General features: G+C 38.2%; 2 protein-coding genes and 1 pseudogene across 2 annotated transcripts; all 3 read left to right on the forward strand.

Moving 5' to 3' along the window:
• The first annotated feature begins 14,242 nt into the window (after window positions 1-14,242).
• EPYC (epiphycan) lies at window positions 14,243-51,102 on the forward strand. Its single transcript, XM_059404662.1, has 7 exons — window positions 14,243-14,296; window positions 16,754-16,931; window positions 38,273-38,444; window positions 43,308-43,466; window positions 44,302-44,504; window positions 45,774-45,869; window positions 50,579-51,102. Exons 2-7 carry the CDS (start codon window positions 16,767-16,769, stop codon window positions 50,747-50,749), a joined length of 966 nt encoding a protein of 321 aa, XP_059260645.1. The 5' UTR covers window positions 14,243-14,296; window positions 16,754-16,766; the 3' UTR covers window positions 50,750-51,102.
• A 1,189-nt stretch (window positions 51,103-52,291) lies between these two features.
• Window positions 52,292-52,423, forward strand: LOC132021065 (U2 spliceosomal RNA; annotated as a pseudogene).
• A 4,559-nt stretch (window positions 52,424-56,982) lies between these two features.
• Window positions 56,983-58,478, forward strand: CCER1 (coiled-coil glutamate rich protein 1). The gene has a single exon (XM_059404663.1). It carries the CDS (start codon window positions 57,204-57,206, stop codon window positions 58,476-58,478), a length of 1,275 nt encoding a protein of 424 aa, XP_059260646.1. The 5' UTR covers window positions 56,983-57,203.
• The last annotated feature ends 13,611 nt before the right edge of the window (window positions 58,479-72,089 follow it).

Below are 72,089 nucleotides of genomic sequence, written 5' to 3' on the forward strand. Positions count from 1 at the left end.
CCAGAGATGGAGCTTCCCAGTGGACATCCAAAGATGGGAAAATAAAACGTGATTTTTGCCCTTCTGGAATTTAGCTTTGTGGAAATTAAATTTGATAACAAATAAACATGAAGTATTCTTAGAAAAAATGTGGGAAAATAAAGCAAGAAGCTCTTGGGCTGAGGAGTGGGAGTGGCCAATAGTAAGAATTCTAATTTGGAGGAATCAAGAAGGACTCTCTGAGACATAGATTATTCGTGCTGGTGTTTTGAGAGGGGGAGGAATGAATATATGAGACAAAAGGAAACAACAGAGGAAAAGGACTTGAAATGGAAAGAACTTGGTACAGTAAAGGCAGTGAGAGACTAATGTGGCTGAATCTTTGGTGAGCAAGGAGCATGGCAAGATAAGGGGAGGTTGGAAAGGCACTAAGCCACAACAGAAAACAGATTTCAGCTACATTTATGACTTTTTATTGAATTCAAGCATAAGAAAGGATCATTGCTTTGTTGTAGCTATCAATGATGTTCTCAGAAGGACCCCCCCACCATTGGCCATGTTTTATTTGTCCTTCTCTTTGAACAGGATAAGCAAAGATACAGACATTATTCAATAAAATAAAATAGAAGAAACAAATTCTAAGAGACTGCAAAGCCACATGCTACATTTAACCTAATTTTATTCATGCTTGCCTTGGGATGGGGAACAGATCATTCATTCAGTAAAAATATTACAGTAAAAACAAAATATGTCTTATCATGTACAACTTTTATTTTCATGCAATTATGTACAGTCTCACTGTGTAAATTTCAAGGCAAGATTTTTGTTTTCTGTAAAACAGATCATTGTTCTATGAGAAAATTTTTTTACTTGTCTTAGTGCATTTCTTTTGTCGCCACCTGCAAAACATAAAATGATGCATTTAGATAATTTTGAAGAAATTCAGACCCTTTCCTTAACAGAAGGATTAATTCTATAGCCCTTTTTAAAAAAAATTTTATTTATTTTTTTAAATTTCTTTTCAGTGTTCCAGAATTCATTGTTTATGCACCACACCCAGTGCTGATGCAATACATGCCCTCCATAATACCCAGCACAAGGCTCACCCAACCTCCCACCCCTGGCCCCTCCAAAAACCTCAGATTGTTTTTCAGAGTCGAGCCTCTCATGGTTCATCTTCCCCTCCAATTTCCCCCAACTCCTTTCTCCTCTCCATCTCCCCACATCCTCCGTGTTATTTCCACAAATAAGCGAAACCATATAATAATTGACTCTCTCTGCTTGACTTATTTCACTCAGCATAATCTCTTCCAGTCCCATCCATGTTGCTACAAAAGTTGGGTATTCATCCTTTCTGATGGAGTCATAATACTCCATAGTGTATATGGACCACATCTTCCTTATCCATTCGTCCGTTGAAGGGCATCTTGGTTCTTTCCACAGTTTGGCAACTGTGGCCATTGCTGCTATGAACATTGGGGTACAGAAAGACTTTCTTTTCATGACATCTGTATCTTTGGGATCTACAGCCCTTTAAATGGAAAAGTTCCATTGTTGTCATTAAGAGGTTGATTATATTTTTCTAGCAAGAGAAGCATTTCTGATACCTTGAGGCATTTCCTTAGTATTTTAAAGAATAATAAAAAGACTAGGAAGTGCAAATCAAAACTACTATGTCGTATCACACCTGTTGAATGACTAAAATCAACAACACAAGAAACAGCTGATGTTGGGAGGATGTGGAGAAAAAGAAACTGTTGCACTGTTTGTGGGAAGGCAACTGGTGCAGTCACTGTGGAAAAGTGTGGAGCTTCCTCCAAAAGTTAAAAGTAGAACTACCCTATGATCTAGCAATCTCACTACTGGGTATTTATCCCCAATATACAAAACCACTAATTCAAAGGGATACGTGCACCCCCCGTGTTTATAGCAGCATTATCTACAATAGCCAAATTATGGAAACAGCCATAGTGTCCATCAACGATGAACGGATAAAGAAGATGTGTAATACACACACACACACACAATGGAATATCATACAGCCATAAAAGGAATGAAATCTTGCCATTTGCAATGACATGGATGGAGCTAGAGAAGATAATGCTAAGTGAAAAAGTCTGTCAGAGAAAGACAAATACCATATAATCTCACTCTTATGTAGAATTTAAGAAAAAAAAAAAATGAGAGAGGGCAAATCAAGAAACAGGTTCTTAACTCTAGAGAACAAACTGATGGTTACCAGAAGGAAGAGAGGTGGGGGATGGGTGAAATAGGTGCTTGGGATTAAGGAGGGACTTGTGATGAGCACAGGGTGTTGTATGGAAGTGTTGAATCACTATATTATACTCCTGAAACAGATATTACACTGTATGTTAACTACCTGGAATTAAATAAAGACTTTAAAAAATAGTATTAATAAAGTTTAAGTAGAATTAAATTTTTAGGTTTGGGATCCATATTACCCAATATGCCATATAGTTATTTTTTTATAAAAGTTTCACCAATTATTAATAAACTTATTAAAATTCCATTTTAACTCTTTCTTAGGTATATAGTTTTCCTTTTATCATCTATCATTTTATTAATGGCTCTGGCAATGATATATTAAAAATCTGAAGTCTAAAATGTGATTATAACTGGGGGAACTGATGAGGAGAAAAAAACAGTAGCAATTTATAAAAGCTGTATTGAATGTTATCTCAAACTGCAAAGATCAGAGTCAAATGAATGTTTGAGGCATGGAAAGAGTGAAAATTGGATGATGTTCTGGGATGAGGATCAAGTTTGGAGCAAAAGGGCAATTCACCCACACCAGCTGTAAAGGCCAAGATGAAAAATGCATCCTCTTGTAAACAAGCACATGAATTAACTTATTCAACTGGGGACGAGTGATTTAACCAAATTAGACAACATCAAGTAACCTCAGCCAAGAGAAGACTAGATGTGAACTGTAACAGAGCCAACAAACATCAGAGTTGGAAAACGAGGGAGCAAAGTGTTAAGACTGCTGGCATCTATATCCATGTGTAGACACAGTTAGAAGTGAGGCAATATTCTGTAGTAAGAACACCATAAATGTACTGTGTGTTACACTTCTCAGCTCTGATAAAAGCCTCTTTGATTTCAAATGTTTTTCTTTAGAAGAAAATATTTGCTGAAGGAGACAAAATTTCTCAAATATATAGAATATATATATATATATATATATAGTATATACATACATAAAATATATAAACACATACTTCTATGCATACACACACACACACATATAAATAATATAATGTACATAGTGTGTGGGTTATCCCTACAGATTGATGCAAGGACCCATCCATAACTAAAGGTAGTAGCAGTACGAGCAGTTGAGGTCAAAGTTTTAAGATTTACCTCATTTTAAAATATGGTCCATCCTTAATCCAGTATGATACCATATTTTTCATTTAGGTTCTCACTACATTAGGAGAATTCCATTAAAGTGCATGCCTCAAGTACAGTGCCTGAGATACACAGGCACACTTCGTTTTATCGCTCTTTGCTTTGTTGAGCTTCACTGCCTTTTTTTCCCCCCTCAAATTAAACGTCTGTGGCTACCCTGCCCTGAATGACTCTATTGGCATCATTATTTCCAGCCACATATTTTCTCACTTACTGTCTCTGCATCACACTTTTGGTAATTCTCATAATATCTCAAACTTCTTCCTTGTTGTATTTGCTGTGGTGATCTGTGATCAGCAATGACTAGTCACTGAAACCTCAGATAATGGCTAACAGTTTTTAGTAATAAAGTATTTTTTTGATTAAGGCATGCCATTGTTTTTTAAACATAATGCTATTGCACACTTGGTAGACTGTAGTATAGTGGAAAACATAACTTTCACATGCACTGGGGAACATAGTTCTTTTCCTTGCTTTATTGCAGAGGTCTGAAACCAACCTTGCAATATTATGAGGTATGTCTGCATGCAGTAGGTACTCCAAAAATAAGTGAAATTAGTGAGAAAATTAATATATTAATTTTTTTGTGTATGTGAAATGAAAAGGCTGCATTTTCTTTAAAGACTGAATTTTTGAAGAATACTTTTAGACTAGACATAGGAAAATTGAGCAGATAGAGCAGAGATTGTCAGATTATCAACCTTGTACTCCTTTATTATAATACCTTGCATTAATATGGGACCTTTATTATAATTAATGAACCAGTATCTATACACTTGTTATTAACTAAAGTCCATAGCTGACAGTAAGGTTTGCTATTGGTGCTGTACAGTTCTATGGAATTGACAGATGCATAATGTTACTTATCGATCATTACAGCATACAGAATAGTTTCCCTGCCCCCCAAATCTCCTGTGTTTCACTTACTAACCCCTGCACATACCCTCTAAGCATGCGACCCACCACTGATCTTTTTACTGTTTTTGTAGTTTTGCTACAAAGCTACTCTATTTTTGTAGAATGTCATATGGTTGGAGTCATACCATATGTCAATTTTAAAGATTGGCTTTTTTAATTTAGCATGTTCAATTTTAATCTAAGTTTTTTTTTATGACTTGATAATTCATTTTTTTAAAAATACATATTTGAATAATATTCCTTGCATGGGTATACCACAGTTTACCCACTCACCTTCGAAGGATATTTTGAATGCTTTCAGTTTTGGGAAAGTATGAATATATAAATATATGAATATGAATATGCAATAAACATAGTGTTCCCAACTCCTTCCTCCCATCCCTTCCAGCATGCTGTCATTCATTTTCCTTTTCCTTTTTTTTTTTTAAGATTTTTATTTATTTATTTGACAGACAGAGATCACAAGTAGGCAGAGAGGCAGGCAGAGAGAGAGGAAGGGAAGCAGGCTCCCTGCCAAGCAGAGAGCCCAATCTGGGGCTCGATCCCAGGATCCTGAGATCATGACCTGAGCTGAAGGCAGAGGCTTAACCCACTGAACCACCCAGGTGCCTCTCATTTTACTTTTCTATACACTACGTTACCCATTGTCCATGCACATTGTCTGCTTTTTCCAATAGAGTCCTTAACATACTAACTATATTTATTGTAGATTCTCCATCTAATCATTTCAAAATCTGTGTCATATCTGGTTCATGTTCTGATACTTGCTTTGTCTCTTCAGACTATATTTTTCTTGATTTTTAGCATACCTTGTAATTTTTCATTGAAAGCTGGGCATGATGTAAGGGGTAATAGGCACTGAGGTTTAGGCTTGTAATGTGAGGTTTTCTGTTAATCTGGTCAAGAGTTGGGTTGTACTCAATGTTGGCCATAGCAATAGGTGCTGGAAGCTATAATTTTCTCTAGTTTCCTTGTTGAATGTTTCCCCCAGCCCCTATAGCCCTTGGGTTTTCCCTAAGAACTCGCTCTTATGTAGAATCAGTCTCTTGAATCTTTCTCAGTTTTAACCTGTTTTTATGTTGAAGCTCTGTTGATGTGCTGATAAGTTATTGGGGAGGGTAAACATTGTGTGTTTATTTTTGTAGTTAAATCTCAGATTTTTAGTAGACCTTAATCCCTGGGAAATATGCCTTTAGTGCTTTTTGTCTCTCTCTATGTGGGACAAAAAGGCTAGCAGGAGCTGGAGTTGGCTGATTGCCCTTCTGTCAGGTCAGAGAGGCCTCTGGAAAAGTAGCTTCCCATGGAGAACAGGGCTTTGTTAATATTCCTTTGGGCATATTTCAAAATACTTACTAAAAACAATAGAAGAGTGGTCAGTTTAAGGACATACACAGGAAAGGGAAAAATAAGAGCATTGACTAGAGTGAAAAGAGCTGGTGATAGAAAAAAACAAAATGAGGTTCAGTATGATATAATTGTTATTTTAGAAAAATGAGTACAATGAATTAAATAGAAATCAAAATGCAAGGGTAGGCTAGAAGATTTTGGTGCTGAAATTAAGAATAGTAACTAATCTGCTCGTGAAAATGCATTCTTCTCTTGGAAGACTGATACAGAACCATAAATGCCAAGCCATAATTGGTGATGTTACCGAGACTCAAGGTGAGGAAAACATCTTATAAGCCTCCAGAGGAGAAAAGAAAATGACCTAAACAGTGGAAAATAATTAGGCTGGCTTCAGACTTTTCCACTGGAACCTTAGAGCCAGAAGACAATGAAGCAATGTCTCAATGTCCTAAGAAAAATGTGACCTAAGAATATCCTACCAAACAATTTGTCCTCAGAGTAAAAAGTTCACAGACATTTTCAAACATGCAAGGCCTCAGGGAATTTGGCACATATGAAATGTTTTGGGGGAAAAAAAATCTGGAAACAGATTAGCTAAAAGAAATGTTATCTGTAGATACACAGAGATAATAGCATTTTGGGTGGTGAGCATTTGGATAGTTATTTTCCCTTTTTCTCAAAACGTCCTTGAATTTTTATAATGATGAAAATGTATAGTTTATGCCAAAATGATGTTTTTTAAAAAAGATTCAACATAAAAAAGACAAATAAAATGTAATAATTCAGTTCAAATTATAATTAAAAAGCATTAACAGTGTCTATGAATGTTTTTATAATTATTATTGATTAAGCATGAGTAATGTGAAAACGATACAGAAAACATAGTATTCCATAAACTATACATGAAGCAGAGATTTAATGTTTGTCAATAACTTGTTGATACCTTATGTTGATTCTTTGGGAAGACAGATAAAAATAGTAAATTTGGGGAAACCCCTTATCTCATACAAAAATGATTTCAGGAGGTCCCACACTAACGTTCAAAGACTTTCACCACTCATGATTCATTTGCTCTTCTTTCACTGGTTCCTGCAGGAAACCACTACTTTCTCAGTTCACTGCAGGCTCAGGGGTAAAGCATTTGGCCAAAGATCTAAGTTGGTTCATTAATTTATTCCACAAATATTTATTGACCACTTTCTATGTGTTTATGGACTAGAAATGCAGTCACAAACAAAACAGATATATCATGTTGTTGTGACCATCACATTCTGGCAAAGAAAATAAAGAAGATAACACTCTTTATGGGAATGTCAAATAGTTATAAGGGTTATAAGGAAGCTGTTTCTCTTTTACATGGAGTGGCCAGCAGGGACTGAAGAAGTGACATTTGAGCAGAGGCTCAAATGAGGTGAGGACTCAGCGGAACAGACGCTAAATTCTCTCAATTCCGTTTTTTAAAGTGATTGATTAATTGGGGCTCTTGGGTGGCTCAGATGGTTGGGTGTCTCCCTTTGGCTCAGGACATGATCTCTAGATCCTGGGATCTAGCCCTGCATCGGGCTCCTAGCTTGGCGGGGAGTCTGCTTCTCCCTCTCCCTCTCTCTCTCCCTCTGCTTCTGCTTTGTCTCTCTCTTTCTCAAATGAATAAATAATATCTTCTTTAAAAATTGATTAATTAATAATTATTATTAATTTTGGGCATGCAATTTAGGCTACTAAAACAGAGACCTCCCCTCTTTTCCCCTGGATTTTAACCCAGAGGATGTAAGATATGGAACAGACATAATCAATGCCTTTGTTTGGACCTACTTGAGAATGATGTCAACAAATAGAAGAAGAGAGAAATTTGTACTTTTCAGGTAGTTGGATCAGCGAATTCCATGTTTCCTAAATGAGTGTGATTTGGGGTTTTCTATACTTATTTTTGGAGGGAATCCTAACTGGTATGGAAACTCTCAGATTCTCATCAAAAGTCTGTACCTTATATTTTTGTATGTGACACAAGAAAGTCTTAGAAGAAAGCAAATGCAAAACTTGCTCCATGAAGCCCATGGGCAGTGGCTTAGAAAGTGTTAAGAGACAGCTTGATGGTTAGCCAAACAGAAAGATGCAATTCAAAAAAAAAAAAAGAAAGAAAGAAAGAGGAAAGCTAAAAACCATTTATCATAAATGCAAGTAATCCTATATATTTTAGAATAGGCCAAGCAAATTATAGTAGTTTATTTTTTAAAAGATTTTATTTATTTGTTTGTTTGTTTGTTTATTTATTTGAGAGAGAGATTGAGCACAAACATGAGTGGAATTAGGGGCAGAGCGAGATGCAGAGTCCCTGCTGAGCAGGGAGCCTTATGTAGGACTCTATTCCAGGGCCCTGGGATCATGATCTGAGCCGAAGGCAGACCCTTAACAGACCCTTAACATGACCTGAGCCACTCAGGCACCCCCACAGTAGTTTATTAAGTAATTATTTGTTGCTTTGAATTGCTATGCATTTGATTCATGCAGGCAATCATTAATTGATTGATTCATTCAAAGAATACTCAGCATGAATTGTGGGGCCAAGAACTATTTTAGACACTAAGGATATCATTGTGAATATGACTGGTAAATTTTATGCATCAGGGTGCTTTCCCCTGGGGGGAGATGTATCTATCTATCTATCTATCTATCTATCTATTAACCTGGGAGAAGATCTATCTATCTATCTATATTTTATATTTTATATATATATATATATTATATATATAACAGAAAAATATAATAACAAGTTGTGGCAAGTGCTATGAAAAAAACCCACAATTGTAGCATAAGACATTAGAGGTAGCATCTCATTAGAGTGTGATGGAAAGGAAGGTGGTCCACTCTGATGGGGAGGGGCTGAAGCAGGAAAGCTCCTTTCAGGTGTTATTTATGCACATGAAAAGTTTAAAAAACTATCTAGCCATTCTAACATAAGGGGTGACATTAAGTGCAACCCTTTGAGGAAGCCATCATCAGGCCTGATTTAAGAACAGAAAGGCCATTCATAGGGCTGTAGAAAGTGACAGAGGGAGTGGTACTTGATCCAAGCTTGGAGAAGTAGGTAGGCTGTAGTTGATAGGGAGCTCTGGGGGACATGGCATAAGAGTTTTAATTTTATTCAAAGAGAAATAGGAAGCTACTGAATGTTTCAATTAAAAATATATATATATATATATACTGAATGTTTCAATGAAAAAAATATATATATAACAGAAAAATATTATATATAATATATATTATATATTCATTATATATAATATAAATATAATATATATTATATTTATATTATATATAATGAAAAAAAACATGGAGTTTCACATATTTCTATTTTAGATGGCCTCTGACAGGGGTTTGGAGAGCGAAGGATAGAAGAACAAAAAAGGAAGCAGGGAAGCTTGGTAACAGGCTTTTGTGATGATCCAGATGAGAGAGGATGGTGGAACGAAATACACGGGAAGTAGAACCATCTTCTTCTGATAGCTTAGATAGGGGAAAGTAGGGAAATAGAAGAAATCTACAATAACTTCAAGGCTCTGGACTGGAGCCAACTGAGAAGGACTTGATATCATTTAATTAAACACAAAGAGCAAAAGAATGAAGTCAAGGGTGGGTCCAGAGCCGTTATCTCAGGCACACCGCGACCCATCCAAATGCAGATGTCAAGTTCAAAGTAGTCAATGGCATACAAGGATCGGCAGCTCAGAGAGACCAGTGAGGACCGGGGATGGGATGCTGGAGGATTCAAGCAGAAGGTGGTGGTTCCGTGTTGTGGTGAAGAACTTGGACTTCGCTGCCGGATGGCTTCAGCTTTGATTTTGGTTTCGCCTCTCACTGGTTGAAGTCATATAACCTCCCCGGACCTCAGCAAGTGAGCATGATCAACAATGCCAGGTGCAGAATGAACCTTGAACATGTCAGTTAGTATTGACGTTATTCTTGTTCTGTTGTAATTATAGCATGAATATAGTGGAGGGTCCTCAAGGGAAAAGGATAAATTGAGAAAAGATGAATCATTGAACTAAAACCAGAGGCTCTCCAAAATCTAAAGGCCGGGTAGAGAAAGAGGTGGCTGACGAAGAAAGAGACCAGGCATAGCCAGTGGGGTGAGAGGAAAACCACAGTAAAACCAAAGTTGGCAACTAGGACAGCAGTTAAAACAAAGCCAGAAAATTACCCATATAGAGCCCAAACTGCAGGGGAATGGAGAGTGAATGAGAACAGAGCAAGGGGAAACAGCCAATAAACACCATTTGTTTGAGAATTTTTTTTTTTCTGTAAAAGGGGTCATAAAAATAGGACAGTGGTAAGATGAAAATGTATTTTATAAAACTGAAGCATAATTTCAGATATAGAATGAATTAAGTCTGCAGATAAAATTTAAGACTGAGGTGTTTTAAAATAATTTGACTCTGCAAGTCTTTAGACTTAACACATGTTCTCAAAGACATAGCTGTAGCCACCATTTTTTTTTTGCATTTATATATTTTTTATTATGTTCAGTTAGCCGACATAGAGTACATCACCAGTTTTTGATGTAGTACTCAATGATACATTAGTTGCATATAACCCATTTCTTGGTTACCTCATTCCCCCACCCCTTTCCGTTCTGTAGCTGCCATTTTTTTTTTTAACCTTCATTCAGTTCACTAGTGTTAGAGGGAATTCCTGACTGAGTTTTGGCCAGAGCATATGTGATATGTGTCCGTATGTAAAAATGACCTACTGAAAGGGAGATGCTGGGAGGCAGGAAATATTTAGAGAAACACAGATCTCTGTCACAGAAGGAGAAAACACAGAGGATGTGTATAAGTGCAGTGAACTGGAGGGCAAATGTTTAAAAAGAGTATTTTTCTGATGACTTCTACCATCATTCTAATGACTTCCAGTGAATAGAAAAGGACCATGGGAGGTTTGAGAGGAGAAAAAAATGTTATAAAATAGACCTATGAGAATAGTAGATCTGTTGGCCAGGGTTGAAGATCGGTTTAAAGAATTTAAAGTGACACCAATCATTGTTGTGTGTGATTTTAACTGGTAAAATACAGCGGCTCAGAGGCAAGAGAGAAGAAAGTTGGGAGTAGTAGTCAATTAAAGTTGAGGTTTTTCCAGGTAAGCCCAATGGAAGAGAAAGAAAAAAAAAAGAGAAGAAAGCAGAGAGTGCTTAAAAAGGTATAAATATGATAATGGTGCTTTCTATCTAAAGATAAAGAGAGATGTAAAAATAAGAGATGTGATGAATTGTGGAAAAGTGGTGGCGGCTATGGCAAGAGGGTCTCATGAGGCAAAAAGAAAATGATAATAGTGCCCCATTAGGTGATGATGGAGCTAGAAGGCATGAGAGTGATGGTGAGTGGCTGGGTAGGAACGCGGTAGCTTGACTGTACCTGTGAAGCTAAAGGAGCCACCACAATAGATGGGTCATGTACACGGAGGCTGGCATCCCTGGAAACAAGGACAGGGTCTGAATAGAGGGTATGAGTGAGCCACGAGCTAAAGTTAGCAACAAGAGGATTGGCTGGGAGATCAAAGATTTGATGACCGGGAGAGATGACAGGTAGTTCAGCCGAATGCCATGCGTTTCGGAATGGGCAAAAATTCTGAAGGAGTAAAGAGGACGAATCATTTGGAAGAGAAAGTGTAAAACAAGAAAAATTGCTCCGTCTTTGAGTTATGTGAGTGAAGAAGGAAAAAAAAAAAAAAAATCAAACCACCACAGCAGCAGAAAACTTTGTCAGGAGACAGCCATATTCTTTTAAGATCGAAGGAGCAAAGGGACGTTTTCCAAAAAGAGACTGAGGGCAACGGAGAATTTGCAGATTGCAGATCAGCCTTGAAAGATTCTGGAGGGGGTGATAGGATCAGATTAGGGTAAACAGGTAGAAGAGTGTATATGGGTTTATGGTCCAAAACTCCAGGACTCCTCCTGATGAATACAAAGTCCGTAAGGCAACATGGGGATTCTTTATAGGAAGGCAACTAATCATTTCAGGGGACAGTTTTATTCTTTATAATTGGTGGGGTGGGATATCTACACCCTCCTGTCGCTCTTACCAATGTGGCCTTTTGGGGCAGAGGACAAGGACGGACTGCCGTATGTGATCATCAGAGGGCTGCTCTCTGTTCTCTACAGAACAAACATCATCACCGAGAGAAGGCCATCTTGTTGAAAATTCATTCCATTTAAGCAAGCAGGATGATGTTTAATTAATTTTGCTAAGCATTGTAGCCATAAGGATTTGTAAACCATTTGGGGGCTTAAAGAGATAAAGCCAGAAAGCCTCAGCTACTACTAGATAATGCAACTAGTCTTAATAACTGATCCCCTGAGGGTTTCGGATAACCAAGCTCAGGCTCTATTAAGAAAATTATCAAGAAACTAAAAGATATTTACCAAGGATAAGAGAGGCTGGACCCGGTAATTAATCCTTTTCCCTACTATATAGAGATTAGGGCCTCATGAGATTGTTACAAATTTGAGCTCCCACAGTTCAACCTGGATTTTGAAAATATTGGAGAAAGTCCAGATAAGACCAAGAGATATGACTTAAAAATTCTCCATATTTTATAAGGAACAGTGAAAGGTTCATCTATTTGGAAAAAGAAAAGACTCAGGAATGATCATTTCTGCTTTCAATTCTGTATTAGGACAAAGAATTTAGTTATTAAATTGTCATGAAACAACTGCATTAGTAGACAACGTTCTGAAGCCTAAGAACAATGTCATGTAAACCAACAGGTCACTAAAGGAGAGTGTGAAAACGTTATTTCTGCAAATAGAATCTTACAGGTTCAGCCAGAGCCTTCGAGAATAGAAGGGACTACATAGATGCCACCTTTGTCATCTGACAATGTGTGCAGAGTATTAGATTAAATCATGGAGGAAGAAGAAGAAATATTAGGTATTTTCATGGATATCCTATCCATCTCTATTTATCCTAAAGCATTTAAAAGACCCTAACACCTAGTGACAGGCAAACAGCCTCAGAATCTAAAAAACTGAGATGCCACTGCATTTCTACCGTCACCAGCATCCCTAAGATGACCTCACTAACATCTGGGAACTTGACCCAATTTGGTTTTCTCTTTGTGTCACATGGGACACTGGATAACTTAATGTTTTTGTGTTGCCCATCTGTGAATGGGGAACTTCTCTGATGGAGAATGTGTTGAGAGACATATATAAACTCCTCTAACACACTGTGGGGGCCGTTGCTGTGACAGCGCCAGTGTGGGAACTCGGATTCAGTCCTCTTTCCAGAAGTGCTTCTGAAAGTAGCATCCATATCACGTGGCACAGCAAGGAGGCAGGGAGGGCGTCCCTACCCCCCAGGGTGGCTTCTCTGCTGTTGGAGAGGGCTTGATAGAGTCTGTACTTCCCCCAGAATCACTACTTCCATTACAAATAAAACTGGTCCCAAGAAAAATAATGCACGTCGAGCTCAGATCACGTAGAAGTGCAGAAGCAAGTGTGGGTGCCGAGGCTAAGGGCTGAGGGAGCCCTGAGTCCATAAGCAAAGGAGTTTGGGGTGGGGAGGGAGGACAGCAGGGAAGGCAGAAGGAGGCGTCAGCGTCCTCAAGACAGGCTTCCTCCTCGATCAGTGTGCCCGAATGCACTTCAAAATCTAATATGGCTATTCACTTCTGGTCAAGGAAAAAGGAATCCTGATGCACAGGTTAGAACCAGACTCCTGGGTTTATGGAAAGCACACCAGAAGCCAGAATACATGACACAAGTTTCATCTTCCTCTAGAACTTTTGCAGTGTGAATGGAGGCAAAGAATACGAGTTTAATACAAACATATTTTCTCTCCAAACCTGTAACAAAGCTGAGTTTCACAAACGATATCAGATACTAGGAGCCTACAACAAATCTTGTATGCTGGGGGAAAGTGTTTTTATGTAATTTGATTTGTTTGGCTCTGATAGATAAAAGAGAGAAAAAAAAAGAGCCTTTTTTTTCCCCCAAAATGCTCAAATCATATTTATGCATTGTTTCAGGATTTTTTTTTAGTGGGCATGCAGAGGCTTTATTGTTTCATTGCTCTCAGAGCATTCCAAACAATCAAAATAATTTGGATTTTTTTAAACTTACCCAACATTAAACAGGTAAGACTTTTGCAACATTTACTGAATTTCAGTTAACATTAGTGAAAAGGGAAGAAAGCCATTTAAGACATGTAAGGAAAATTATTTCTTATTAGAACAATTCTAAAATATTCACCTATAGTATTACCGTATACATTAACTTTTTTTTTAACTGGTGAACTTGTTAGAGATGAAATATAGTAAAAGCTACTTTTTCCATTTAAAATGTTTAGGGGGACACATTGACAATGATAACTCCCTTAACATAATTTCAAGAACTCTGTATGCTTTGTCATTTGGATTCTACTGATTATTTCGAGGGACTCTAAAGTAATTTGGGGTTTCTAAAGACTGAGAAGCATTTCTCAAGGTTAGCTTTCCCAAACAGAAAATTGAGTGTTATAAATTCCACCTCCCACAGACCAGAATTCACAACCATTGGTCAAGGGCAAATACTACCAGCTCTGCATCTCCAGTCACTCCGTGCCATTTCACCAAGTAGGAGCCAAAGGTAAGTTTTTACACTTGCTTTCTTCTTGGGTCAGAGACTTTTTTTCTACTATAATAACCTTTTAAAAAATAATTCAGTTTGCTTTAATATCTCATGGTGAACATTGATGCAATGGATTGGGTTTAAGTTTACTCTTTTATATTTATGTGATTCTTGGAAAATCCAAAATTTTGAATTAGCTCAGGAATTAATACCTGACAGTAAAATAGTTGATCTTAATAGGAGAGATGCCAATAAAATTACAGTAGTTTCCAATATATTCCTTAAAGCAAGTGCCCTGACTTAGATCATGTTTCTTGCCAGGATAACCAGGCACTATTGATCAGTATTGATTGACATATTAGGCAAAAGAAGAAAAAGGGGAGATTTCAGGTGTTTAAATATATACTGATGAGCATATGGGAATTGGGCATTTGGAGTGTCTTTTTAAGGTCTATATTTTAAGGTTTTATATAAGCATAATTTGCAAAATCTCATGACCTGTTGTGAAGTGCACAACAAATTCAACAGTCTCAACAAAGACTCTACGTTAAATACTAGTATAGTTACTTGACGGAAGAAACATCCTTTTAAAACTGAACATAAAGAGGTGTTCTTCGTAGTTCCAGGCTTTGCACAGACTTTCTTACTGCTGATAGCTCTAGGTGTTCTGCACCATGCAAGTAAACTCGAAGAACGTAGACACTTCTAATCAAATACAGAGTATGAAGTGAGAAAAATAACCAGCCAGTGCCTAATTGCTCTGAACAATTACAGTGGCCAGAAATGGAGAAGGAAAATATTCTTTCAAGGTTAGTACTGGTCCCTCTGAATGCCTCCCACTTGAAAAGGGAAGAATCGTTCCTGAAAGATTTGTAAATCACACCATTTGATTAAACAGGACTTTGTTGGTGACTGCGTCCAGCAGTTCCAAATCCCCAATCCTGCAAAGATCCTTGCAAAGGCAGGTAAAATAGAGGCTTCGTTTATCCAGTGTGAATAAAAAAAAAAAAAAATGGTTCGAAGAAAGCATAGGAGGGAATAAAAAGGAGCTCCTTGTCCTGCTTCTCATTCTCCGAGGGATTTCATATCCCTCTGCCTAAACCTGCTTCATAAAGACTTTCTTTCAAGTAACTGAAGGTCGGTTTGTCTGTCAGTGCTTTCAAGTTTAAAAGTAATATTTATCATGAATTCCCTTTTACGTGTGTGCATAGGTACAAACAGCAGAGGTTCTGTTCTTGAAGTAGACTTAAGAAGTGTATCCAAAATACAAAACCTTTAAAATTAGATATATTTGATAAAAAGTTTTACAAAGACTTTGCTTCCTCAATAAATGACCCCCAAGTAACATTTTTGATAGACCCAACTTAGATGTTTAAAATTAAATAGGAGAGTTTTTTTTTTCTAAAATAAAATGTATTCAAAGGAGTATATACAGAACAAAAATAATTAAAATTATAAATGTTAAACATCTATTATACGTACATATACACATGTATAACATATCCTACATGTTATAAATATTATTAAAATAATAATATTTTGATTGAATCCTCCCCAAAAGCAGGATGTGATCATGGAAAATATGAATCATGCTTAACAAAGAATTACAAAACAAGAAACTTTTTAATCTTATGTGTGTGGAAATCTTCCTCTAAGGAAATCTTGCCAAATGATATCTTTTAGACATGGATTCTTATTGATTCTGAGTTTAAAGCTTAGATGGCTACTAAGAATTGAAAGAAAACACTAAGGACTAAAGGAAAAATAGTTTTCTTTTCTGCTCCATTTAGTTAAGAATAACTTTTGAAAAGTATTGCATGAAATGTTAATGTGTACATATATTAAGTTTTATATATATATATATATATATATATATATATATATATATATATGTTACCCAGAGCAAACAAGGAGGTAAAAGGGGGGGGGAACTCTTTCATTATTTTGTCTGGAAAAATCCATAAGCTTGAATGTGCAAGAAACAGTTACGAGTCCTAGTTAGGTCACTAGCCAACCCTGTTTTGGTTTCCTCTTCTGTAAAATGGAGTAACAGTTATAATCCTCCTCCTCTTCCTTCTCCTCCTCCTCCTCCTTCCTACTCCCAGAGTTGATTAAAGAAACTTAATGCTTAGTAAAAGGTAAAACTCTGATGCAGAAGCTTTTCTGAATAACTACATGGCAATATTTCCACATCCCATTTTCTCTGTGTTTCTCTATGAAGTAAACTCAATTTCACTGTAATTACACTATCTACTGTAATAACGTGGATGGGTTTGTAATTAATTTGAACATCAGTATCAATAGTCTTCAGAATCCATACAATTTCCTGTGTTATGTTTACAAATGATCCGTGTCAGGAGAGCTACCGGCTTGAGTCCCACGGCATTGACTTTGATTTATCATGCCTCTTTAGTGATAAGTATTCATACGTTATCATCAATTAAATATTTATACCTTTTGGCCTTTTTTGATTAGGAAAGCTTGAAAAATGAAAATGTTGGCAAGATTCATTCTGGGACTTGTCATCTTTGATGCCGCTGGGACCGCTCCAACTCTGGAACCCATCAACTATGACTCAGAAACATATGACACTGTCTTGGAGGACCTGGATAATTTATACAACTATGAAAACATACCTATTGGTCAAGCTGAGGTAAGGAATTCCTCTCATTCTTGAGACTTCTAGAAGCACGAGTATGGGGAATTACTGAGATGCGTTCCTTTCAAAGAGATTCTTGGTTATGTATCAGCAGATATGTTCTATCTTAATAATTTCATATGAGGGGCACTTGGGTGGCTCAGTGGGTTAGGCCTCTGCCTTCAGCTCAGGTCATGATCCCAGAGTCCTGGGATCGAGCCCCGCATCAGGCTCTCTGCTCAGCGGGAAGCCTGCTTCCCCCCTCTCTCTCTGCCTGCCTCTCTGCCTACTTGTGATTTCTCTCTCTCTGTCAAATAAAATCTTAAAAAAATAAAATAAAATAATTTCATATGAACCCTTCCTTTGAAATGTGTTCAGTCTGCTGGAGGTTAACATGGGGACACACTTTTTCTTTCTCACAGTTCACTTCATTTCCTTTATATCTTCTCACAAAATTAAAGCAACGACAATGAAAGAGTGTCTATCATGTTAGGACAAGAGAAAATAGAAGGAAAAAGGAGTCAGTAAGGAAGAGTGGAAATAATACACATGCGATGATGAGGAAGTTGGGAAAGTTTGGGGCAAAGGAAAAAGATGTAAGGTTAAAATAAGTGGGAAGAAAATTAAAAGAATGCAAAGAACGGACAATGATTTGGACCACTGTATTCCAAGAGTGACTGTGCTTTCCGAAATGACTGATTATCTCTCAGCAGTAATGTAGGCATTGGCAAGGTTACAGCCCTTTACATAAATCTGATATGACATGTTTCTAATTAAATGTTAGACTTTTTACATAACTAAAGGATACAGACTAATTTTTCTGAATCAGAAAACAAACAGACCTTGAAATGTTGGAGTGTAATTAATGTACAACACTGACAAAAACTAATTAAGAAGAAATCAACCAAAAGGGAAATTACATCAGCTATACAGGATCATAACATATTTTGGCCAGTCACTCAAGAAGTAAATCTTCTTAGAATAATTACTTTTGATAACTAGGAAAAGAAAATATTTAGACAAAAGCATGTATTTAATGGTACTGAGCTATATCTTTCTTAAGAGATAAATGCTTTCATTATTCTTTATGTTGCCTGATGAAATTCCAGAATCCAATTTGTACAATACAATAGTTTTCACATCTTCTCCACAACTCCCTTTCCCTTTCTATCCCCCTCCTTCTCTTTCTCCCTCTTTCTCTTTCCCTCGTTTCAGTCAAGTTTTAGGTTGTCAGAAGACCATTTTTTCTTCTTCAAAATTTTGACTTTATTTTCCAAGTCCGTATTCACTGTTTGATTCAGTTTGCTCTATGTCTTCGGTTACGTTAAAAGCATTTTCTGGGGAGTTTATGGTCATTAACACCAGTCTTGCCGTACGTGGTCTCTGCATCTCCAATCTAATCATCAGTGGAGAGTATAAGGAGAAGCTTTTTCAGTGTTTAACTCATCTGCCATAAATATTCATAAAAAAAAGAAAGACTGCATATGTATGTGCCATTATCTACTGAACTAAATATTGTAATTTAAATTTACTTGTCATGCTTCCAAAAGATATTTTATGGGATCAAGAGCTTTGATGAGTACGGAAAGTAAATCCTCTGTTTTTAGCAGGCCTGGGGAGAAGACTCTAGGGAGAGCTCAAGGCTGCCCTAGACAATATCTTGAAGGAGAGGAGCTTTATATGCAGACTTCTTTAAAGCCATCCCTTGCTGTCAGAACCCCTTTTTACTGCATATTCTCATAAGATTCTGAAGTTCCTTCTGACATCAAAAAATTTAAGCTAAAAATTTTAATCTATATAAAGATGATTTGGTATATAACCCTTCCTCGGTATTTGCTTATTCTGAAAGAGCAGCCCTTTTTGTAAGGTACCAAATATGTGGCATTGCATCCCCTTACCTCATTCAAACATCCTTAATTTTCATATTAGCCTAGGCAAACTCAGCATCCTTAACAACTGAGGGCTCCAGAGAGCTACTAAATAATCTCTTGTTGCTGATGGAAATAGGTAAGCCATCCCTGATTTAATCATCTGTTGTGAGGAGTCATCATCAGAAAACCAGTTTATAGACACATGATATACATGTGTACTTATACATATACCTGTTCTATAATGAAAACATAATACACGTGAAAGCAAACTACGCATATTTTTTAACTTTACCCAGTTGATCCAGTACCAAAAGTCAATCAGCCAACCCACTCATCCACTGCCTATGAAACAAACAAACAAACAAAAAAATACAGAAACAAACAAAAACAAGATAATACATAAAAAGAGATGAAGAACAAAATTCAGAACATCAGCTCAGATCTTAACAAATCATTCATGTAAACTGCTTTACAAAAAAAAGAATATGCAATTCTTTAAAGAAAGATGTGAAATAAAGCCAATAGACCTAGTCAGGTGAGTGGATTCTAGAATACAGTAACTGTACTCATGATAGGAGTTTCTTCAATTTAGTTTTGGATGTTCAGATTCTGGCAACTCCCCACAACCTTATTTGTCTCCTCTTTATAAACTAAGACCAATTGTTCTATATGCTCTTGTTCCTATGTGATATTCTTTGTATGAATGCTGGTAACACAACCATCTAGGGTTCAGCTGATGAAAAAATTCATGGTAAACAAAGCACATGGAGAGTGGTGGGATCAGGTTCTTTAGTTTTTGTCCTTAATGCCAAGTATGGGTCTGCCTATCTTAGCCTAGAATTTATTTATCATCTATAGAAAAGGTAACCTTGTATTTTAAAATTGCAAATTTATAGAATAACTGAATATTGCTTCTGAAATATATGCCAGTTTCTTTCTTCCAAATTGTAAGACTTGGCATCATAAGTCAATATAGTAGACTCTCTAGAATTTAAATGATTAATCCTTAAACTCTCTGTGTGTGTGTGTGTGTGTGTGTGTGTGTGTGTGTGTTTGTGTGTGTGTGTGTGTGTATGACTATGAGGCAAGTAGAATTCTAAGATCTACCCTAAATGACCCATCCGCTGGTCTTTTCATGGCCTCTGTAATTCTTAACATCATCGATATATTGGGATATCACTTCTATAATTAGGTTATTTTATATGGCACAACTGAAATTTTAAAAGGGAAATTATCTTGGTTGTCTTGACCTACACTACTACTCCCTTTAAAACAGTATCTTGAGGTCGGGGCCAAATTATGAAGCATGAGAGAAATTCAAGGCAAGGGAAACGATATGTTGTTGGCTTTGAGGGTTTTGGAGGAGAGGGCAGTGGGAGGTTGGGTGAGCCTGGTGGTGGGTATTATGGAGGGCACGTATTGCATGGAGCACTGGGTGTGGTGCATAAACAATGAATTCTGGGACACTGAAAAGAAATTTACAAAATAAATAAAAATAAAAATAAATTAAAACATTAAAATAAAAATAAAAATGGATGGGTCCACATAACAAAGAATGCAGAAAGTCTCTAAATTTTGAGAGAAGCTGATAGCCAGTGAGTATATGGAAACCACAGCACTGTAGATACCAAGAACTCAAAGCTCCATATGAGATCACAGCCCTGGCCATTAACCTTAATTTTGGCCTTGTGAGACTCTGAGCAGAGAACTCAGTCAGGCCATCCCTGGACCCACAGACACTGTTAATTAAAAATGAAGTCTAGTTTTAAGCTGCTAAATGTATGACAATTTGTCATGCTGCTATAGATAAGTAGGGCGCCTGGGTGGCTCAGTGGGTTAAGCCTCTGCCTTCGGTTCAGGTCCTGCATGATCCTAGGGTCCTGGGATAGAGCCCTGCATCAGGCTCTCTGCTCAGCAGGGAACCTGATTCCCTTCCTCTCTCTCTGACTGCATCTCGGCCTACTTGTGATCTTTGTCTGTCAAATAAATAAATAAAATCTTTAAAAAAAAAGAAAAGAAAACTAATACAATATGCAATAATATAATTTTTTTCCTGAAAACCAAATTTGACTTATGCTGCTGCAAGGTTTGCATTTATGAATCCAGTGATTTAGCTAGCAGCGAGCCCAGTCACCCTCCCCCGGAGTCAGTATCTCAATAGAGCTTTGTTGATTTCTACTGGTGATAGAATATTCATATCCTCCCTGGTGATAGGAAAGCATCGTGGAAGAATTTCTGGTTTTGAAGATCTTAGGCAGTAACAGTACTCCAGACTGCTGACTTAGGTGATTTCTGATCATTTAGAATACCCAAGATTGGCTGGATTCTAGGTTAGGAGCAGATTGTAGGCCTGGCAAATCCGTCATGTTGCTTTATGCTACCCAGCAGATAATGAATGCATTTGCTAGTACAACATAACATTTTTGCAGTTTTTTTTACTTAGCTTTTATTTTACTTTAATGGTATTAGTAAGAACTGGATATAAGCCTTAAGACCAAAATACGAACTTTTTGCTTTCTGATGAATATTAGTTATGCTTGGTTGAGCACTTATTACATGCTGAGTACTATTTTAGGTCTATCATGTGCAGTATCTCATTTTTGTCAACAAAACTTGGAAGTGCTATTGTTATTTTCATTGAACAGATGAGAATATTGAGAAAAAGAGCAGGTAACTTGCCTAAGATTATAGTTATTAATGACATATAATTGCATTATCTTCTCATATCAAAAAATAATTCCTAGCAGGTTAATAAAAAACTACATTATCCTCCCTCTTTTTTCTACTATTTTCTAAATTGTCCTTTTAACCTGATATTTGTTTTAGTTGAACTGAATGCTTGTGCTCCCACATTGCTAAAAGAGAGAGAAAGCATTGTTCTATGGGTGAATAATGTAAACTAGAAGTCCCCTGAATAGACAGTTTCCTTATGTAATTATTATGAGAGAATGGCTTATGCCTAACTATTTCAAAGAATAACTGTAGATACTCATCCTCCAACATATTATATCTATGTTGTGGGCGCCAGCTCTCTATCTACCCTATCTAATCTCTATGTAGATGTGGATATAAAAATATTTGGTGGCTTGGAATTCAGGGAAACATTTAACTATTTGCCTTATAGATTTCATCTGAACACAGTTCAAAATTTGGTATTCTCTGATTGACTTAAATTGAGACTGTAAATTTTGAGGAAGTTGTTTATTCTGGGGGCTCTACATCTTATAAATAATTATGCTTGCCATTTTGCTCAGAAATCTGGGCAAACTTTTTGCCTTTCTCTTCCCTCATTTTATTTATTTATTTATTTATTCATTCATTTATTTATTTATTTAGACTAAATATTTATTTATTTATTTTTGACTAAAGCAGGCATTTGGTGCTTCCATTTCCATCATAGAGTCTTGCAGTTACTGATTTTTTCATTTCTCTTAGGTCTAAGATAAACACTGGCCCTGCCCACGAGTTGTTTCTTTTGCCCAGAAAGGTACTCAGTAGCTATATTAATATTTATGGAGGATAGGAACTACCATTCCTGCAGTAAGTTCTCTTTGGCTCCATCTAATCAGATGATCCTTTTTTTTAAAAAGATATTTATTTATTTATTTATTTGAAAGAGGTCACAAGCAGGCAGTGGGGGAGAGAGAGAGAAGCAGGCTCCCTACTGAGCAGAGAGCCCGATGTGGGACTCAAACTCAGGACCCTGAGATCATGACCTGAGCTGAAGACAGAGGCTTAACTCACTGAGCCACCCAGGTGCCCCCAGACTGATCCTGTCTTATACTACCTTACTTTAGCTTTATATAATTACTTTCACTTAATCTTCAATAGATGCCAGGAATGTTATATATAAACAGAGCCCTGTGGAGACTTCATTTTGTTTAATGTGGGACAGTACAAAGGGTATTTACAATGATGGCATACAATGCTCTTCAGGAGGAGGTACAGTAGAAATTTCTCTCAGGCCTCAGTGTCCAAGTGGATTGTAAATTTTGAGGAAGTTGTTTATTCTGGGGGCTCTACATCTTATAAATAATTATGCTTGCCATTTTGCTCAGAAATCTGGGCAAACTTTTTGCCTTTCTCTTCCCTCATTTTATTTATTTATTTATTCATTCATTCATTTATTTATTTATTTAGATTTATTTATTTGAGAGAGAGAGAAAGAATGAGTGGGGGAAGGGGTGGAGGGAGAGAATCTTCAAGCAGACTCCCCACTGAGCCAGGAGCCGGAGGCAGGCTTCTATCTCAGGACCCATGAGATCATGACCTGAGCTGAAACCAAGAGTTGGTTGCTTACCCGACTGAGCCACCCAGGCACCACTCCTCTTTTTTATATTACTTTCTTCACTTTTACTTTCTAATCATCCTAATGCCCTCGTAGAGATTGAAGCATTACCACAATGCTTTTAGAACTGCTGTATACTTTCATAAATAAATAACAATAACAAGTAACAAATGGATATCAGTAGTAATTGACCAATAGAAAGTTTTTTTTAATAAGAGATGGTTTCCTTGCTCTTACTCTCCATTGATCTTAAAATTAGCTCTTTTTTTTTTTTTTTTTGCTCTTTCATTAAGAGAACAAGTAGCTAAGTTGTTTTAAATCATCTTTATGAGGAATAACTCTATTGAAACAAATTCATTAAGCTTCAAAAATAGCTTTCAGAGATGAAGAACAGGTAAGATTCATCAAAGGAATGAAAATTAAATTTAGTGAGGTTGTAGAAATGGACAAAAACTCAAGGGAGTTCATCCAGTAACAGTTGAACAATGGTTTCTTTTCAGTTTCCGTCGTGGTAATATGGTGCCATGTAAATAGTTTTAGAATAAATGTTGATGTCCTGTAACACTAGAAAGTGCTTAAGGAGAATCAAGTTAATTTGGGGCCACTTATAGAATGAATATCCACTGTACATAATGATATATAAGAAGTATTTTTAATTAGGTTATCTAAGTATGATAAATTGTCATAGCACTTTGGTCATGCTGACATGTAGCTAATTTAAAAAACCATCTCTGTATTTTCTGAACAAAAAGTCAGATTAGTAATAGTTCTACTATTTATTTCTTCTGGTGATGAAGGCATGGGATACTTTTATCCTTATTCGAAGTGATGTCTCGCTTTCACCAGTTTATACATTTTAAAGTTTCAAACTTATGGTTTGCATATAAAACACTTTTTATTGGAAGAAGTAACTTAAACTCGACCTGAGTTGAATGTTCTTTTCAGAACTTGGCAACAAATAAAAACTTATCTTCCTCTTCACTCTCCCTCTTCACCAAAGACACTCTGGAGGAAGGGAGGGAAGAATTTTACTATGAGCTTTTAATATAGTTGTCTGATTGATTTACCATATGCTTCTTTTAAAAACAGTGTTAAGCTGTTTGAATCTTATTTTAAAACTATTGGAAATTTCTGAAAAATGTAGCAACAAACATAGACACTCATATAGGCGCCTCAGGAAACAAAAGAACATTGGTGGTCTTTATCAGTGACTTGTTTGTATTTGTATTATACTTTATTTATGAGAACACAAACATAAGTTAATTCTCATAACTTCCCCTTGAAATGATAAATTAACCTATTATTATTATTATTATTAAGATAAACTAAGGATCAGAATTTTGCCCAAGGTTATTCAGCTGGTAAGTTTCAGAGTAAAATTTAAACCAGATTGTTTTAATGCCAAACCAGAGAGACTTTGGCATTAAAATATTCCATTATTTTCCTTCTCTTTAATCTTCACTTCTTTTAGCTGTGCCCAATATTGAGCTTTCTTTCCTCTGAAATTAAGAAATTTGATTGTTAGGAATCAGAAATGCAAGAATTTTCAAGTGATGATAATTAACACAGTATCTAAGCATCTGTCTTGGCTGTCAAAGTATTTAAGGGAGCGAGAGGTAAGACAATCCTTCCGAACTGAAAGCTACCTTGTGAGAAGTATGGGGATTGGACAATCTTTGCCGAACACATTTCTTCCTTACCCATTTTCAAGATAAAATAGAAAATAAGAAACAGCTTTCATTGCCAGTCTTCGTGGTCACATTCTTTGAGATAATTATATGGATCGCTTAAATCAATTCGAGCACTAGGCTCATGTTTAGAGCGAAATTCCATTGCACTTAAGATATTCACATCCCAGGCTATGAAACCCTTAAGAATATATCTTTAGTAACCAGGCTGAATATTTCTCAGAGCCTTTTAACACCTTCAGAAGCCAAATGTTGACATGATGGTAACGACAAGGAATAGCTTCAAGATTTATTATCAACGGTGTGGGACAATTTTGGAAAAAGAGAAATTTAAAATTCCATTCTGTTTAACAAACACCTTAGTCTGGGTTACAGTGAAAATCCAAATAACATTCTGGATTTCCATTTTTTTTTTTAAGAAGACACACCTATAATTTAAATATTATCTGCTGAAGGTGTGGGGTTCCTGGTTAGGAAGTGACTGACACAGTGAGCATCCAATCCAAGTGAATATATCGGTGAGGACCTGTTTCCCACCCTGACTTTGCCAGGGCATTTAAACTATGAAACCACCCACTACAAAGCATAATGAAGGAAACCACCGACTTCGGGTGTTTCTCATGTATACACCTGTTTCACCCTTAAGAGGCAGTTTGAGTGACTGGGTTCTGGAGTCAGACTCCCTGTGTGTGAGTCCCAGGCCTGAACGCCAACTGTGCAGCCTTGGAAAATCATACAACCCTTCTGAGCTTCAGACTCCTGTTTATACGCTACTTTATGAGTATGAGGTAAGATACACTTGTTAACTGCTTAACTTAGAGCTTGGTCCATGGTAAGTGTTTCATAAATGTGAGTAGCTCTATCATCAAATGACTCCTTCAGTCAATATCGACAAAAGCTGATCCACCATATAGTGGTCAGGGAACCCTTCATGGAAGGGACAGGATTTCAGCTGGAACTAAGGCTCACTGCACCAGGCATGAGTTCACTTCAGATCTGCCTCCCAGTCTTTTGCTGAGAGCCAAGAATTGGGCCAAGTAGATCACACCAGCTCTTCTCTCTCCTTAGTACCTCCCAGTCTACTCATCTTATAAATATGTGTCTTCAACACAATAGAGGAAGTGAAAATAGATATCATACACACACACACACACATATATACACACACACATATACATACATACAGATCTGTAGTTATCTAGCAAGACATAAGGCTTCTATGAATTGTCACAAAATAGACATGCTGAGAAATTATTTCTCCAAATCTGTTCTCAGTTTCAGCCCTGACAGCAAATCTGAGACATGATACTTTACTTATGTGTTTTTCTACCACACCAGCAGTATTTAAGGCTGTTTACATGAACAAAAGTTACAATGTGTACAGCAATAGATATATACATATATATATATATATATGCACACACACACACAGTAAATATAAATGTAGATATAGATAAAATGTAATCTGTAAAATAATAATTTTACATAAAATAATTTCCATAACTCTATAATACAGTGTATATTGTGTTATGTTCTCCACAATACCACATCCTGTATTATATATTGTCAATTATGTATTATTTTACATTATGGCATAAAAATATAAATAAAGAAGGTGAAGCAAATACAGAAAACAAGAGTTGTGAACATAATATGAAATCAGGAGACAGGTATGTATATAAAAATGTATATTATTTTGTCTTATAACACATATAGATACATATAATACTGAATTTTTTCTGGGCAGTAGGTGTTAGATTTCAAGGGACCCCATAAAAACTCCTCCTAATGCACTGCCTAACTTCAGATCCAGTTGAGTAACAGAAACGAGACTCAGACAAATAGAGTTCAAAATATCTCCTTTACTACTGATAAAGGCTAGGTTGAAATTTACAATTCAGGTATGAAGCGATTATGAGCATCCTAATGTAAAATTCCAGAAGTAAATATGCCATCAGTCTGAGGCAATGGAGGTTAACCACAGTTCTCAGATGAGTGTCTGATCCAGTAAATCTTAGTGCATGGAGGGATAAAATCAGATTTCTTGACAGGCAGGAAATCCCCCCCCCCAAAAAAGGAGGTTGAACCATTCATCCAAAAAAGGAGGTAGTATCTTCTCCTACCCACCACTTAGCCCAGTCGTTCTTCCTCAGGAAGAGTGAGTAAAGGGATCAACAGAGAACGCACCCCCCTCTAAGATGGCGACTTTTAATCTGTTAAGCTTAACTATGAAGTTCAATATAGCTCTTCCCTTTAACAGAAAACATCCCAGTTTTAGGACAATCATGCTCCCACCTTTATGAGACATACCCCCATGCCAACCAGCACTCTTAGGCGTCCTCTGACAGAATGTAGATTTTGCTCTTAGAAGCTCTAAATGGATCTGAGGTCATCAATAAATTTATCTCAAAGGCCTTCCTATACCTGAGATTGACATTTTACCCTCAGTTCTGCATTCTACCTCAAATTATATCAAGCCACATTAATAATAGAGTTTAGGAAAGACTCTGAAAGGAAAATAAATGCTAAGTAAATATACTAAAAAAAAACACATAAAGATAACCTAAACATAAAGATAAAAACATAGAGATACATACATAAAAACATAGAGAAACATAAAGATAACACAAAGATAACATAAAGATAACACATAAATTCCCCTACTTCTATGAGGTTTTTGAGGAGAAATAAAAGACTACAGATTAACCTCTCCTGCATGTTAAAATCTGAACTTGTTTAAATCCAAAGAGATTATAGCACAAAATCAGAATTGCTTGACTTTGATTTAAAAACACAAAGAATAGACAGTCCAAAACCTCCTTTTCCTAATTCCTCTTGCTTTCTCTTCGTCTTGCCTGGGAAAGACTGGACTCTCTCAGTTACGATGACATGAGTGGATTCTTTGAGATACACGTGTAGTTCCCTTCAGTGGTTTGAGCAGCACTGAACTAGGAAACATCCCCTAGTATAAGGACTCTTAGAGTAGCATATGGGATAGTCCTGTTTTCAGAATGTTTTTAAAACATATGATGGCGGCCAGCCTGGTCACCAGGTCAATCAGAAGTTTCCTCCTTTTTTTGCATACTCAACACAAAGCCTTTGAATGCCTGGTTTCCTGGAAACCCTGGGTTTTTGGCACCTGATGCTCCCTGTGTATTCTCTGAGGTGACAGATGATCTTGTAAGCAAGAATTTTCAGCCCATGGGGTTCTTCAGCCTGAAAGCTATGCCAGTGGCTTCTCCTTGGTTTCCTGCTCTGGAATCCAAGAAATCTACCTCCCAGGGACCTTTCCCTTCCTCCCCATTTTTTTTCCCCCAGCAAGAGCATCAACTTCAGCAGATTCTTAAACCGAGGCTGTCATGAATGTTTGTGAAGCTTTGGCCCCTGGGAGCCTAATGTAAAACAATCCTACCACATTGTCATCAAGACTTTACTAACCTTTCAAAGTTCCAGGGCTTAATTAGCATTTCTGTCTTCTACATCCTACTCAAGGGAGTACATTTCCTCTCTAGTGTGGTGGTTCTCAGCTTTGCCCGCATATCTGAATCATCTCTAGAGTTTTTAGAAATCCTAATGCCTTGGCCACACCTCAAACTATTGAGATCAGAATTTCTCGGGATGGGCCCAGATCAGGGTTTGACATCCCTCAGCTCTTCTTTTAGTTGTTATTTTTTTTCTCAATTATTTTAATCTGCATTTAATTTGGTCAACATACTTAGTGCCCAAGACTGTGTGCTAGATGTATGCCTTCTCATTTCTTTCTGGTGTAGACTTTTTTTTCTAACATAGTCCTATAGATTTTGTCTTGTGGCATCTAACACAGGAATAGATTAAAAAAAAAAATTAAGGCCATCAGGGTGGTTCAGTTGGTTAAGTGGCTGACTGCTGATTTCTGCTCAGTTACAACCTCATCAATGATGAGATCAAGCCTGAGCTGTCTCCTTGCTCAGCAAGGAGTCTGCTTGAGATTCTCCCTCTCTGAGGCTTTCCCCACTCACACTCATTCTCTCTCAGATAAATAAATCAATCTTTTAAAAAATTAGTAAACTAAGTACACCTGAGTGGCTCAGTCTGTTAAGCATCCAACTCTTAATTTCAGCTCGGTTCATGATCTCAGGGTCCTGGGACTGAATCTCTGCACTTGGCACAAATCCGCTTGGGATTCTTATTCTCCCTCTCTCCCTGCCCCTCCCCACTCTCTAAAATAAATAAATAAACAAAATCTTTAAAAAATATAATTAAAGGCTAGTAAATTATAAATCTTCCAGAAGTAACATTGTTCAAAAATCTTTTAGAACTCTTTGTAGTTTTGAGTTGGGTAATCCTATCCTGGACATGTTCTCCCATCACACTAATAATATCTAACTCAAGATTGAAATTGACCTGTTATTTTGCTGCCTAACTCTCCTTTAATAAGCCTTTCACTGGAATCTTCCAGTGACAAGTTCTGGTTAATCTTGTCTTGAGTCTGTCAGGAATAGACAGACTTAACCTGCGTTTGTTAATGTCCACACACACAGGCATGGAAATAGTGCAAGGGTTATTGCTTGGTAATGTCACCCATCAAGTTTTCCAATCACTGGCTTTTGATGTCAATGCAGCCAATATGAGATGCGTCTAGATGAGCGCTAAAGGATAATCACCGTGACATCATGCCAATCTCTCTGCTCACATTCAATGTGGGCTTTAATGAAGTATAGGTATGGTTGAAAATATGTATTATGACTCCATTTCTTAACATATATGAGAAGGACAAAGAAAATATATATGAAAAATATTGAGGCTGGATCAAATTTTCTCATGCGTGTGTTCTCTTTGGAGTTACAATATCAAAACTCTGATTAAATCAAAGACATAAATATGAAAGAAATCAAATCCAGCACAATTAAGATAAAAATCCTTCCACTGAAACTATATTGACTCTCTAACATATATAAAGACATAAAGGAAGTTGAAGGGAATTGGTACATTTTGGTATTGAGAGAAAAAAAGTAGATAAAAAAATCAAATGTTTCAAGGCCAGTTAACTACCATTCAGCAGCCTTCTACTGGCAAGATGATTCAGCCTTAGTAATAGCAAAAACTTATGGTCGTCAACAAATTTAAAGATGCTGATCCCTTTAGAAACAGCTCTTCCTTTGCCTCATGCTATTAAAGAAGTGACTTACCTCAGTCCTTTGCTCTGGGTCTTCGGTTATCAATACTCTTTTGGTCATAACTAGCTTCCCAAGTGAGACTACAGAGGCTGCAGATAAAATATTGGTGACCGTAGAAGGATTCAGGTTAGATTTTGGGTTTACTGCAGTTTTGGGGTAATTCTGCCCCTAAAAGATCAAGTCAGGTTTCTAAATTTGTAAAGTTTTGTAAGGCTTTACCACTGAAATTGGACAGTAGAAACAAATTAACATGCTAATTATCTCTTTCACAGGCATTTGACTTTAGCTGGTCCTCCCTGGGACATCCTCTAAAAAATGCATGTTTCCCTATTTTAAATGTCGTTATTACCATCTGATATATATACATCCTCCTCATCATCATCATCACCATGAGTGATAGCAATTTTATGCATAAAAGTTTTAGATACTAAAAGACATGGCTTGTTATGCTTCATGGACCAATAAAGTATGTATTAGGAGGAACAGTTTATTTTGTGTTGGAATAGGAAAGATTGAAACAAAAAATATACCAAATTACTCCATCATTAAAAAAAAAAAAATTAGAGGCTATAAGGTTCCAAATCTCTTGGTTTTCAGTCCAACTTCTTGTTTCAATTACTGCGATTGACTCTCCCCCTACCCCTATCCTCATGAGATTACTGATTTCAGCCTACACTAAATTATCTTTCTGGCATCCTTACTTGGGGAACAAGGGCAGTAAGGGGAAAAGGAATGTGAACTGGCTTTGCTATTAGATAAGGTTTCTAAAGCCTTTGCCAAAGTTCTCTACCAATATTATTTGGAGACATTCAATTAGAACTAGATGATACATTTTGCGAGAACTAAGATATTGAAAATCTATTAAGTTTCTGGAGCCTAACAGGATGATGGTGAATGGAGACCTCAATAAACTGGGATAAAACAGACTGAAGTCGAATTTTTCCTGGCAACTGAAACTGGAATATTGCCGCTTTCTGACAAAAAGGAAAGGAAATGAGAAAATAAACATGTGAACAACAAAATACTGTGGTCCCAGAAGGGACACGGACTAGAGAAGGTAGGATTAAGTGAAATCTTCAAATCATCAGCTTTTTTCTTTTGCATTAAAATTTTTCATTTTATTGCTTTATTTCATTTCATTGCATTAAATATAAAGAAGCATTACCAATTAGATTTATAAATTTATGATGAATCACCATCTATTAGGATAAATTTTTTAAAACATAAAAGAATTCACGTTTTTATAAATACCTCCTAGCAATATCAAATATTATGATTTTATGATTTTTGAAGTAAATAGAAATCCATTAACTAATTCTGATATTTGACATTTGCTTTTTATACATATTTATTAACTGATTTAATCTAGTTAATAAAATACTGAGCTTTAAAAATAAGTAAATTGGGGGTGCCTGGGTGGTTTAGTGGGTTGGGTCTCTGCCTTTGGCTCAGGTCATGATCTCAGGGTCCTGGGATTGAGCCCTGCATGGGACTCTCTGCTCAGTAGGGAGCCTGATATCCCCCTCTCTCTCCGCCTGCCTCTCTGCCTACTTGTGATCCCTCTCTTTCTGTCAAATAAATAAATAAAATCTTTAAAAAAAAAAAAGCAAATCGAAATAATGGTAAGTTCACTCAAATGTGGGGTTATACTCTTTCAGTAAGTACTCCACCAAATAAGCAAGATCAAAGAAGAGTTGTTTGTAAAAAAAAAAAAAAAAAAAAGGAAATCAGAGAACAGAGTGACAAAAACAAGGCATTTATTTATTTTTTTCTAGTGTCAATAATACATACTAGGTAAATCAACCTAGTATTAAAGTATTAAAAGTTGTTCCATCAGTGTGACTAAGGAATGGATAAGAAAACAAAAATTGAAAAGATGTATATTAGAGCAAGTTACATTAGCAGCTGTAACAAACAATTTCAAAATCCCCATGGCTTTACACAATAAAAATTCGTATCTTGCTGACGTGACTGTCCAATAGAGTTCAGGTAGTTATTCAGGGATTTAAACTTCTTTCATGCTAGAACTTCACCATCTTCACCTTGGGACTTCAAGGTCACACTGGTATCTTCTGTTGACAGACTGAGAAAGTATCCTTTCTCCTCACTTATTTGGACCAGATGTGCTGTGTTACTTCCTTTCCCATTCCGTTGGCTAAAACTGGCCACATGACCTAAGCCGGCGTCAAAGAAAGTGGAAAATGTACTTGAGCTGAATGCCCAGGAGGAAAATGAAACTGTGGTGAATACTTGGGAGTTGTCTTAGCCATCATGTTTAACCAGACTAAAGTTTCATTCTGACATAATATTTATTTCCCAAAAGTGAGAATTATAATAAATGCTACTCGAATGTTATAATCCACCTACATTGATGTTATATGTTATTTTTCATACCTGTCGAAGACTGAATGACTGTCAAGTGCTCCCACAGGACAACATGGCCTTGGTATGGTCTTCAGCCTTCAGGATCAGCGACTGGCTAACATAATCAGTGATGATCAAATCGGACTGCAGGCTGATGAATGATGCCAAGCAAAAATTATATGAGGCTTAAAATCTGTACAAAAAAGTCCATTTACGAATTTATAATGTGAAGGCATTTCCCCGTGATGATAAGGCTCAATTCCATGATCGGAACCCCTCTATTTCAGAGTGCAAGTACCTAAGAAGCTAGATAATTCAGCAGAAATTGATTTGACTGGATACAGAATCACAATTCAGTAAACTAAGCAGTCTTGTGGCAGCCCTAATTAGATTCAAATCCTGGACTTAGTATTTAGAAATCATGTAACCTCTGACAATTTACTTGATCTTCCCATCCCTGGTCTCAGTTTACAAATCTATTAAATGTGCACAATTATTGCACTTTCTACAAAGAGTGATTCTGATAATTACATGCAAATCACTGGAAAGAACATAACAGATGCTCACATAGTGAATAGTCAATCCATGCTAGTTATTTTCATCTACGCCCTGAGGAGATCCAGTAAAACTTCTTTTGATACCAGAGATGATTTCTTTAGTGACTTTTGTGTATATTCAACAAATTTCATATTTCTATCTCCAAACAATGCTGATCATAAAAATAAACCATTCTATCCTGAACTTTTTTTTTTAGGCTGCCACCCTCTTCATTTTACTTTTTTATTTCTTTAGCCGTACTATTATCACAAGTAAGTCAAGAGTCAGGAAGCTGCTCCCAAAAGCTTGGGAGGAATGGGTGTGTGTGTGTGTGTGTGCATTTTTAAGGTCAGTTTTATATCACGAGAACAAGCTAAATTCACTTCAGTTTCTTGGGACGGAGACCTCGCTGTGACTCTATCCCAGACCCTATTAGTATTTATACTAAAATCTGCTTTATTTTTTATATGCTAATAGGAACAATTATATCTTCATCCCTAAGTGAATATCAAGGAGTCAACAAGGATCTCAATGTATACATGTTTCACTTTCTTTTTCTTCATGGATTTACTGTATTGTCAATAAAGCTGTTAAAAAGTAAAACAAGATTGGGGAAAAAAGATGAGGTATGGGATGAATTCTAAGCAGAACAACTTGTACATGGAAATGTCTTATAGAACAAGGAGCATAACAAATTCAAGATGGCCAGTACAGCAGAAGAGCAAACTGACATGGAATGGAAAAAAGGGGACACTAGTCAGGTCAAGCCATGCAAGACCTTGTAAGTCAAAGAGTTTTGAATGTATTTTAGTAATCATAGCAAACATAAAATTAAAAAATAGCAAAAATAAAAAGAGCAAATAATAGTAAATTTCCATGGTACTTACTATATAAACATTTTCGTTCTAACACAGCTATACTATCTACTATGCGTACCAGAATTCTATAGATAGAGTAACTGAGGCTCATAAGATAAAGTAACTCACCCAAAGTCTCAGAGGTAAGCTAGAGTCAAGCTCACCTCCTCAGCATCCTTCCACTTAACCAGTAAGTTTCTGTGCTCCTGCATGGCACTATTCTTGTGACTATTAAGAGTAAACATTCATTTAAGGATTTTTTTTTTTAAGATTTTATTTCTTTTGACAGACAGAGATCACAGGTAGGCAGAGAGGCAGGCAGAGAGAGAGGAAAGGAAGCAGACTCCCTGCTGAGCAGAGAGCCCGATGCGGGGCTCGATCCCAGGACCCCGGGATCATGACGTGAGCCAAAGGCAGAGGCTTTAACCCACTGAGCCACCCAGGTGCCCCTCATTTAAGGATTTTAAGCAGAGTTTGGCATGGTCAGCTTTGTCTTTTTAAGAGCTTATTCTCATTACAGAGTGAATATATAGCGGAGGAGGCGACAACTTCCTGTAAGTCAACTATTGTTGTATTCCCAGGATAGTGACTTACATTATGGTAATGGTGGTGGACACAGAGAGAGAGAGAAAAAAAAAAGTATTGATAGGTGTTTGAAAATAATACTGACAGGTAAAGTGGACATAATGATCCTAATTGAAGTGTAATGCTTGGCACATTCTTTCTGGTCGATTAGATCATTATAAAGACTGGCAAACCTTCCATTTACATCATTTAACAATTTCATTTACAACATTTACAATTTCACTCTTTCATTCAGTGATCTTTGCATTCATTCACGAAGGTAGTTATCAAATCGGAGTATCCTGAACTCTTTTGTAACTTTCTTTCTATCATGCCTATGTGACATTTTCATAAAGTTCCTCATTGGAAATTCAGCTGCCGATTAAGTGCCGAGATCAAAAGGTATCAAAATATTAGGAAAAAACACACACAGTATGTTTTATTAGTCGGAACACATTTTCGCCACAGCGAATGGCTTGTGACCATCCTCAACAGGTATAAGGAACATGTTCAATAAGAACTCAGGACTGACAGGGTTCCCTGGCAAGGAAAGGCAGTCAGGAAGAAGTATGACTGTTGTTTCCAAATGCAGTGTTTTTTTTCATAGTTTTACTCTGAAATTAAGACAAACATATTAAGAAGACCCCATGGGAGCAATATAGTCCTACAGGTCATTTAGATGTGCTTTTTGCTAAGAGACAAATGGATTTGATTAAAATTATTTATAACCAAATGTTACCACTTAAAATGGTGCTGAGTAGAAAGGCTTTTGTAGAAAGGCTTTTCTGTGGATGACTCCTCTGATGATTGGAGAACGAAAGTCTCAAATCCTTTGCGGTATTCTTAAGGATATAAATATTGCTGGTAAATCTCGGGACACATCATCTGCTACGAGGAAGGAAACTGAGTCATTTTTCTACTTAGAGTCCTGACGTCTCCAGGGAGCAGAGACTTAATCTAACACACCTGAGGGCCATGTCAACTCCCTTTTCCCTGAGATTGTGTCGGGGTGCTGGATTACTTACATGGAGTCAAGGCTGTGTGGGTGCAGAGGCCGACGCAGCCCTGGGGACCCTTCCTGGCACTGTTACGCTCTAACCTGACATCTGCTGAAACTTCCCTCTACCCAGGTCACTGTCGGTTGGCTAAGCAACTGTCATCTCTGGTACAGACATCCTCTTTCATAAGCATGGAAAGTATGCCTACATACAGTCCACCATGACATAAACTATCTCTAGCTCTAAAGCCCAGTGAAAAGGGGGTAGAAATTGACAACTTACTACAAACCAGTCCACGCAGAGATGGTGCACTGCTGGTCCCACACCGGGAAGACTATGCAAGCACAGGGATGGCTAAGTCCAGGGCCGTAGGCAGGAGTGATCCTCTGTATTTACTGTGTTCGTAAAATTCAGGTAAATATAATTAAGAGGTTAAAACAGTTTAGTAGGGAACAGTTCAGAGTAAAACGAGGAAAAATAATGGAGGAAAGTACAGAAAGGAAGAATATTTATGTCGGAGCCTCGATTATATTTGCATTTGAGGGTTGCCTGTGGTAGCTTGAGGAAAAGGGGCAGGGATGTTGTCTGGCCATTTGTGTTTATTCCCAAATTTAGGTTTCAGTAGCATAAGCATAAAAGTCAGCCACATGGACAGCCAGGTGCTCATGCTTCCCTGGCTTCCTTTCTCTGCATGCATTGCCTCACAACTTTGTATCACAGTATGGAAATTGTTAAAAGAAGAAGAAAAAAAAATGACAGAAGCCTAAACCATGTCTATTCAGTAGTGAGAATAAACGTGTCTGCAACGCAAAAGCTTCCCAGGAACAGCATTTTGAGTGTATAGTTCTGGGATTTTGCTGAGCTGCAAAAGCGCTCCTTTCCCTAGGTCTTCAAAATTGTTCAACATTCACATTTTATTAGCAAGGAAGCATGAACAAAACAGGTTCCGATAGACACAAAAGCTGTTTTTGCCTCATTATACTGGATGACAAGTGAGAGCTTACAGCTTCACGTCAGATGAGTGGAAAAACAATTATCTGTAGAAAGTATGTGCAAACATTTTTCCTGCAAAGCTAAAGATTCAAGGCAACGTGTCTGGAATGTGTTTCTCCCGTTAGGCTCCCTCCCTTCCATGAAACATCTGTCTCAATTTCCGCTCTTCCTGGAGCCTCCTTTTGGTCTCTGCAGGTCTATTCCTTCTAAATCTGCTTCATTCTGATCCTGCAGATGGAAACCGTATGTCTCCTTGTTTAAGGAAGTATGCCCAATCTTCTCAAATGGAGATTCCTGGCCAAGTTTTACAAAATCTTTGTGTATGGCTTCCTAATGCACCAAAGACAGTATGAGTTGTTTTTGTTTGATTCATGCTTTAAGTACATTTAAAGTGAACATGAACACATTCGTGATTCTTATCAATAAAATCTCTAAAATTAAATGTAGAGCTGTGAAATAGATATATTCTGCACAAGCAATTTTAAAATTATATTTAAGAAGTACTTGTTGATCACCTATCATGCTATAGGTTTGAGTTACAAAGATAAAACATGTAACTTAGAGTGTACCAACTAGTGGGCTTGAATAGGCAGAAAACTGATGGCGTCATTTCAATACAGTGTAGGAAAGGCAGAAGTGGGGAGACCCTACAAAAACACAGAAAGAGACACAATTCAAAAGTGTGAACTGACAAAATAGTTTAGTGTTCCTTTAAAGGGATGATTTTCATTTGTGAAGCAATGTATTCAAATTTATGAAAAAAAACACTAAATAATAAACGTTTCCTTAAAATATTGTGATTATCTAAAATATCTATCTAGAATACTCAGAAAATATCTGCCCTAGTTCTGTATTTATTTTACACATAAAAGAAATACCATGCCTGTCATTTTGACATTAAAGTTAGAAGGTAATTTGTGTGTGTGTGTGTGTGTTTGTTTTTGCTTGTTTAATACATGCAAATAAAGAAGGGTGGAAAGAATCAAGCAACCCTATCAGGGCTGAAAAAGGAGAATCTGGGATTTCTGGGGCTTCTATGAAGTAAGTATGTGCCCAACAGTGGGCGCTGCCTATTGCCAACTATCTTGAACATATTTCCTGCTTAAAGTGACAAAGTTGTCAGGGAGGTAGACATTTACTAAGTAATACAGAGGAACAGACATTGAGGCATGAGAAGAGATTTGAGAGTAAGGAGTTATTCTAAATGCAAACGGTGCTGCTAAGAGCAGTTACTCATCACCCAAAATATGCAAGAAGAGAAAACCAAGTATTATCTAAGAAAAATATTTGAGCATCTTTTTTTTTTCCATTTTAGTAAGTTCCCTCTATTGTCAAAGCTCTCGAAAAGGTCAATGTAACAAGCTCAGGTATTGTCGGTAATACCTGTTACTCACATCATAATCAAATCTATAGTTTTCATAACTCCATATATATTTTTATTTTGGTAGAAATGATACTTTACAGTAAAACAATTGGAAAAGTGTAAACTGTAAAACAAACAGACAAACAAACAAGCCCAGAATATTTGAATCTAGGAAAACAAGGATTAAAACGACTGGAGCATACACCTTAATTTCTTAATGGTTATTATCTTCAAAGGGAATGGAATCTGGACTTCAGGGTGAAGGGGAGTTTGGGATTTTATTCTGCACACTTCTGGATTAATTTGAATCTTCCCCAGCAATAATGCATTCTTGCAATGCTATGTATTTAGAAAACAATAAATGAGGCTTTTAAAAAATGAATAAACATGTGAAAACGTTTGAAAGAGCAGGATGACCAAAAAAACCCCACCAAAAACCAAAAACCAAAAAACCATGGGCATTGGAAATTATTACTAAGATTTGAAAAGCAAAATTAATTAAAACCAACAGTAACTAGAGCCACATGTGCTCAGCCAGGCGAGACAGCCCTGCAGAGTCGAATTTCAGAACACCAGCGACCTCTTGTGGCAAAAATGGATATGTGTAAAATTTGTGTCGTGCCCCATAGTGTGGGTGATTAAGAAGGTTGCCTGATGAAATTCTGTTTCTTTTTCAGTTTGAAACAGCCACAGTGATGCCTTCTGGGAACAGAGAGCTCCTCACCCCACCCCCACTGCCGGATGAGGCTGAAGAGGAGGAAGAAGAGGAGTCCACCCCCAGACTGATCGATGGCTCCTCTCCACAGGAGCCTGAATTCACCGGGGTCCTGGGCCCACACACCAATGAAGGTCAGGTCCATCATGGGTGATCTGAATTAAGTCCACTTGGTCACACCTCAAAGCTGCCAACTCCAATGCCACAGGCAACCGACATGACCCACAGGGAAAGTTTTGCCATAGGCTGGGTTTGAAGCAGGAGATACACATATATTTTATATTCAAATATTAAACATTTAAGAATTCAGCTTTGGCATGATGGAAATTATCAAATAACCAAAGATTTGGGACAAAACTATTGATTTAGCATCATTACTCTAAATCGTTGTGGTAGAATGCCTTTCTAGAACAAAGAATCCACTACATGTTAGAGCAAGATGAGAATCCAGGTCTGACAGAACAGGCCACAGCAGTTTAGGGGGATAAGGTGGTGGTGGCTGATGGTGATGACGGCAATAGTAATAATATTTTACACTGACTGGGCGCAGGGGATCTGTGGGTCAGATGCTTGCCTCACATTCTCTCATTTGACTACTACAACCTCCGTGTAAAGGTCATAGGTCTTCCTTATTGAGGAAACGAGCTCCAAAAAATGGTAGGAACTTGTCAAGAGATCTCATAGCTGTTATTGCACACCCTGGATTTTTTTTTTTAAGATTTTATTTATTTATTTGACAGACAGAGATCACAAGTAGGCAGAGAGGCAGGCAGAGAAAGAGGAGGAAGCAGACTCCTTGCTGAGGAGAAAACCCGATGTGGGGCTTGATCCCAGGACCCTAAAGGCTGAAGGCAGAGGCTTTAACCCACTGAGCCACCCAGACGCCCCTCATGCGAGCCTGTTCTGATTCTTGTCTGTGTACTTATTGGAACATGGGCTTCTTCTCATTCAGTCCTTGGGAGAAGCCGAGAGGAAAGCATTCCATAACACTGGACTGTATCTTGTACCGCCTGAAGGTGATCTAAACCAGAGCCTTCTAGTTAATGAGGAAGCGTTCCTGTTGCTAAATACAATTCTATGATCTGTCTATATTTCTTGTTAGAATGTGTCCATGTCATCCAAGGGGGCACTCAGACGGACTCACACCAGAAGGCTTTCCCACATGGAGAACGGCAGAACGAGGGGGTGTAGAAAAATGAGTAGAATTCCCATTGCAAAAGTATATGAGTATAGAGTTGGAGCGTCTCTGTACCTCTAAGTTCTGGAGACATAACACTTCTCTTAAAACGACTACTGTTATCATGGATATTTTTGTGTAGTACAGGGACACAGACTTGCAAACAAATGTAGAAGCAATAATGTGTTCCAAGTCATACAATAAAACTCTGTACAGAGCATACTGAGAGAACAAGAGAGGGAAGTCATTCAAATGCCAGCTTTGGGACTTCTTGGATATGCAGTCTGGATCAAGCCATTCAATACTGTTTGTCTTGGTTTACTTATTTAAAATATGGGATGATAAATAATAGATCTTACTTCATAGAATTGTTGTAAGAATTAAATGAATGAATCTTGTGCCTGACCCATCGTGAACATAATAAATGTTAGTTATTCTCCTAACTCTGTTATTGAGAGAAGAGTTTATTTTTCTACTCTCAACAAATGTTTCAGTGTACAATACAGTTTTGTTAACTCCAGACATTATGTTGGACAGCAGATTTCCAGAACCTAATCGTTTTGCATAACTGAAACTTTACAGTTGTTGACCAACAACACCTTGTCACTCCCCACCCAGCCCCTGGTAACCCCCATCTACTCTCTGCATCTACCAGTCTTTAACTGTTCACCAATAAGTAATGTAAAAGTTGGCTTTTGTAAAAGGCTGTGGATATGCCAACCACTAAAGTGTTTTATGTATATGAACTCTTTGAAGAGTCGGAATGATACTACGTATTAGGTATTGTTGTTTCCACTTTACAATAGAAAACTAAAACCCTAACATAGTGTAAAAGTTGTCGAAGATCATTGAGGTGGTACACAGTGGTGTTGAAATGTGAAGAGAGACCACTAAACTAAGCCAGTATCTCTGAAGAATACATCATATTCTTTCCACATAATTACTATTCTAGGAAGTAGTAGAACACTCTCCAAATAAACCCCAGGAGATGCACACACAATAGAAGGAGTACCCAGAAGAAAATTTCCAGTAGGGAAAGTAAATATATCTAGAACATGATTTACTTTTAAGCAATTTCAGATCCTTCAAAAGTTGACTATCTGGCATCATTACCCATATACTCAGGTCTGTCAGCCAAGCCAAGCACAACAGAAAAACATAATGCCTAATCTTTTCAAAAACTTTTGTCAAAATTATGGCTCAAGAATGTCAGCTTTGAAACTATATAAAACATCTATGACTTGGGGAGGGTGGGGAGTTATCTCCGAAGTAGAGCGAGGGTGAGTAATGAAGTTAAAACTTTAATTAACATTTTAATTTCCACAGGCTAAGCATCACCAGAAATTCTAAACTTTAAAATTAAATTTAAATCTTTTTTTAAAAGATTTTATTTATTTATTTGACAGATCGAGATCATAAGTAGGCAGAGAGATAGGCAGACAGAGAGAGAGGAGGAAGCAGGCTCCCTCTGAACAGAGAGCCCAATGCGGGGCTCAATCCCAGGACCCTGAGATCATCACCCGAGGGGAAGGCAGAGGCTTTAGCCCACTGAGCCACCCAGGTGTCCCAAATTTAAATCTTTTTAATAAAGATTTTCTTTATTCACTTGAGAGAGAGAGAGTGAGCACCAAGAGAGAGCAAGAGAGCATGAGTAGGGGGAGAGGGATAAGCAGATTCCTCACTGAGCAGGGAGCCAGATGTGGGGCTCTCAATCCCAGGACCCTGAGATCAGGACCTGAGCCAAAGGCAGATGCTTAACCTACTAAGCCAACCAGGTGCCCTTAAATTTAAGTCTTATATACTCAACAAAGTTAAATAGCTTGGAAAGAAATATTAAATCATTAGTAATCAAAATATCATTTTTATGACTAATATAGATTTCTAAAAACAATATTCTGAAGCCATATAAAGTAGACTTGGGTTATGAGTGGAAGAAAAGAGAATTAAATTATAACTGGTGTGAATATATACACATATATATGTATATAGCATATACATATATAGTATGAATTATCCTAAGAAATTATTGCTAAAGCAAAGCCATGAATACATAGAAGACTCAAATGCCTTACTTTTTAAAATTTTATAAATGGCAACTATTAATTTATAATCATTTGAAAAATCGGCAAGTGTTAAATACTTTATAGCTTCCCCTTAAATTGTTTTTCTCAGATTTCCAGTCTTAAAATAGTTTTCATTCCTGAAGCTATTATTGTAATTAACTTTCCTACTTAATGACAGCAAAAAGACCTTCATAAGCACATTAATGGTTCTTGATCACAAACCACAAGTGGATCCTGTTCACTCAATTTACACACTGCCAATATATCTGCTTATGCCTATCACCATCCCCCTCTCTTCCTTCACAAACATCTCAACAGCATTGTCTACGTTTGCCGTAACTATCTCTGCAACCCCTCCTCCCCTCTTCAACTGGCAGTTAATCTGGCTTCCAGCCCCCTCACTCCGCAGCTCTTACAGAAGTGGCCTATAGCCACCCCAATGACTAATCCAAGAGATGAGTCATTCCAATCTCTTAATTTACCTGACAGTCCTTAACTTACCGGACATCTCAGCAGCCGTTAGAAGGTTTTCTATTCCCTTTTCCTTCTCCCTCTCCATCTGGCCTCCAATACATCTTCCCATTCTCTTTTCTTCCTTTCCTTCTGGTCATTGCTTTTCTATCTTCCTTGGAAGCTCACTGTCCTCTGCAGGACCGCTAAACAGAGAGTGAAGGGGAGTGTATGTGCGTGCATGTGAGCGCAGTAGAGACCGACCGAGATGTTAAGATATAACCCAGCCTTACAAATATCTTTAATCTCTTGCCTTTTCGCTATGTCATCATGACCGCAGCCAAGCAGCCGTCATCTTTGATCCAGGTAACAACTCATCTCCACTCTGTCCACTCTGTCCACTGGCCCTCCCTCGGTCCTCTACCACACCTTCAAGAGAGTGATTTCCTAATACGCAAATCTGATCACAAAATACCCTGCCCATCCTGAGGATAAGATGCGACCTCTGTAATAACAGCCGATAAGGCCTCTGGATGGTATGTCCCATACATTTCAATGTTCTCTGTGCTATAGCCGCATGGACCATCTTTTAGTCCTTACAAAGGGAAGGGCCTTGGCCCATGCTGTTTCCACTACCTGTTCACTCTTCACTCCCAATGTGAGGTACATGGTCAGCTGCTGTTCCTGCAGATCCCAACTCAGTTATCACCGCCTCAGAGAACCATGACTGTCAGACTGAGTCAAATTCCCCTATTTTATGCTCATTATTTCATGACATTTTGCAGATTTATCATTTTATTGTGTGACTCACATTTATCTTTCATAGAAGGTCATAAAATAGAATTGCGTCTCCCTAGAAAGGATTCAATACTTACATATTGAGTGAATTCATATAAAGGATTATTACCCTTTTTCTTGAAGCAGATTGTTTCAGTGGGGTGTTTAAATATTGAACCAAAGACCTAATAAAAATATTATGTGCGATGTTTTAACTTTACAAAAACCAGTCTTAATATTTATATTTGAAAAGAGAATTTCTAATGAGTATAAAAGCAACAACCACACTATAGCCACTGGGTCATTTAAAATAAAATTTAAAACCGTACAAAGAATGTACTAGTTATTATGGCTGCTTTAATTGGTACATTTGATTTAATCTCCATTTATAGAAAACTATATAAGAAAATATGAAATATACCAGGATGGTCTGTATGAGACTGTAAACTTATTTAACAAACATCTAATCACATTATCTCTTAGCAGCTGTTTTTGTTGCTTACATGTAATTATTTGCCTCTACCTTTTAGACTTTCCAACCTGCCTTCTGTGTACGTGTATAAGTACCACTGTATACTGTGATGACCGTGAACTTGATGCTATCCCTCCGCTGCCCAGGAACACTGCTTATTTCTATTCCCGCTTCAACAGAATTAAAAAGATCAACAAAAATGATTTTGCAAGCCTAAGTATGGACGACAGCACTAATTTCCTTGTCTTCTTTACAGACTTTCCTAAAGTTATTGCACTACAAAATGAAACTTGAATATGAAAATATGGCTCTTAAATCAACTATCTTTTCCTTATTTAAATATTTGAAGGTTTGCTTTAATTATGTGGGGAAAAAATGAGGAAGAGTGAAAGGTCATTAAGAAACTATATATTTTCAAATAAAATTTTCAAGAAATAGAATCATAAATATGTATATTTTATAGACTAGATCTCATTATCATGTCATGACATTGAGTAAAATGTTGTGGCCATATAATTACTAGGATTTGGGTTGTTTGAATAACTTCCATTAAGGCACAACTGCTTTATGATCAATGCCTACAAGCCTACATTCTGACTTTATAATTGTTGCCAACTTTGAAGAATTTTGGAACTTGTCTTTATAAACTGTTTCAATCGTTTGAAAATCTCTTTTGAACGCCTTTGTTTTTTAATGCTAATGTATCTATAACGATGAGAAAATATAGCAATCTGTCATTACTGAGGGAAACCTTTTAAATAGTAAAATCTAGACAAAGCTTATGAAGACTTCAGGGAAAAGACCAGATAAATATGTGTCAATACCGTTGTTAAAATTACGCTTTCTTACAAGTACATAAATATGTAGAGTACCGGGAGGAAAGAATTACATTTTCATATAAAGTAGTTAGAAACAATTATTTCATTAGTTGTCTATTGCTAGTTCACTTCATATTTCTATTTGCTGTCATGTGGGAAAATTTATCGTCGTACTTTTACGTGAACCAAACACATTTAAGAGTGTTTAACCACCTCCCTCATTTTTCCTTCTAGATGATTTAAGAAGGATCGATTTGACATCAAATCTAATATCTGAAATTGATGAGGATGCATTCAGAAAGCTACCTCGCCTCCGGGAGCTTGTCCTGCGTGACAATAAAATAAGGCAGCTCCCCGAACTGCCAAACACTTTGACATTTATCGATATCAGCAGCAATAGGCTGGGAAGGAAAGGAATAAAGCAAGAAGCATTTAAAGTGAGTTTTAAGTCTGGATATGGAAGTTTCTCATCCTTCTAGCCCATTTGCCATCCAATGACTAGCATTTTTATTGCCGTAAGCAGATTCAATTTGATGAGATTTTTACCTCCTACAATAAACTACACCATACTATTTACCAAGCTTTTGGGAAATACTGTGTTTTGCTAAGTTCTGAGGCTGGTGGAACAAGAGGAACGGAGAGCAGAGCTTGCATGAACTCTGGAGCCCCTGGAAATGGTGTCAGCCAGGCCATTTGTACTTTCTAAGAACTCCACTCAAGACCAATATTTTGTGTGGCTTAAAGGACGACTACCTGTGCAGGGTGTGGGTGATGCCTTGAGGTAGAAGTCCATTACATGACCTTGCAAAAAGGATGGATTTGGTTAATTTTAGAAATTTTGTTTTCTAAGTGAAGAAAGCAAGTTTGGGGCCAGAGGGTCTTGCTTAGAGTAGTAACAGCACAGGGCCTGAGAACACTCACCAGCCAGCTCTCTTATCCACTCTTACTGTATTCAAGCTGCTCTTCTAAACTCCAATAAACAAATTTAAAATCCTGTTTGAAGGGACACGGGGAGAGTGCAGGGGGCGATGTGGACCCATTATTGCAGAGCAAGGACCGAAGTCCTGTTTCTCCACCAGCTCTCCTGTAATTCTGGTTGGCAAGGGAGCTAGGACACCTCACTGTAGCCGGCCAAGGGTCAATGTTCAGTCTCCCCATTCAGCTTTTGTGGCATGGGTGGTGGTGAGTCATGGTTTGTTCTGTGGTGTTTGTCTAGAGTGGACCTATTATTGTCTAAATTTTGTTTGTTTGTTTGTTTTTTCTTGCTAGGCTATCCTTTTCCTAGTACTTGTACTAGAGAGAACAGGATTTTGTTGGAGAGAAACTCTCTTTTATCTGTCCCTGTAACACAAAGGCCATTCTTCCTCTGCCTCACCCAGATCCTCAAAACCCCTCAGCAAAATGTCTCCCATGGGAAGACACTGCCTTGCTTAAACAGAGAAAGTGAGAGTAGGCAAAGCAAGGTTCTTTGAAGATCTTGAGAAGCTCTTTATATTTTCATCCAGAAATATTCACTTACAGTTAATTTTTCCAAAACTCATTTGACTTATGTCTAGTCACCTGGGGAACTGATCTGCTTCGTCTTTGCAAAACAAGACCTTGACAGGCATGTGTTATTTTACAAATAGTTGCATGAACAGGGAATGGAAAACACAACTGCAGTACCGCTAATTTCCACTAAGTCCTTACATTTGGAACGTTTACAGGATATGTCTGATCTCCATCACCTCTACCTCACTGATAACAATTTGGACCACATCCCTCTGCCACTCCCGGAAAACCTACGGGCCCTTCACCTCCAGGTAGGTTTCCACCAGTAACGAATGCCCAACAGCTCCATGTAAAACAAAAATAAAGATGAAAAAGTCAGGACACAGAAAGTCTTTATAATGGTCTGTTGACACACTGTCACCATTTTTCTTCTTTTTCTCCTCTCTCTCTCTCAATTGGAGCGCAAGGTCGTTGTACATTCATGCCTCTGTCTATACTGATTTTTTTATAATGACTTCAGTCTTTAAAGATGTTCAGTCTTTGTCAAATCATAATGCATCTTTCTGGCACCCAAAATTACTTTCGGAAAAAAAAAAATACAAACAACACTGAAAGTTTCATTTCTTGAAGAAATGTGTAAGATTTGGAAGTGGAAGAGAAAATGGGAGAAAGAGAAATCTAATTTATTTTCTAGCTTTCAGGAGAGAAAAATGTGTCAACTTTAGCTTTTAATTTTAAGTTTCATGTATTGAATTAAACTCAATCCTAGGGCATTCCTATCTGCTGAGAGATGACAGACTTCCATCTCTCTGGGTTAAGAAAATGTGTTTCCAATGTGTTTTTGTAATTCTGAATTAAATTTTATTACTGTTGTCTGTGATAATATTGACCCTACAAAGTAAATGTGTCTCTGATGTTGTATTCAAACACAATGGGCTTGTGTATATAATACAACATTTAACTAGAAGTAATTGGCTTCATATTCCCTATTTTAAGGCTTAAAACGGCATTAAGTGTACCTTTAAGCATCTCTCTTCTCATGATCACTTCATCAGTATCCAGTATTAGCTGTTTTTAACTTATGTTGTCCTCCATATTTATTTTTAATGTTTATATAAAAATCCCCAATTTTGATTCATTTCAAAAAGTTTGTCAAAATACAGTACAGTAGGGCGCCTGGGTGGCTCAGTGGGTTAAGCCGCTGCCTTCGGCTCAGGTCATGATCTCGGGGTCCTGGGATCGAGTCCCGCATCAGGCTCTCTGCTCAGCAGGGAGCCTGCTTCCCTCTCTCTCTCTCTCTCTGCCTGCCTCTCCATCTACTTGTGATTTCTCTCTGTCAAATAAATAAATAAAATCTTAAAAAAAAAATACAGTACAGTAATTAGGAATGAATGATCTGGCAAAAGCAGATTCCCTAGACTTAAATTCTACTTCTAATCCTCTCTAAAGATTAGACAAAATATCTGAGCCTCCTTGTACCACAGTTTTAGTTGACAAAGTGAATGGTACAGTGATGGGAACATGATAAGGACTTACATGTAAGACATAGTTATTATTAATGGTGCATCAAAAGGAGTAGTACAGCACATAGGCACTAAAAACCTTTTATTCCTTATAGACACTTTGTAATGAGAAGACGGTTAAGCCATCAGAAAGAGTCAATGATTATAAACATATATTTACCTAGCAATATATAATTATACACTCATTAACCATTATTGCATTATTATATTAATGATTATAAACAATATGCCTCAAAATAGGTGAAGCATAAACTGTCAGAATTGAAAGGAGAGATAAACCATTTAACAATAAGTTGGGGCTTCCAATACTCCACTTTCAATAATGGATAGAACAACCAGTCATAAGATCAACTAGGAAATAGTTCAAGAACACCTTAAAAACACACAAAAAAATCAACTAGACTTAACAGTCATCTATAGAACATTCCTCCCAATAATAGCAAAACATATATGGTTCTCAAGTGAACATTTCCCAGGAAAGGTCATATACTAGGCCACAAAAATAGCCCAACAAATTGAAAAGAACTGAAATCAGGCAAAGTACTTTTCTGATTACAATGGAACTAAAATAGAAATTAGCCACAAAGAAAATTTGGAAAAGTCACAAATATGAATATATTAAACAACACTTTCCCTAATAAGCAATGAGTCAAAAAAAGAAATCTAATAAATGATTTAGGCAATGTTGTAGGTAATAAAATTAATATACAAATATTGTGTATGTATACACTACAAATGAACAATCTGAAAATGAAATTAAGAAAACAATTCTATTCATATTAATCACAAAATAATAAATCACCTAGGAATAATTTTAACAAAAAACGTACAAGACTTGTAGACTGAATGTTACAATATTGTTGAAAGCTTCCTGCACAGCAAAGGAAACAATCAACAGAGAGAAGAGATAACCTATAAGTGGGAGATATACAAACCATACATTTGGTAAGGGGTTAATAGCAGAAATATATACAGAACTCAAATAACTCAACAAAAAAAAATCAATTAAAATATTGGCAAAGGACCTATGTAGACATTTCTTAAAGAAAGCATAGAAGTAGCCAACCAGTATATGAAAAGATGTTCAGTGTCACTAATCATAAGGGAAATGCAAATCAAAACCAAAATGAGATGTCATCTCACTACATACCTATTATCAAAAAGACCAAAGATAACAAGGTTGACTAGGTTATGGAACCCTTTGTAGCATTGGTGGGAATGTAAGGGGTATAGTCATTAAAGGAAATGGTATGGAGTGTCTTCAAAAAGGTCAACAGAACCACCAGATGATCCAGCCATCCTACTTCTGAATATAAACCCAAGTGAAATGAATAACACTTATCAATGTCAGTATCTCAAAGAGACATCTGCACTCTCATGTTCACTGCAGCATTATTCACAGTTGCCAAGATATGGAAGCAAACCATGGATCTATCAATGGGTGACTGGATAAAGAAATTGTGGTATATGTATACAATGGGATATTTTTCATTCTTTAAAAAAGAAAAACAATCTTAAAAGAAGAAGAAGTTCTGCTATTTGCAACAAGATGGGTGAAAACATTATGCTAAGTGAAATAAGCCAGACACAGATGGACACGTATTGTAAGATCTCACTTATTTGTGGAATCTAAAAACGTCAAACTCAAAGAAGCAGAGAGTAGAATGGCAGTTGCCAGGACGTGGGGACTGGGGGATATGGGAACACGTTAGTCAAAGAATATAAAGTTTTAGTTATTTAAGGTGAATAAGTTCTGGAGATGTAATACAGCACGGTGACTATAGTTAAGAATACCTATTGTGGTCTTGAAATTTGTTGGGAGTAGATCTTAAGTGTTCCTTTTATTTTCAATTTTGATCTTAAGTGTTCTTACCAGAAACACGTGCAAAAGGAAACCATGGGAGGTGATGGAAGTGTTAATTAGCTTGATTGTGGTAATCATTTCACAATGTATACATATATCAAAACATTATTCTGTACTCCTTAAATGTATATAATTTTATCTGGGGAGAAAGGGATCTAAATAAAGGAAAGATAGTCCATATTAATGGTTTGGAAGGTTTAAATGGGCCCCAAATTGATCTACAGATTTTTTTATATAGAAAGTCACAAGAAATCCACTAAATCATTTGAACTAATAAATGAGTTCAGCAATGTGGCAGGTTATAAAATTGATACCAAATGTCAGTTGTATTAAATACACTAGCCATAAACTAAACCACAATGAGATACCACCTTACACCCGCTTGGTCGGCTAAAATAAAAAAGACGGATAATTACAAATGTTGGTTAGGATTCAGAGAAAATTGAAACACATACATTGTCAGTAAGAATCTAAAATGGTGCGGCTACTTTGGAGAAGTTTGACACTTCCTTGAAGTGTTAAACATAGAGTTAGTATAAACCCACAGTTCAACTCCCAGGAGAACTGAAAACGTGTGAACACAAAACTTGTTTGCAAATGTTCATAGAAGCATTATTCATAAACGCCAAAAGCAAAAAAAAAATCCAAATTTCTATTGACAGATGAATGGATAAAAATGTGGCATATCCACACAATGGAATATTATCAGGCAATAAAATACAAAGTACTGATACATGATACAAAATATATAAACCTTGAAAATGCAGTTCTAAGTGAAAAGACCCAGTCACAGAAGATGAACTATGATTCCATTTATAGAAAATATCTAAAATAGGAAAATCCATAAAAACAGAAAATAGATTTGAAGTCACCGTGGGCTAAAGATAGGGGAAAATGGGGCAGAGGGGATAACTGCTAATATGTAGAGGGTTTAACATGTTCTTAAATTAAATTATGGCTAAAATATTAATTAAAAATTTAAAAAATAATTAAATTATGATGATGGCTGTACAACTAACTCTCTGACTATCTTAAAAACCACTGAACTGTATACTTAAAATGAAGGAATTTTATGGTGTGTGAAATATACCCAACAAAGTTATTTTTAAATATGTCTTTCTGGGCCCTGCTTATCTTCTTGAAAGTTGCTCACTTTCTCCCTCACTCTGCTTCAGCCATGTTGACTCTCTTCCCATTCTTGAACATTCCAAGGTAATTACTCAAATTGAACCGTGGTCTTCTCTCTCCCTGCAATGCTCTTATCTTGGCTCTTTCCATGCCAGTGTGTTAGTCCATTCTCTGCTCCACTGCTATCTCTTTAAGATAACTTTCCTCAGTTACCATTCTTCCTTCACAAGACCCATCAGTTTTAGAAATAGCTTTTTCTTTACCTCTGTTTTCTCACTTCCTTAACTTAACATTCCTACTACTCAAGTGCAAGTGATTTAATCGTCAGTGATTTAATCCCCACAGCCTAGAAAGTGCTCAAGGCATAATGATCGCATAACATGCATTTTTGGATAAGAGAAGGAACAAAAGAATTAAAATGGGGTGAAGCCAAATGGACTGTGTTATTAATCAATAATAAGCATATGTCATATTTTGTGTTATCATTTATTGCCATCTCTTTTAGAATAACAACATCTTGGAGATGCATGAAGACACCTTCTGCAATGTTAAAAATTTAACTTATATTCGTAAGGCACTGGAGGATATTCGATTGGATGGAAACCCTATCAATCTCAGCAAAACTCCTCAAGCCTACCTGTGCCTACCTCGTCTGCCTATTGGAAGTCTTGTCTAATTTCAGATCATGGTTAGCATTATGACACTCACTATAATGGAACAATTCTTACTGCTCTATTCAAAAACAGAAACTCAGCATGATACTTTCAAATTGTGTTCTAAAACATGGTGTATGACTGAAAGTTTTAAGGTATCATGACATTTAGCATGTTAAGCAAACACCAGGTGAGTCAGGAATAAAACCAAATGATGTACAGTAAGAGCAAAACTAAATGACAACATTAGTTTTGATTTCATAGATACTCTTGTATATCCCATATAACTTGCAAGTTTTAAGGATTTATTTCCCATATAATTTCAAGTTAAGTCTATAATAAAGAAAAAAAAAACAAAATGAACACTTTAGGTGCATTGCCAAGATTTAGATGTTTTTTAAACTTTTCTATTCCTTTGCTTTTTTAACTAAAGCGTGTTTCTGTTTCCAAATTTATTCATGAGAATGAAGGAGACAATAAAATAATTCAAAATTTACAATGGCCTTGTGGGAAAATACCCATTATAATCACAACATGCAAATAATCATAATCGACAGTTTTTGAAAAAATATTTAATTATGAACTTTATTTAATTATGAACTTCAAAAAAATCATTTTTTTCACCTTAATGAGATCTGAGAACTCATTTTAGACCCTTGCTTAAATGGCAGTTTATTGCTATATCTCATAAGATGATGGTGCTGTAGAGGACCCTAGGCTTGTCTTATCACTCTAACACAACTAGATAACAATCAAATCATCCTATTGGTATATTTCTGTGCCTGTGAACAAAATAAAATTTAGAAAATGGAAAAGAGATGATGATATGATCACCACACTAGAGAAGAAGCGAAGGAAAGTTGTTCTTTCTGAAATGTATGATCATAACACAGGGACATGGTTAAAAAACAAAAAATGACAGAGGAATATACAATGAAAGGTGATTTTCTTTCCTTCTGCAAACCTCAAGTTCTACTCCCAAGAAATAACTAGGCGATGGTTTCTTGCGTGCTTTTGTAAAAGTTTTCATGACAAACAAAAACCTGTACTTGTTTCATGAAAAACAAAAACTTTTTAAGATTTATTTATTTGAGAGAGAGAGAGAGAGGGAATGGGAAGCTTTCTGTTGAAGGGAAGTGCAAGGGGAGGGTACTGTGTAAGGGAGAAAAAAGGGGAAAGAATCTGGAGCAGACTCTGTACTGAGTAAGGAGCCCAACCCATGGGGCTCAGCAGGGCTCAACGCGGGGCTCAATGCCCCTTGAGATCAGGACCCTGAGATCATGATCTGAGTTAAAAATCCAAGTGTTTGTCACTCATCTGACTGAGCCACCCAAGTGCCCTGAACAATTTCCCTTTTTTATACAAAAATACATGTGCAGGTCTACACACACACATCACCATTATGTACGCATCTAACATGTAAACATGGATTTTTAAATACCAGAGGTAATCACTATTCTAAATTTTGCTTCTTTCACTTAAAAATATTTCTTGACAATTTTCCATATCAGCACGTATAGCACTACTGATTCTGAAAAGCACATATCAGTCCACTACGTTAATGAGTTCATTCTCGGCCTTTTGGCTAAGATCAAGTGTAGTATCTGTTCTTATCAGTTCATCTCACTTTTTGAAAGGCTGGAAGACTTAATACCTTGTAGTTAGCTTTTATGACCAACAGATGGCGCTTACTTTTTTGGTTTGAAATGACTGCTTGGATCTCTTCAGGGTTGCAAAAGGCAAGTTTTTGAGAGTGTATAAAATGCATTCCATTTATTTTCTCTCATAGCCCGTAGAACTTAAGAGGTGACAAAGATGGATATAAAAAAATATTTGTTGAGTTTTACTTATCGGACCAAATTTCTCAGGCATATTCAAATTCTCTCTAAAAAATTTTAATTTATAAGTTTAATTAGCAGAGGCTTGCTTTCCAAAAGCCAATTGAAAAATGCTAAAATCTAATAAATATACCCAATTACACTGCACCAGAATAAAGGATAGTAAATATTGGCAATCTGGAATAATTTAAATATGCCATTCTTGATAAATATAAAAATGAAGTACCTATCTTCTTATAGTTTGTTTTGTATATGGGGGGGCGGGGTGGGGGGGCTCTCACTGACTGGATTTTGAATGAGTTACTACTGCCATCAAGTGTTAGCATTCATCCTTTTCAATTCACACAAATGCACAAAAAATAACACCAAGATAGCAGTGTGTTTTCAACGTAACAGTGTAACATCCTGCATAACATAAAGCATAGCGTAACTTATGCTTTCATACAGCATTTAATGGAATTTCAGAATGCTGCATGCTATTCAAGTCTCCCAAATAAAGTCATACTAGTTGATATGAAGGACGTATTTTACTCAATTTACTTGGTCTGTGTGGTGAATCCTCTAGGGTAATCCCCTAGTGAACCTTACATTTCTTGCTTTTCATGTCTTTGTGTAACCTTCTCCCCTTGAATGCTGGTAAGACCTTGGGTCTTGCTTCTAACCAACAGAATATTACAAAGATGGCAGATGTCATTAATGTCAATATCAAGCTCATACTATGATACACATGCATATGTGTGTGTGTGTGTGTGTGTGTGTTGTGTGTGTGTGTGTTTTCGTTGTGCTAGGAAGCACTAGGGAGATCTGCTTTGCTGACGTGAAGGAATGAGCAGCCCTACTGAGAAAGCCCATGGCAAGGAAGTGAGAATAATCTCTAGGAATGGCTGTCAACCTCCAGGACCTGTGGGTGGCCTCCAACCTGAAGGCATCCTCTAGCCGACAGACAGCTAAAAGGGAGGGCCCTCACTTACACAGCCACATGGAAATAAATTCTGCCATACATTTTCCCAAATGGAGCACCCCACATGAGAACCCAAGCCAGCCAGGTGCCTTGACTGTAATCTGGTGAGATCCTGAGCAGAGGACCCAACTAAACTCCCAACTAAGCTATTCCTGGGCCCCCAACACCTGAAAATTCAAGATAACAAATGTGTGTTATTTTAAGTAAGTTTGTGAGAATTTGTTACACAGCAGTAGAAAACTAATACTACATATTAAAACACTTTATTTTATAGTATTTAAGGAATATGGGCTAATTAAAAGAGGTCTTTTAAAATTCCTTAATTGCATTTCTTAAAGTTACGTTTAACATGCTCTGGTGGTAATTTTCTTGGGTGATTTGCCAGTACATGAACAATTTGAATTACAATGCCAGTCTACTGAAAAAAACTACAAATCATAAACCATAATTTTCTGTTTCTCTTAAGAAGAGTAAGGAAGGAGCAAGAACAATACCATGCTAATGTTCTTTAATAAGAAGAATTAATATGAAATGCATGTCACCATGGAAGAAACTATACAGGAACAATGCTTTTATTTTCTGTGAGTTAATCTCTCTTTTTTTTTTTAAAGATTTTATTTATTTTACTGGGATGCCTGGGTGGCTCAGTTGGTTGAGCGGCGGCCTTCAGCTCAGGTCATGATCCCAGTATCCTGGGATCGAGTCCCACATCGGGCTCCTTGCTTGGCACGGAGCCTGCTTCTCCCTCTGCCTCTGCCTGCCACTCTGTCTGCCTGTGCTTGCTCTCACTTCTCTCTCTATGACAAATAAGCAAAATAAAATAAAAATCTTTTAAAAAAATAGATTTTATTTATTTTATTTGACAGAGAGAGATGACAAGCAGGCAGAGAGGCAGGCAGAGACAGAGTGGGAAACAGGCTCCCTGCTGAGCAGAGAGCCTGATGTGGGACTCGATCCCAGGACACTGAGATCATGACCTGAGCCGAAGGCAGCGGCTTAATCCACTGAGCCACCCAGGTGCCCCAGTTAATCTCTTTTAAACAAAGAAGAAATTGATGAGAAATCCACTACAGCAACATGGTCAATTTCTAAAGTTCCCAATTAAAACCCAATAGGTATAACCACATAGGTCCCCAGAAAAATAAATCTGGAATATCAGCATTCCAATTTGAATTAAGCAGAGTAAGGGCAGAGTAATAGCCTGATGCATGGTTCTATATCCAGAAAGGAACACTGGGGGTTAGAAGTGTCAGCATTCTGCACTTGAAGTCAAGCAGGCCATTCTCCAGCAAACCACAGAGCAAACCAAATTGGATGAAGCCTGTGGAGTCTACAGGTCCCACGGCAGCGGTTGGAGTCCTGATCCAAGATCCCCCACCCTGTTCTCCATTTTCAACCAGGAAGGCCTAAATGACCTTTGCAGGCTTCCGGGGTTTCCCCACATTTACTTCTCCATCATTTACTGGAGGCTTGCATGGACTCGGATGCCCACTGGGCAATGTTCCATTTTCCATCATTCCACTCACCACAGGAAAGCAATAAAAAAATACACTCTGAGGTGGTTTTCTCTAGGATCGATCATGGTAGCTAGTCCTTGATGTTTCTAATAAATGGGACAAGAAAAGGGCACAAGGGCAGGGGTGCCGATTTGGGCATTCATGCACAGGGTTGGTTATCTTTACATACACTGTATCAACTTCTTTTAAAGTCCTATTTAAGTATGACAATGATGATAGCTAACAGCGACTGCACGCTCCTGGGGTACTTGCATTGGCTGCGTTAAGGAAATACCTTAACCTTTAGCACAGCTCCGTGGAATAGGCATTATAACTCTACACTCCATATGGGTTAGGAGCCTGAGGTTCACAGAGGTTCGTCATTGCTGAATCGAAGTTGAAGCACATTTTCTTGAATAGATTTCACTTTTTAAGCCATTTTAAGTTCATATTAAAAATGTAGTAGGTTTCCCATATACTTTCCCATATAAAGAGATTTCCTATATACTCCCTCTCCTCCCTCATGCAGAGCTTCCCCCATGCCCAACATCCCTCATCAGAAGGGTAGGTGCCTTTCAGCTGAGGAACCTGCACTGACACATGATCTTCACCCAAAGTCTATAGATCACATTAGGGTTCAGTCTTGATATTGTACATTCTATGGATTTGGATGAATGCCTAAGGACCATGACCTATATCCACCGTTACTGTATCCCTCAGAGTAGGTTCGTGCTAATTTAAATCAAAGCCCATATTCCCAACCATAATGTTATAAAGACTCCCAATGTATGTGTTGTCTGGTAGACAAAGGGACTTACCAAAAGACGTATATTTCTATTCTATTCTATTACTATAAGACGTATATTCTATTCTGGCATATTTCTATTATCAAGAGTAAACCCACTATATATATATCCTGGTACTATTGATTTCATTAGTGGACAACCACATGCTGTATGACAATTAGCAAAGCATTTCCCCGAAGGATTTCGTGTACTCCTCGAAAGAGTCCTACTTAAGGTGGATGGGCAGTAGAGTGCAGCCATGTGGTTAAGACTTTGGTTTGGGGGCCAACCCGGCTTAGATTTAAATACTAGCCCCAAAGCTCCTCATGCCCACAAGCTTGAGTAACTTAACCTCTCAATTTCCTGATCTGTGAGGCGCCGTAACAATACCCACTACACAGAGCCTACGGGTGTGAGGACTACATGTGGTGAGCTCATGCTTGCTGCAAGCACACGCAATAAATGGTGGTGGTCGTGTTTCACGTGTGATGCACTAGAACCCCCTAGAAGTCAGAAGAGTGTGCACAGGCCCTAAGGTAAGGAGTGGGGTCCCGTTTTCTAACTCTAGGCACTTGCCCTCTATCCTCTTGACTTCCAAAGGTGTAAGACATGAGTTTTCCGAGGGGAGATTTCCGAGGGAGATTTCCCCCTTCCAAGGAGTTCAGCTCAAGGTCCATCTTTATCCCCGCACCTCCGGGTGGTACAAAAGTTTCAAATTAACTGCCCCAAATGTTGTCTGAGTTGGGAAGCACAACCCCCCTAAGGTCCTCTTTCCCGCTTTCAAAACCTGCGTCACAAGCCCCCTGCGAACATTCACGGGGCACCTCGTTCCACCCGGAACCCCCTCCTCGCACAGCGAGAACGACCTCGACCCCAATTGGCTATCGCCCTGGGCAACCGAGGACGCGGTGGGCACGCGGGGGCCTCCGGCCGGTATTTAAAGGCCGGAGCCACCCACGCCGGCTCAGTCCCGCCAGGACAGCGACGGTGTAGCGCCTGGGTTGGGAGGGAGCAGCAAGGTAACGCGCAGCCCCTGCCTCCCCGGTTCCCAGCCCGCGCCTCCGCCGAGGCGGGTGTGTGTGGGACCCGGGAGCGGGTCTCACCGTGCGTCGCCCACCAACACCTTCCTCCCCCACCATCCTTACCCAGCCCCAGTCCCGCCCAACCCACCTGGGCGAGACAACTTGGGTGCGAAAGACAAGAGATTACGAAGGAAGAGCGATCCAGCAAGCAGAGACGAGGGAGAAGGGGGTCCTCTTGGAGAGAAAGTTGCCCTCCCAATAGCAGGCACGTGGTGCTGCCCAGACGGACGAGGCTCTGCAGACCTTCAGATCAGGCCAACCGACGACAGCTTCTAGGACGCTTCTGTTTAGCCCTCCCGGGGAGCTCCTTGGACGATGACCCAGACCCTGGACAACAGGGAGGACCCTCTCAACCTGGGCGGCGGCTGGGCGTCCTCCGTCCCCTTGGGTACCTGGTCTACCTGCCACCGAAGGCGCAGAGGCGCTCCCATAAACCAGCGGCGCCACCGCTATGGTCCCAAGTCGGAGTATGAGCCCCCCAGGAAACAGCCGAAGCAACAGCACGGTCCGGGCCCTTGGTTCCAACCACCCCGACGGCCCTACTGGGCCGTGTACTCCAACTGGGGGCGCTGGGGAGAGCCCTGGAGCCCACCTCCGGCCGGATTCTGGAAGCCTCCCGGCCAAGTGCAAGTGATCCGGGTGTTTGGTGTGCACCCGCTCTGCCTCTGCTGCTGCTCCTGCTGTCGCGGGCCGTGGAACCCCGGCTGGGCGAGGCCCCCCGGCAGGAAGAAGCGCTGGGGCCGCAGGGGCCGCGGCCTGCGTCGCCACCCTCGCCGCTCCTTCCCGAGGAGCCCGCCCGTGGATCTGAGCACCCTGCTGAGGCCGGTCAACCTGTACGGGTGGCGGGCCCCGGGCATGCGGGCGCCGCGCAACACCACCCAGTTCATCATGAACCAGATCTACGAGGACATGCGGCAGCAGGAGAAGCTGGAGCGCCAGCAGGAGGCGCTGCGGGCGCAGCAAGCGCAGGCGCGCGGCGCGGCCTCGCCCGGGGGCGGCTCCGGGAACGACGCGCCCCCCAGCGGCGGCGAGGAAGAGACGCAGCCGCGGGAGACCTTGTACCCCTTCGCGCAGAATCCCTCTCTGGGCTTCAGTCCCGACCCCGACGAGGAGCACGGGTTTCCCGCCGCACAGTCTGGGGAGGAGGAGGACGACGACGACGAGAGGAGGGAGGAGGAGGAGTGCGACGAGGAGGAGTGTGACGAGGAGGAGTGTGACGGGAGGGAGGAGGAGAGCGAGGAGGAGGAGGAAGAGAGCGAGGAGGAGAAGGAGGAGAGCGAGGAGGAGGAGGAGGAGGCAGAGGCCAGAGATGAAGAGGAGGTCGAAGACGCTGACTGCGCGGAGGAGGGGGAGGAGGACGAGGAGGAGGAAGAGGAAGAGGACGATATAGAAGAGGAAGAGGAGGGGATGGAGGAAGAGGAGCCGAGAGAGGAAGAGAATCCTTTACCTCTAGAAATGCCTTTATCGTTCCTAGTGGGGGCTGAGGAAGAGAGAGAGAACTTTATCAACTGTCCCTATTTAAGCCCCAAGCAGATGATTCCCAAAGTGCCCCAGGAAGCGCTCCTCATGGTCGACGACATTAACTGTTAGACCTCAGGAAAGGGATTGAGAATGGGATGGAACTGATTTAAGGCTAAAATGGACTAGCAACCTATTAAAAACTAATTAAAAAGTGAGTTCCACTAATAAACATACCTATGTAAACCCCTTCTTTGGCCATTATAAAATGTTGAAAAATTGGTGTGTTTCTTTATGACTACGGGTGGGGGAGGGGGAGCTTTCAAATGCAATTTAATTGGACATGATTAAAGGCCAAATATTTTATTACTGCAGTTTGAATAGTTTCATTTGGTGTTTTCCCCCTCTAGACACCTGACTTTTTTTTTTTTTTTAATTCTGGCAATGCTGATTTTTTTTTTTTTTTACAAATTTATTCAACTGTCTACTTAATGAGCTTGGAATCCACAGATAGGTTGGCTGTTTACATGCTGAAGAAGCACATGCCATGGCTACTGAATTTCAGTGCTCTTCACATAACAGTGAAACCACTAAGTATTTTTCCTTGTAGATTCTCCACCTTCAGAGTTCATTTTTGCGGGTTGTATTTTGATAACCCCATTTGCAGTCTCTTGTGGCATCGCTCACTTATATTCCTTGTTCCACAGTGCTATGGATCTTCCTCAGAAGAACATGAAGTTGCTTCTGTGGAACTGGTTATCTGCCATGGCCTCAACAATCCATAAATCCATGCATGGAGAGGATTCCCCATGGTCAGAAGTCAACTTGTACATCTAGTTAAAATCCAAGGTAACTGCAAACAATGGAACATAGCTTAGATTTCAAAGCCTTGTTCCTGGATATATTCCTTGTCATAAGTTCACAGGAACCATAAAAATAGTTTTTGCACAATGGATTTTTTTTTTTTTTAAGGATTACTGGCCTTTGGGGGTGGAATATCTTATTTCTTTCCCAGTTTGTCTTCCTTCATAAAGGAGAGTAAAACAAAGATGTGTAAGTGCAAGCCTGTGTGAGCTTGTTTCTAATGTCTAAACAATTATCTATGAACACATTATTCGAAGTAATAGCTTTTATTCGGACATTTTTAGGAAGTAATACTACATTTCCTCCTGGGCCTTTAATTCTCATAACTTAATAAAAAGTTCCATCCATAGCATATTTCCAGAATATCCCTAGATGAAGAATTTGAACCTGATTTCTCAGAAATTACCTTTTTTGACCAACTGTACTTCTAAGTATAGTTTGAGCCACATTTTAGTATTTATTTGGTGGAGACCATATGGTGGTATCTTACCTGGATGTTGCTTTTTACTCATATAGCCCAGGGTACTGCAGCATTGAGGGGAATAAGCTTAAGCTCTTGGAAAATTAAAAATAAAAATAAAAATTAAAGTGTTAAAGTACTCTGTTTTTCACTTCTTATTATTTAAACACCAGAAATCTCTTCAGCAATACTTCCGTGGTCAACAGGATGGACAGAAGCAACAACTAACACATTGTAAGAATTTTAAAATGGTGCTGTACACTCCAAACTACAGCAGTGGATAACCAAATATTTAATAATACTCTAAAAGATCATGACTTTCTACGAGAGGCAATTTCAGTTAGGTTTCCATAGTACTCTCACTATTCTAGTGTATGTATGTAGGGGAGAGCCAAGAGGCCCACTCCTGGGACTGGTCCACAAATCCCAGCAAATCATAGCTCATAAATACTTCATCCAAGACATTCAAATATTCATCATAAGTGTGTTCTCATTAAGGATTTAGGCTTTCATTTAGGATTTAATTTCTTCGTAATCACATCACACAATTCTTTTATTACGAAAGATTCTACTTCTGCCTTCAAAAAATTTAACACATTAATTGCCTCCACAGCTACAAGGCATTCTTCACTAGCCCTTGTAAAGGATATAAACATGAGCAGTGCCTCAGCAATTTCCTCTACTTCCCAAACCCCATTCTTCAACAAATAGTTACTGCACTACTAGGGGCCAAGCAATGTGAATTGTGATAAGGATACAGGGGTGAAAAAACAAAATTCCTACTCTCACGTTGCTTATAGTTTAGTAGAAAAGACACGTTAAATGAGGTAGACAAATTAGTCAGTGCAAGCAATGCCAAGGAAATGCATCACTATGAAAGCATAAATCACAAAGAAACCCAAGAGTAAAACTGGGGATATTAACTGTGGGCAGAGGGAACGTGCACGAATCTGAAGGCGGAGAGCTGGGAAGAGCTTGGTGTCTTTAAGGAACTGAGGAGGGAACTACCAGTGTCCCAGAGGAACAGCCGATGAAAGTGACGCAGGTAGGCCAAAGTTCTTTTATCTGTTCATTTCTGTGCTACCTCTATTTTCTGAAAGACACCGGCAAAACTTAATGAAGAAAATTAGTCCCTGATAATTCTGTCTGAACTCTTTGTTTTATTAGCCAGATATTATGATGGTCCCTTCCATATGAAATAAATAATGTTGGGGTTGGGGGGAGGCTAGTCATCCCGGTACACCCATCAGTAACACTTTCAGACACCTCCCCACCCACGACCGTCTAATGACAGAGTCCTAGGGATTGTTGCTTAGCACGCTTGGAGCATTCCCATGGAGAATCTCTGCACAGAACGTTCAGTACAAGTGGATCATTCAGGGGTATCGGTATGAACTCAGAATAAACCCAGTCTTTAGTTTGAGCTATAAGTGTACACTTGAAGAAAACACGGTTTTTCAAAGTAAGCTCATTATTTTTTTTTTAATTTTTAAAAAAGATTTTAGTTATTTAAGAGAGACAGAGATAGTGAAAGAGAGCATGGATGGGGAGGGGAAGGAGAAGCAGACTCCCAAGCAGAAAGCCCGATGCAGGGCTCGATCCCAGGACCCTGAGATCATGACCTAAGCTGAAGGCAGAGGCTTAACCCACTGAGCCACCCAGGCGCCCCATAAGCCTATTATTAAAGTCAGTTCAAGCTTGAGTGAACACAATGTGATAAAGAGGGGCCGTGCAGCCATTTTTGTCAAGAACGAAGGTATTCTTTGTCAATGAGGAGAAAATTAACATTATAAATCACAAATATGTTTGGAAAGCCCAGGCTTGATAAGAAGTTTTGCTGTCTATCCTCAAGTGTTTTTAAATATAGAGACTTTGGTCATTTTCCTTTCCTAGTGACTGACAGCATTTCTTGATTTATCTTTAGTCTCCACAGTAACTCAAAAGGATTTTTTTTTTTCTGTGAAAATATTAGTCTTCTAAGGATAGTTTACCATTTGACATTTAGAGATCAACTCTGAATTCTGAGTATGGTTTCATAAAACTTTTAACATCTGCATATGAAAAAAAGGAATTCCCACATATTTAGTTTCATTAAAATAGACACAAGAGGTGAAATAACCAGTTTCCTGCTCTGCCACACCAAACCCGGAGGGTCTCGGAGGAAAATGGTACAGCTATCTCACAGGTGGTCTCAGGGCCTGGGATTAAATAAGTAAAATTTACCTGGGAGTAAATAAGACTCAGGGCCTGGGAGTAAAGAATAAATAAGTAAATAAGTTTTGATTTTAGCAGCATAATAAAATTATATATGCAGCTTTGTTGTTTGTATGAGATAGGTTTTTATTAATGTACTAACCATAGAAAATTACCCTTAATGCTTCCAAATTCCTTCGGCCTTGGTTATCTGTGTATTTAAAGCAAAATAAGGATGTGGCCACATCTTACCTGTTTCAGTACTATCATTTTGTGTCTATTTGCTTTTTATTTATTTTTGCATCTATTTACTTTTAATCAGTTAATGGAACATAGCCAAACATCAAGATCAGCTGACAGAAGAGAAGAATTTGGGCATCTTTGTGTGGTCATAGCTCTAAAAGCGACTCACGGCAGTCATCACTTGTCATGGGTCTCTTTCCTCAAAAATACTTGTCATACTCCATTACCACTCAGACCTACCTTGAAGACCAAATAACCCAATATTTAAGAAGTGCAGTATAGAGACTGGGGGCTTGGTGGGTTAAGTAATTGCCTTCGGCTCAGGTCATGATCCCAGTGTTCTGGGATGGAGTCCCACATCAGTCTCCTTTTTCAGCGGGGAGTCTACTTCTCCTACTGCTTTCTGCTCCCTCTGCTTGTGCTCTCTCCTTCTCTCTCTGACAAATAAAATCTTAAAAATAAATAAATAAATAAGTGAAGTATAGACTGTCTATCACTGTTAATCATTATATGCTAAAGCTCACCCTATAATCAAAATCATGTCCATTTCTGAACATTAGATCAGCTCAGGTTCATTAATGAGGCTCAGGAAACGTCATCTCATGGCAATTCTGTTGGACTAAGATATCTAGATATTCTAGTTGTGAGCAGTAAACTAAGCATGAACCAGCTTGCCCGAGACATTCGGTTTGGGCTCCTGCTAAAGCAGTGTGCAGATGTAGTGGTCTGGTGCCTGGATATTGAAAGTGTAGTCCACGGACCATAGGGTATTGGAATCACCTGAGATCTTGTTAGAGCTAACCTCCACCAACCAGCCTCCACCCACACCTACTGAGTTGAAATCTACTCCATAGCAAGACCTTTAAGTGATATGCATGCTCATGAGGGACCTAGAAGTTCTGCAGTGGAGGGGTTTGTGCCATCACAGAGCCCTCGTGGGAAGCCAATGATCAAGATCACAGTCTGGAGCTCCGAAACGTCTATCATTTCCTACTTGTGTGGCCTTAGGCATGTTCCTGAAATTCTGGCTTCTTGTTTTCTTCCCCCTCATGAGATTAAATGAGATTTTAAAGACGACGTGGGTCAATACTCAAACACTCAGGACCGCGATACTACTGGTTATCAGAATAAACGTTCAGGTTCAGAGACCACTGACATATTATGGGTTGTCTAGAAGTCACTTGTTAAGTAATCGGAGCAACTATAAATGTAAACCCTCACAAGATAAATACCAAAGTCACACATTAACTGTCTCATTTCCCCCGTGGATAACTAATCAGATACATTTCTTTGAGCTGCACTTACCATTGGGCGGGGCTATGAAAATCAGTTAAATCTCCGCAGCTAGAACTTCTGTTCTTTATCATCGCCCCCTCATGCCAGCTCAGTGATGTCTCTTTCTTTCTTATGGCTGACATTAATACTTTAATAGCTAGTCCCAAGAATTATCCACTCAAGTCAGGCTCATTCTTTTTCATACAGCCAATGCGTCTTTTCAACATGGGTTTTGATGTAATGCTTAAAGAAGAAGGTTCTATCTTACGCTAAGCCTAAAGACACTGAAGATTCCAATAAATATTAAATACCTGCGTGGAATACATCAACTATTCAGAACAGAAATCTTAATACTTCAAAAACCATGTAAGCATATGCAAGATTCTTAACATGCATTATCACATTTAAGCATATAGCCACACTGGGGACTAATGCTTAATTTTCCTAATACAGACGAAGGACCTGAAATTCAAAGAAGTAGTTGTTTCAGGACCAAGTCCTCCGTTCTGAGTTTAAAGTTATGGGCCCATTGTATTACTGGAACATCTCTTCCCCTTGTCTTATTTAAGACGGTCTGTGTGGGAAAAAATTTCCTTTTATAAGCTTGACCTGAATTCGAAGGATAGGAGAAAGAATTAGAGTCTCTTCAGTGCAGGGTTGATAATAATGGTACCTACCTAAGGAAGAGATACCGATACCGATACTCTGTCTCAATTATAATTCGTAGTGGTACTTTAATAGTTTATGTAAGTCATATGATGACAATCTTAGAAACTGTTAATAATTTTATATATGTGTCAATATACACATATTTGATGAGAAACAAAACACCTGATTGGGATAATTTATAGTTTTAGATGTTGTGCTGCTTCTCACCTATAATTAAATTACAATCAAGTTTTTATGTTAGGAAAATATTCACAAGAATGGTGGGTAATTTTGTAGGGCTGTAAGATCCCTGGGTATCATTCGTCGTGCTACGACATTATTGAAGGTTCTGTCTTTAGCTATTAGTATTAGCATCTTCTGTTGTTTTCCTGTGGCATTTGAACTTTTTATAATGCTTGATACTTCTGTTATCATGAAATATTTGGGGATTCTCTCCTATGAATAGATTTAGATTTTTTAGCATGTTACTTTTAGTTCTAGTAATTCAAGGCTTTTTACTGGGGTTAATTTACCAGTTCTCACCAAAACCACTATTGGACTTTATAGAATACTTACCATTAAAAACACTACCAAAAGTGAAATTATAATGCTACTAAATATAATTGTATTTTTTTGCTATTTTAACTTTCTTTCGATTGGAACATTCCCTGAGAGATAATAAAAAACGGCAAGCTGAGGTCAGGACTGAGTGGATCTACATTCTCTCACCCCCATGGACTTTCCAAAGTCAATGCTCATCTTTTATTTATTCCTTAAAATTAAAAAATATATATATATCAGGGCCCCCTGGGTGGCTCAGCAGTTTAGGTGACCAACTCTTCATTTGGGCTCAGATCATGATCTCAGGGTCATGAAATCAAGCCCCACATCGGACTCCACTCTCCCTGGGGAGTCTGCTTGAAATTCCCTCTCCCGGGGTGCCTGGGTGGCTCAGTGGGTTAAAGCCTCTGCCTTCAGCTCAGGTCATGATCCCAGGGTCCTGGGATCGAGCCCCACATGGGGCTCTCTGCTCAGCAGGGAGCCTGCTTCCTCCTCTCTCTCTGCCTGCCTCTCTGCCTACTTGTGATCTCTGTCTGTCAAATAAATAAAATCTTAAAAAAAAAAATTCCTTCTCCCACTGCCCCTCCCCTTGCTTGTGCTCTCTTTCTCTCTAAAATAACTAAAAATAAATCTTTTTTAAAAAATAAAAATAAAGCATGCTTTCTTTTCTTTGGTGAATTCCACACTATTCCCTGCAGTAAACTCATCACCTCAAAGTATATAGCAGGACAAATATTTAAATACAAAAACAAAGTTAAACTTTCTTTTCTTTACTCTCAGTTTTGCCCTCTTTCAGAACATATGTTCTTCCTACTATTAATATGTTGCCGCCACCTAGCGGCAAGGGAAATACTTTTAGATGTGAACTAATGATCAGGGTGTTTCTGTTGTGTTTACAGATGCATTTTGGGGGGACACGTATAAATACATAGAGAAGAGATGTTGGCATGAAGCACCATATAAAGATATTTGTATAACTTAATTGAATATGTCACCAAGCATCTCGGTGTTTAATGATAGTAAAATGGGTCTTTTTGACTCCTGAAATTTGTAAAAGAAGGAAAACAGACCCAGAAGACTTTTGGATTTCCATGGATTATTATCTGATAGTGATAAAAAAATTTTATCTAAATGTATTATTACAATCTATTTTGAATTCCTTTTGACACTTTTTTAAAGATTATTTATTTGACAGAGAGAGAGAGAGCACAAGCAGGCAAGTGGCAGGCAGAGAGAGAGGGAGAGGCAGGCTCCCCAGTGAGCAGGGAGCCCGATGTGGGGCTTGATCCCAGGACCCTGGGATCATAGCCTGAGCTGAAGGCAGACACTTAACTGACTGAGCCATCCAGGCGCCCTCCTTTTGGCATTTATAACACTATTTTATACAGTAATTTGTTTTTATTTTAATATCAATAGCAGAAAAGACAAATTTGGAATTGAACTTTATTTTTTTCTTTTTTATTTTAGGTTATTTTATTTTATTTTATTTTATTTATTTGACAGAGAGAGAGCACAAGCAGGTGGAGTAGCAGGCAGAGGAAGAGGGGGAAGCCTACTCCCTGCTGAGCCAGGAGCCTGACACAAGGCTCTATCCCAGGATCCTGGGATCATGACCTGAGCTGAAGGCAGTTGCTTAACCAACTGAGCCACGCAGGTGCCCTTGGAATTTATCTTTATGCTTAAATTATAAATCCAAATTGCTGAAGTAAACAATCTTAATACCTTAATCCTGAGAAATAAAAATCAGCGTATGTGTCCATTGGCCTAGTTTTATATTTGTATATATAAGAAGTTTAAAGTTTTAAGTTCTATTAGCTGACATACAGTGTTATTTTGGCCTAGTTATAAGTGAAAGACTTGTGATAGTTACCTCCTGGGACTTGAGCATCACTTACTTTATTAATGATCACAGACAATAATTAGAGTACAACTTATGAGGGAAAGAGACAAACCTGCTTTTTTTTCCAGCATCCAGAGTACAATTAATATTTTTATTATTGTCCCGTTTCCAGCTCTTTTCAGCTGCTTCACCACTTGTACTGGGAGCATAGCTCAGTGTTAAGGATTGGCTCTACCTTAGCCTGAGAAGTCGTTTCCACAATCGCAGCTTCCTTAGTAATGCATTCATTCTGTAATGCCCAGAGCACCTCCACGAAGGGCAGGTACTCCTGCTTTCTACTTCCTTCATACTCTCTTCATTGATAATTCTATTACCATCTTAAAGTTATAGTTGGTTTTCTATAGTTCTCTTCTGCCTAGGGAATCCCCCTCCCCACCAGGGCAAAGAACTGATTTTCTATTTTCAGTGCAGACTCTTGCATATAGGAAGCCCTCCAGGCATGTTTTTAATACTATGAAAAAAATAAAATGAATCTATGAAATGGTCTCTGGTGATTAGGTAGTTCTCCACAGGGAAGCATAGCGACTTATTCATGATGTGTGTAATAAAACCATTTTCAGCAGGAAGCCTGGAGATCATCTCTTGTACCCAGAACTCTGCGTCATCCGATGGGCAGGTCCTTATGGACAGACAGATCCGTATAGGAACTGAACACAAAGTCCTTTAATGTAACAAGGAAGCTCATGGCTCTAGCTTGTCAGGCCACAGAATCATGAATGGGAACCACCTTGATAATATTCACAGCAACAATTCTCTTAAAGTGCACCTGCAACTACATTTGAAGTGTCTCATAATTCTGCAGTTTCAAGTACCTGGTTTGGAAATTTCAACACTTCATTTAGGGCAGCCTGGGTGGCTCAAAACAGTTATACATCTGCTCAGGTCAGGATCCTGGGGTCCTGAGATCAAGCCCCACATCAGGCTTCCTGCTTGACGGGAAGCCTGCTTCTCTCTTTCTTCCCCCTTCATGTTTCCTTGCTATCTCGGTCTGTTTCTCTCAAATAAATATTAAAAAAAATAAAACAAACACTAGGGGTGCCTGAATGGCTCAGTGGGTTAAAGCCTCTGCCTTCCGCTTAGGTCATGATCCAAGGGTCCTGGGATGGAGCCCTGCATTGGGCTCTCTTCTCAGCAGGAAGCCTGCTTCCTTTCCTCTCTCTGCTGCCTCTCTGCCCAATTATGATCTTGGTCTATCAAATAAATAAACAAAATCTTTATAAAAAAATACTAATTCTATGCCACGTTTAAAGTAGCGCTGGCCTAGTCCTTATCTGGTGTCAGGACCACAGACCCAATTAGTTTAGCACAGCGAGGAAGCTGAAGCTGACGGGCTCCTGAGTGGGGAACCATCGTAGTCCAGGGTGCAAAGCTAACAGACGACTGAAGTTGGAAGCCCCCGCACTGTTTTTCTTGTGTCACTGCTCTGCTCCATGAAATGAGGAAGGGGGAGGGGGTTGAGTATGATGAAATTTCAATTTCAGTTCCGATGATTCAAGGACATCCCTTGGAATAAACATCCAAAGTCAAACTCCGGCAGCCACACTGCAATATTGTAATCCTGCCCTGAAAAAATGCTGAGTCTCTGTAATTGATGTCCAGAGGTTCTGTGATAAATTATTTATGGGATGAGACGTTTTTAAAGAGAGACAAGCAGCAGAGTGCCAAACCGTGCTGGAATATTCACATCATTAGAACAGTTTCCTGGCCCCTTTTTCCTTTCTTCTAAGGTGAAAGTGGAAAGCACATTCTGACGGCAGAATTCTTAATTCTCTAAATGAGGAATCAGCTGTCACTAATGGAAGTGGGTGGGAATGGAAAGTTGTCAGCGGTTGGCGGGGTAAGAATGCAGGGCTGTCACTGGTAGGGGGGAAATATAAAATACGGTATAAAAAATAAAAGCCGTAGCCAATATCGGGAGGTCAGTTGAAAGCTTTGCATATAATGAAGAGTCCAAGTGTAAAAGCTGAGAAATGTTCACCATAAGGAGAGTATCAGGAATTAGAGGAGGCGGGAATTTAAATGGGAAATGTGGGTGAAACGTCACAGAAAATAAGGACTTAGCTAGGAATAATACTATGTGAAGTGTCACAGCTCCTCTGCTACTCATTACCATCAGACCCGGCCCTAAGTAAGGCAACAGACAAGGAATTTCAATTTGACTGTGCTTCAGAATTCTTTTTCCAAAATAGTTTCTATCAGTCAATGTCATATTTATGTTTTCTCTAACTTAAACACCCTTCCTTAAACCTCACCACTCCTTCAGTTTGAGACGATTTTTTTTTCTTTATAAATCAACTTTTACATTCTGCACTTATCAGGAGAGAGTTGACAATGAATAATATGGAATGAATATATTAGCATGGATTAGTTTGTCCCGCTTAGCAAAGCTGTTGACTTAGAAGAAAAGAGATGGCCTGTGCAAACAGAAGAGAGGTAAGATTTGAGGGGGATTATACGTGGTGGTGCATTGCTGATGGGGGCTGGAGGGAGAAAGCTGATTGGTCTAGATTACATACACCAGGCAGATTCACAAGGATTTTACTGAAATCCTTGAGGTCAAGTGTATTTTAGAATGCAGCTTTTTCATTATTTAGGTTCATTATTCTTAGCCATTTTTATATGAAAACTATAGGACACTAAAGTTTAGAACACAGCTACTTTGCCAGCAGAAGAGAATCAGAATCACTAAATTGAACATATATTACATATCTTACACGCGGGCTGGCAGGTCATTTAAATAATTTCATTAGGTAATGAACAGATGTCCAGTTTACTTATCCAGGTAGATTAACTTATTATTCCTATTAATGCACCTAAGAATTTTTTTTTTTTAAGTAGGCTCCACGCCCAGCGTGGAGCTCAGTGTGAGGTTTGAACCCATAACTCTTGAGATCAAGCCTTGAGCTGCGACCAAGAGTCAAGCCTTGAGCTGCGACCAAGAGTCAGATGCTTACCTGACTGAGCCACCCGAGCTCCCCAAGAATTTTTTTTCTATTCCAATTCCAAATATGCTACTTACTCCGAAGACTATATTTATATGCACATATACAAATATATATACTTATATATATAAATACATATATACACATTTATAATTTCATATGACACTTTCCTTTTGGTGTGCCATTACTGATTGATTACCTATAAAAATGCTTTATAGCAGGCTATAGAGGCTAGTGATCATCTAAAAAAGGATAAGAATAATTTATGTCTGCCTTTGCCTTACAAATATTAATCATACCTTTACAGTAGGTGGACTTAATCAAGGAGTATTTGCATGTAGGAGAGAGTGATACATTCACTTAACGTATACTTAAAACAAAGGGTAGGTCCATTTTGGGAAGCCATTCATTCATTCATTCACCCATTGTGTTTTGTGCACTTTCTAAAATATTAGGGACTACTCTAGAGCTATAGGTAAAGCTAAGGGTTGTATCCAAAATATTTAACCACCTGTAAGTACTATGGGTATTAATCAGAACAGACACTAAACAAATGTCACTCTAGAAATGACGGCAGGTAAAAAATAGTCTCTGCCTGCAAGGGGCTTACCATTTCTTGAGGAAGACTGATGATTTAATAGGCAGTCACCAAACAGTATGAAAATAGATCTAATGAGGGTAAACACAGGACAATAAAACTTCTTCAAATAACCCACGAGTTGTCTTTTATCTATTTAGACTCTTACCTATGCCGTAAGTCTAGACACATTGAAAATTGATAACCTGGAAGAATCCAATCAACCAAAAGTTATCTTTGGAACATTATTTAATGTAAAATCATTTTTAGGGACTTTTTTAAGAGTTAACTTTTGAGGTTGGCAGCTTTTCCTTAAAAAAAAAAACAACAAAAAAAAACACAGGATATATATTTCTCATAGCTGCTAAATTATCCATTTAAACCTAACTTAAAGATCTGTTGCTTTCGGGGCGCCTGGGTGGCTCAGTGGGTTAAAACCTCTGCCTTCGGCTCAGGTCATAATCCCAGGGGCCTGGAATGGGGGCCTGGGATCGAGCCTCTCGTTGGGCTCTCTGCTCAGCAGGGAGCCTGCTTACTCCTCTCTCTCTCTCTCTGCCTGCCTCTCTGCCTACTTGTGATCTCTGTCTGTCAAATAAATAAATAAAATCTTAAAAAAAAAAAATCTGTTGCTTTCTTTCAAGTTTGCATATTTGTTACATAGCACAGTAAGATTACTGCTTGGTTCGTATTTCATGTTAAATATGCTTTTGGAAATTTCTGTGATTGAAAACCATCGAGAAACTGAAGCAAAGAAAATTAGCCCATTTCTATCCAAATCAACTACACTATCTCCTACCCTACTTGCTGTGATTGAGAACCTAGTCAAAAATGCTCAGAAACAAAGGGCTTTAAGGAACCTTGTTTTTTGTTAATTTCTAAGACTTAAGTGAGAGGGAATTCCTTAGTATGTGGGGCTTTCAAACATTTTTGGGGTACTAATGAAATGGCTGATTATTTTAAGTCGACAAATTTTCCACAAAGGTCAAATATCAGGATCTCTATTTTCTAAAAGTATTTCCAGATACGGAGGAAAAAAATTAGAAGTCAAGCCCTAATGCATAAAAAAAGAGGTATATGCAGCTTTAATGGTACTTAGGAACAAAATTAAATAAATCATGCAAAAACATACATACTAGGAACACTTTATCTGTGTTTCTTAGGCGGCGCATCTCATTCACTGAAATACATGTTTTTCCTCTTATATATGTCATTAAGTATTATGCGGCTTGTGTGGTGCATTGCAGATGTTGCTTTGACTCATAATTTCCCCTAGGTGGCGATCTTTCCAAAGAAGCGATGCCAGAACCACCACCTGAGAGATGAACTAGTGTCAGCGCCCAATGTTTACCCCTTACTATTTTAATCTTCCCAGGAGGGGAAAAAAAAAATGCAGTTTGGGACACATTATGATTTTAAATTCTGTCTCCAAAACCTAACAAAATTGAAGATATGGACATTATCTACTTTAAAATTTTAAATAAGTGTTTGAGAAAAGAGGTTTCACAAACATTTGTTTGAATTAAGCGAAGATGTTGATTTATTAAGAGGTGACTGGAACATTTTACTGAAGTGTTAATTTCTGGACCATCTTTAAGTCCTTTTCTAAAACCCTGACATTATTATTGAATGTGATGGTTCATGGATCTCTTTAGATTGTTAATGGGTTTTTTCTACACTGCCCACAATTGCTCTTTTGTGGCTATTTCACTGATAAATAAGGAAAAGTGGGTAAGTGGGGCTATGCCCACTTACATTTTAGACCCTTCCATAATACATGGAAAAGAAAAAGAGACAATAATTCAGAAAAAGAGACTTCCTTGACGTAGATAAATGGTATAGAGTAAAAAGTATCCTAAATTCAGAAATTCAAAAGTATCCTAAATTCTTTCTTTTCTTTTTCTTCCCACCTTTTTAATCTAATATATACCTTCTAAGACTTTCATCCATCCACACATAACATGTGTTTCTATGGACTTTGCTTTCCACTGGTTTGGAACCTCCCCTTTTACTTTAGCTTTGTTTGTACTTAAAATCTTCAGAGCTCCACCCTAAGACTTGAACCTTCCAGAGATGTGGGGCT

This window comes from Mustela nigripes, chromosome 6 (genome assembly GCF_022355385.1).
Source record: "Mustela nigripes isolate SB6536 chromosome 6, MUSNIG.SB6536, whole genome shotgun sequence".
Taxonomy (NCBI): domain Eukaryota; kingdom Metazoa; phylum Chordata; class Mammalia; order Carnivora; family Mustelidae; genus Mustela; species Mustela nigripes.

Bases quoted from the DNA above. Each gene is read 5' to 3' on its own strand.
- CCER1 (XM_059404663.1), top strand. From the start codon at position 57,204: ATGACCCAGACCCTGGACAACAGGGAGGACCCTCTCAACCTGGGCGGC.
- EPYC (XM_059404662.1), top strand. From the start codon at position 16,767: ATGAAAATGTTGGCAAGATTCATTCTGGGACTTGTCATCTTTGATGCC. The intron at 16,932-38,272 runs GTAAGGAATTCC...TTTCTTTTTCAG, and splicing joins TACCTATTGGTCAAGCTGAG to TTTGAAACAGCCACAGTGAT. The intron at 45,870-50,578 runs GTAGGTTTCCAC...CATCTCTTTTAG, and splicing joins TACGGGCCCTTCACCTCCAG to AATAACAACATCTTGGAGAT.